Source organism: Gossypium hirsutum, chromosome A05 (assembly GCF_007990345.1).
Source record: "Gossypium hirsutum isolate 1008001.06 chromosome A05, Gossypium_hirsutum_v2.1, whole genome shotgun sequence".
NCBI lineage: Eukaryota > Viridiplantae > Streptophyta > Magnoliopsida > Malvales > Malvaceae > Gossypium > Gossypium hirsutum.
This window is the reverse complement of record NC_053428.1, coordinates 67,620,776-67,692,864: the sequence shown is the minus strand read 5'-3', so window position 1 is coordinate 67,692,864 and position 72,089 is coordinate 67,620,776. Positions and strand designations below refer to the sequence as shown.

General features: G+C 33.0%; 1 protein-coding gene across 1 annotated transcript; it reads right to left on the bottom strand.

Moving 5' to 3' along the window:
• Positions 1 to 21,975: 21,975 nt before the first annotated feature.
• On the bottom strand, positions 21,976 to 51,481 carry LOC107957226 (3beta-hydroxysteroid-dehydrogenase/decarboxylase). Its single transcript, XM_016892683.2, has 12 exons — positions 51,052 to 51,481; positions 49,888 to 49,977; positions 49,639 to 49,772; positions 49,369 to 49,539; positions 48,869 to 48,985; positions 48,699 to 48,778; positions 47,998 to 48,190; positions 30,390 to 30,507; positions 30,092 to 30,266; positions 28,932 to 29,088; positions 27,696 to 27,762; positions 21,976 to 22,686 (listed from the first exon to the last, which is right to left on the bottom strand). Exons 1-12 carry the CDS (start codon positions 51,332 to 51,334, stop codon positions 22,532 to 22,534), a joined length of 1,740 nt encoding a protein of 579 aa, XP_016748172.1. The 5' UTR covers positions 51,335 to 51,481; the 3' UTR covers positions 21,976 to 22,531.
• Between the last annotated feature and the right edge of the window lie 20,608 nt (positions 51,482 to 72,089).

Below are 72,089 nucleotides of genomic sequence, written 5' to 3'. Positions count from 1 at the left end.
AAGTTCCTGGTAACGCTTCGTAACCCTATTCTGACGACGGATACGAGTTGAAGTGTTACATTTAGTGGTATCAGAGCTACATTTTAGTCAGTTCTCAGGGTGAGCATAGCGTATGTCGAGTCTAGAAATACATGCCATTATATAACCTGTGATAGTGTGATATCTCCCGACTCTGATGAAAATTGTTTTACAAATAGACAGATATGCTTTCCAACTGAGCTAATTCCAATAATGCTGAAGGTGATACTTGCAATGTTCGAGTAAAAATGTTGCATATGATAAAAAGGGGACTTGTAAATGTATGAAATAAATGTTTTATAATGGACATGTTAATTATAAATGTTAACTGATATGTGTGTATTTATAGAAGTTAAATTTTGAGGCTTACGATCTCCACCCCTTTACCAGTACAGTTTTATACAATGAAATTCACAAGAATTATATTGATTAAGTTCATAAGTGTGAAAGAAGAGCTCAAAGGCTAAATGATTAATAATGTAGTCAAACTTGAGAATGTGTTAAAAAGTAAAGACGGTATCAAAATAGATATAAGAATTTTCTGAAGATTATTGTGAATATGTGATGTCATTGTTAAGGAAGAAGATTATGCATGAGTAACCGACTTATCCATGATATGATAATTACAAAACGGATTAGCCGAAAATTTTTTCGAGATGACTCTTTCAGTGAACTGAATAATGTAAGATTAAAGATAACTTTATTAGTAAATGGAATAGTGATGAAATTGAAAAGATATTTGAATATAGCTGTTATAATTGAGTATATTAGAGCAACATCTCCTGATTACTCTATAAATTCTGTTATTCTCAGAGGCATATGAAATTGTTCATGTTCAGATGCAATTTTTTTGTATTGAAAGGCTAGTAAATTATGATAGATGGAATTACTGTAAGTCTGGTCGATTCATGAGCGGTATTGCTCTACCTTACTTGGGTTTTCTAATTCATCATGATCGGTATAAGATTTGAGGATAATATTCATACGATGTTATTTTCTACTTCTACTGATTGAAGCCTTGAGTTGTGAATGTGCAAGTTATATTGTCTTTATCACAGTTGTTTCTACTGAGTATGAATGATATTACTCTTTTGAATTTTCTTTGAGATATCATCAATCTCTTTATTATTCAAACATTGTTTATCTGTGAAAGATATTCATTGGCCGAAGGTAATTACATTTATTACCATTATAAATATTGACTCGATCATGAGGTATGGTGATAGAGATCACAGATTATAGAAACTGTAATACTGCATTAGTCATTATTGGGGCCACTTTCGATTTTCCCTCTTCTAATTTGATGTACACTATTGATATTGAAGTGTTGCTTTATCTATAGGGTTGAAATGTCGATCATATTGATGCACTATGGTTTTAAATCTATTTGATGGTTGTGGCTTTGGAAAAACCCAAAGCTTCAATGTTAATAATTGAAATAGCTACATTGATGACATAGTTATTATGGGAAATATGTAAGAGTTGAATGGACCAATAATTATCAGTAAAGTTTTGACCAGTTGGAAGCTATGTTTATCAAAGTATGATTCTGGTTCAGCTTGAATTGGGTAAGGAATTTGTTATTATAGTGATGTATGATTAAATGGGATTAGATTGTGTTTTGATGCAGTAAGTGTAACACCCCTAACCTGTATCCATCGCCGAAATAGAGTTACGAGGAATTACTGAACAATACGCATCATTTATATACGTAATACATACATTTATGCATTCATAATCAAAATCCATTGTACTCATTCACATTGTCCTAAGGCTCTATGAGACCTTAAAACATGCTTAAAAGAGGTTTGGGACTAAACCGATAACATTTAAAAACTTTCAAAAACTTAGAAAATTTTCCAACATACAGGGGTCACACGCCCATGTGAACAAGCTGTGTACCTCACACATCCACCTTACATGCCCGTGTCTCAGGCCGTGTGAAAATAGGGCATACATACTGACTAGCACCACATGGCCGAAGACACATCCGTGTGCCATGGCCGTGGGAAAACTGGAGGGGTTACTGACTTGAGTCACACGGCCAGCCACACGCCCATGTGCCAGCCCGTGTGCCACACATATACTGACTTAATTCAAAAGGCTACTCCAAGAGACACACGGCCATGTACCAAGGCCATGTGTCACACACGGTCAAGCCACACGCCCGTGTGCTTGGGCATATGGAATGAAATTAGGCTCGGTTAAAGCTACATTTCTCACCCTTTCTCTAGCATACCTAAACCACAACATTTGCACCATTTCAATACATTAATAGGCAACCAAAACATGCTATTTCATGCACCAAACTTATAATATCAATTCTATTCATTTCACTACTCAAATACACTACTAAAAACATTCCAAAACCAATTGTTACTTTAACTAAAATCCACATTTAGACACATCCCAAATCATCAAGCATATACTAAACCAAAATGGCATCCAAACATCATCTTAAATTTTACCAAAGCTTATCATTTCTCAAACCGTAACACATCATTAGCAATTTACTAAATACTTATCCATCAACCCATCAAAATGTCCTTATCAAGCCTACTAAAACATAAGGCATCATAAATACATCACATATCACATATTAACTCATAACATAAGTCAAATTCAACTTCATCAACAACACCATTTACAAGACAATTCACATGGCTAAATTCAAAGCTCAAAACATACCAAGATGACGCTAGCCTATACATGTCATATACCATATTTACAGAGCTTGAAAAGTACCAACTAAGTGATTGATAGTGTGATGATGATCCCCGATGTCTGAGCTAGCTTCGATTATCTATAAAACAAAGAAAGAACACACAAAATAAGCTTTAAAAGCTTAGTAAGCCATATACAAATAGAATTACCACATGAATCAATATCATTTCCATCAATAGGAAACTATAAGTAAACACATATAAGTTCATAAACCTTTCTTATTGTACACATATTCAAAATCATAATTGAATTCATCAAATGCTTCCTTTTTCAATACTCGTATGAATCCCGTACGTACCTGAGTCATTTAACTTATTTACACATTCTTTCTCAACTGGACTTTGCTCGTTGAACTATTTAGAATAGTTAAGGATACTCGAAAATCATATAAAGCTCGTACAATGCCATATCCCAGATATGGTCTTACATGTTATCACATATCGATGCCACTATCCCAGACAGGGTCTTATACGAATTCATATAACAATGCCAATGTCCTAGAGATGGTCTTACACGTAATCACAATACAATGTCAATGTCCCAGAAATGGTCCTCCATGTAATCACATATTGGTAATCCTAATGTCATGACATTTTTATCGTATACTATTCCTAGGGTTCGTACAGGACTTTCGTATATCGAAACTTCGTCGATTCTTGCTCGTATCTTCTCGTTCAACATTCATAGCAATTCAATGACAATTAAACATTTATAAATCAATTTAAAGGTATTTATTTGCATATGAACTTATTAAAGGTATTTATTTGCATATCAACTTACCTCGTATTAGGGATTGACGTATCAGGTTGACTATTTAATAACCTTTGATTTCCCCCGATCTAAATCCGATTTCTTTCTTTCTTGATCTATACACATTCAAAATTAACTTATTTATTCACCAAACCATTCAATTTTGTCCACAAACACATATTTGGGCATTTTTACACTTTAGCCCTTAAGTTTCACTTTCTTCAATTTAGTCCTTATTTCAATAAACACAAAATTACACTAATTCAATTCAAACCCATGTGTGCCGAATTACTATAGTACCCTTAGCATCCATATTTTCTCAAAAAATCAATTAAAAAAACATATTAATCTATTAATAATTATTCATTTTCCATCATCAACATTCAAAAACATCAAGCTATCATCAATGCCAACTCAAAAATTCATCAACCAATTCAGAAATTAGGTCACAGGCTAGCTAGATTACAAAGCAACGATCTCAAAAACGTAAAAATCATCAAAAACCAAACAAAGAACATACCTTAATCTAGCTACCCAAGTGTCAAATGCATGAAAGCTTCAAACCCTTGTTTTCTTTTCTCAATTTTGGTTAACAAGGATGAATGAAGATGATATTTTAACTTTGTTTTATGTTAATTACATTAATTAATTAAATTACATATTTAACCTTAATGAAACCATTATGAAATCACCTAATATATGCCCATTTATGTCCATTCCCACTATCAATGGTCTAATAACATTATAAGGACCTTTGGTTTAATAAACCATAGCAAATAGACACTCTTAACTTATAGCATGCTACTTTTGCATTTTACGTGATTTAATCCTTTCGTCAAATTAAGCACTCAAACACTAAAATTATTTCACGAAATTTTTACACATACATATTCACATGCTATAAACACCAAAAATAATATTAAAATAATTTTCTAACCTTAATTTGTGGTTCCAAAACCACTGTTCCAATTTAGCTAAAATCGAGCTGTTACAGTAAGACAAAGTAATAGCTTGTGTTTTCAGACAGTTAAAAAACCACATGAAAAGAATTACTCGATACATGACCTAGAATTGATAGTCATTGTTTCTGTATTGAAATCTGACACCATTACTTGTTTGGTGAAAAATGTCATATATTCACCGATTATAAAAGTTTATGGTATCTGATGTTGCAAAAAGATTTGAATCTAAGATAACGTATATGACTTGAATTGTTGAAAGATTTTGATTTGATAATTGAATATCATTCGGAAAGAGTGAATGTGGTTGTAGATATTCTGAGTAGAAAATTTATGTTTGCTTTGCAAGCCATGGGTACCAATTGCTATTGTCTGATGAAAGATTAATTTTAGCTGAGTATAGAGCTAAACCGATGATTCTACAACAGATCAATGAAACTCAAAAAAGTGACGATGAGTTGTAAGTTCATTTCCCAACTAAAATTAGAAGAAGAAAGCCATTTTTCTAGGGTTCAAGGTTTGACCAACTATCCTTGGTGCATGTAAGTTCATGTTTGTCACATTTTTAATGATTTCTATGTTTTTGAGATCGTTGCAGCTTAATCTAGCTAGCCCAAGGACTAATTTGCAAAATTTTTAAAGGTTTAGGGTTTTTTCATTGATGAATGTACATGTATTTTTATGTTTGATTATAGAAAATGTATGCTTGTTGTTAGATAAACAACATTTGTAAAGTGATTTTTGGTAACATTGTCAATTAGGGATTAAATTAAGAAATGTAAAAACTTTGTGGTAGAAATTTGAAATAAATGAAAAATATGGGCTGCTATGGTAATAAGAGAAATTCGGCTAGTATGGGTAGGGACCTAATTGCATGAATTTGTGTTTTTATCAACTAAGGACTAAATTGTAAAAATGTTGAAATATTAAGGGAAAAAGTGTAAAGTAGTCAAAATATGCATTTTGGGCTAAATTGAATAGAATGAAAATTAAATAAGCTAAATTTGGTTACATATAGATCAAGAAAAGCAAAGTTTGGATCTAGATCGGGGGAAAACAAAGTTTTGGACTAATCGATCTATTTCATCATTTTCGCAATCGAGATTGAGATAGCTTCATCTATGTATTGGCACTTACGGTGTGAGATTCTTGAGTACCCGATATTATTCCAAATGGTTCAACAGGTATATCAAGGATATGGATAAGTATGAGATTGATACGAGCTTGTACAGGTATATACATGAATTATACAATCATCAAATTGAAGAAATTGGTGGAAATTGTGTTCAATCTTTGCATTGAATATATGTGTTAAGTTTTGGATCAAATTTAAATTGCATTATATAATGTTTATGTTATTGAATTATTGGTTGGTAGGTTTTATTTACTTAGCATATGAGTTACTAAGCTTTTTAGCGTACTCTATTTACTTTTCCGTGTTTTATAGTGATTATCGAAGCTTGCTCAAATTTGGGAATCGTTAGAGATCTCATCACACTATCAAGCTATCAATTTCATACTTTTGAACTTATGTATTTGGTTATATGGCATGTATAGGAGTTATGGTCATTTTGGTATATGTTAGTAATGGATTTAGCCATTTGAGTTGGCTTGTAAATGTTAAGTGTTTGGTTTTGTGTATAGCCACGAGAGTTGGCTTATTTTGGTATATTTGGTGATTATGTGCAAATGGCCTTTGTTACGAGTTTGGTAATTTCAATGTAAATGCTTGTTGTGATTGGTTGTTTGTGAATTGGTATTTTTGTAAGTCAGAACAGTGGTTTCGGAACCACAAATCTGACATAGTAAATTTTTTTTTTACATTTTTATGGTCTACAATTTCAAGGGATAATTTCGTGAAAATTCATTCGAAAATTTTGACGTTTGGGCACTCAATTTGGTCAAAAGGACTAAATTGTAAAAAGTGTAAAACTTGAGTTCTAGAAGCTAGAGGTGTCTAATTGCTATAAAATTTCAAATTGGATGTCCTTATATGATAATTATACCATTGGTTAATTTTTTGGACAAAAATGGACATGAAATAGGTGAAATAGAATATTTTTAAGTTAGGGGCATTTTGGTCATTTAGTAATTAAAATAATTAAAAGGGAAAATAAAAGCCAAATTTATGCTTATCTTCAACCTTTGGCTGAAATTTGCATGAAAGCCATGGCTAGGGTTTTGTTCAAGCTTTCCAAGCTCAATAATAAGTCCGTTCTTGCTCCGTTTTTAATGATTTTTACGTTTTTGAAATCCTCGTAACAAGATCTAGCTATTTCTACCATTAATTTAAGCTAGGTTTGATGTTTGAAAATTTAGCCATGTGCTACATGTGTTTATTTTGATGTTTAAGGGAGGAATATGAATGTTTGTTGTGTATTAAACCACTTTTACTAAGTAATTTTCGGTGAAAACGCTAAAAAGGACTAAATTGTAAAAGTTATAAAATTTGTCATAAAAGTATGATTTAGTGGAAATTGTGGGCTGCTATATTTATGAAAATGATTCAGCTAGGCTTAAAGTACAAAGAAATTGAATAAATTTCATTTTACGAGCCTAGGGGCTAAATTACAAATATGTTAAAGTTTAGGGGTAAAAATGCAAATTTGTAAAAGTATGATTTTTGGGTCAACTTGATTAATGTGAGTAATAAATAAGTTATATTTGAAATGTAGAAAATCAAGATTCAGGCTTAAATCTGGAAAGTATGAGATTATGGACTAAAATGGAATAATTAGCTGTACTCGGATTCGAGGTAAGTTCATATATTAATAATAACGCAATGTTATGTTTGAATTATATTGCTTACTATTATTGCATATATTGTATGATTTAATATATTGGAAAATTTGATGGGATGGTGTATATGATGTGGAAATATGACATGGAAGAATATTACATGAAATGCAAGAAAATGATGATACATGACAAGTGATATATGAAATATGTGATATATGTTATGTAAATTCTTAAAAGTTTATTTTCTATTTGAGTTATGCCTTATTATGCTATGAATGGGCAGCTGGTACTATGGATAGTGAGATCGACACTTCGAGTAAGTTTGACAGAGATGTGGTATCAAAAAACCTCGTTTGAGCCTTAGGAATAGTTTAGGATACAAGTGACATATCACTAGGAATTATGAAATCCGAACTCATTGAGTTGGTTCGGCTTCGTGATATACGAGGCATTCGAACTCATTGAGTTGCTCTGGGCTCATTATGGATACGAGCATCTGAACTCGTTGAATTGCTCCGAGTTCATAATGGATGCGATACATGTGGCATCCGAGCTCGTTGAGTTGGTCCGAGTTTATAATGGATCCGATACATGTGATTGAGTCTCGGGCAATGGTCTTGTGTGTCTTACTGGTGGCTAGGTAATCCTTGAGTTGGTCGGATACCTGACAGCCTGTGTGAGCAACCTTTGTAGCTACACCTTGACCGATAGCTTTTATGAGCAAGCTCGTGAGTAGCTCCATTGCAAGCATTACATGTTATGAGGTAGCTTTGGCTACGTATGTATATGTGGCACTTATGTGCAAGTTTCCGCGTATCAATAGTATTTCGAGTGTTCAACGAGTAATGCAATGGATAATGTGATGAAAGACCCAAGGAGGGCATGTTAAAGAAGGTATGGTTATGTGATATACTACGAGTGAGTACAGGTATGTATGCTAAACTCATGAGCAATGCCTTGATAAAGAATGACTTATGGTGAGAAAGTTTATGTATATGTATATGTATATGTATATATATGAACATATTATAAGTATGCAAAATGGCTTGAATGATGAATAATCTTTATGGTTATGTTATTATGCTTTGTGTAATTGAACATGGAATCCATGAAATGGTGAGTTCATGATTAGTTAAAAATGAACTTATGATAGTTATCATCATATTGCACTAAAATAGTTTTGGACAACAGCAGTAGTCTGACTTTTAAAATCCACCAAAAATTGTGGAAATCAAATTAGAGACCGAATAAGATATGAAATTAAATCTTATTGAGTCTAGTTTTACATAGAGCAAACAGTGTGAGCAAAAGAATTTCATATTATGAGATATTTGAATTTTTGTGAGACAGGGTGAGTGTGATTCTGGACTCCCCTATCTTAACTTTGGAAAATCACTAAAAATTTTAAAAAAAATAATTATGGATTATAATTCATATGAATAAATTCTTAATGATTCTATTTTCAAGATAAATAGACAGGAACGTTATCTGAATTTCGTACTATGAGTGATTAAGTTTTAGTAAAGAAAGGTCGAAGCTATCGAATAGCAGAATAGCGGTAACTTTTAAGAATAAACTGTACTTATTGGCTAATCTATAAATTCTGGAAATTTTATGGTAAGAATATATATGAGTCTAGTTTTAGGAAAATTTAGCAGATCTTAATTTGGAGTTTTGTAGCTCCAAATATAAATGATTTACTAACTATGACTCGAGAAAATAGCTTGACCAGAACATAGGTAAATGTGTAATTATGATTGTATTACCTTGAGAAGCATGTTGACATATTGCTTATTATTTTCATATGGACTTACTAAGCTATAAAGCTTACCCCCTCTCCTTTCCATTTCTTTCAGTGTTGTCAGGTTAGCTCGAGGTTGGAGATCGTCAGAGGCAGCATCACAGTATCAAATTATCAAGCCGGTGTATTAATAAACCTTAAGTGTTTTCAAGTGAGTGGCATGTATAGAGACTTAGTACTCGATGATATGTGTTCAATGATTGGGCCAATTTAGTTGGCTTATAATGATTCATTTGTATAGAGCCATGAGATATGGCTTATATTTGATCATTGGGTTGTAAAATTCATTGATTTTGCTTAACTGCTCTAATGTTTTGATGATGTGCATGTTGTGATGGCTTGTTATCGATGGATGCCATGTTATATGCCTTTAATGTTGTATAAGTGTGTGAGGGATTAATGTTGACCAAGGTTTGGAAAATACCCTAAGGTTTGACCACACGGGCAGAGACACGGCCGTGTGTCTCAGCCGTGTAAGGCACATGACCTTAGGACACGAGCGTGTGACTTGGCCGTGTGACTCTATTTCGTTGCTGAAGTCATAAACAGAGAGTTACAGGGCTGAGGACACGGGCGTGTCCCAAGCCACACTGGCGTGTGTGACCATGCGGCCTAACCCGTACAGGCGTGTGACTCTCTAAACATGGAAAATTTTCTAAGTGTTGTAAAAAGTTTGTAAGTTCTCGGTTTAGTCCCGAACCACCCCCGATGTATGTTTTGGGCCTCGTAGTCCTGTATAAGGAACGATATGCATGTGTTTGAATGTTTTTGAATTGGTTAAAATTTTAAGGCCGATTTTACATGTATGTGTATGTTTAAGTCTGGTAATGCCTCATAACCTATCCCGGCATCAGACATGGGTAAAGGGTGTTACAATTTTGATTATCAAATGTTTGATATTTTGAGATTGGTATACTTGTGGTTTTAGGTAAAATGGTGCATAATTGAAAGTGACCATTTAGGTGATTTGAGAATGTGAATTTGGCATGAAATTGAATGGCATATTGTGGTATTTATGTGCCTTGTAATTGTTGGTATTGGTATAGCATGAATTGAACTTGGTTTAGATGAGTTTCAATGCCATTTGAAGTTGTGGTCATATGTAAATTTGGTTGGTGTAGGTGAATGAAATTTTGGTGAGAAAGGTGGCTTGGAAAATAGCCTATTTTTGTCCACACAGGCAAAGACACGGACGTGTGTCTCAGCCGTGTGTGACACATGGTCAAGTGACATGGCTGTGCACACAGCCCAACACACAGGCGTGTGACTTGGCCGTGTAGCATAAGATAGTATACCCTATAGGCTTGGCACAGCTTAGCACACGGCTTGGCACACGGGTGTGTGTGGCCATTTCGAAGGGCACACGGGCTTGACATAGGGCGTGTGGTTGGCCGTGTGACCCAAGTTAGAGAGTTACACTGGGTTAGATGCGGCCATGTGATCCCATTTTGAATGTCCACACGGCCTGTGACACGGGCGTGCCTTTGGCTGTGTGAAACACACGGCCGGGCTATACAGGTGTGTGTCCGCTGTATTTTGAAAAATTTTCTAAGTTTTCTAAAAGTTTCCTAAGTTACCGGTTTAGTTCTGAACCACTTCTAATGCATGTTTTGGGCCTCGTAGGCTCGTATTAGGGGCAATGTGATTGATTATGAATGATGTTTGTTTGGAAATGGAAAATGTATGTGAAATGTATGATTATTTATGAAATAAGTTCAGTAATGCTCTGTAACCCTATTTTGGTGTTGAATTCGGGTGAGGGGTGTTACATATAGGCCTTTAGAACGGTATCTAACACTGTTTTAGTTTCTTTTTGTATGGAAAGCTACTCTATGTCTAGAGAATGCTACAAGTATTCGATTGAATACTTGCTCATATCATTCAATTTCGATCTAACTAACCTAACCTTGTCAGTATTAGATTAATTTCATAAACATGTTGCACATTCATCTATGTCTAGAGATTATACGTATGCAATTCATAAGTACCATCGAATGAAATGGTAAATTAAAACTAATCTAGCCTTTAGTCATCAAAGGAAATAAAGGTTTCATCAAGTAATCCCAACCCTTAGAGATTAACTCATGGGCTGGCAAATAACATTCAAATTCATAATAGAATTCAACGTCATTCTTCTCAACTCAATTCAAAAAATAGTAAATAACGAAGTAAAAGAAGAACTTTAGGAAGATGGCTTTTGCATATCCAGCCTCATAGCTTCAGCGTTGCAATCTAATGGTGGCCAAGATGAACTGCCTTCTTCTTCTCCCTTACGATTTTGCCTTGTTCTCAACCGTTATCCTCTAATCCCATCCACGGAGCTCTTTTTCAATTGTCTCCTTAACCGGCTTACCCCTTTTTACTTTTTTTTTATTATTTTGAGGTTTTATATCTCCTCCTTTAGGGTAGACCCATCATCCCATGATCCTATGATCTTTTTCCTCCTTTTTAGGCTAATTTTTCTGGTACACGTACAGCATGGCTGATAACAGTTATGTGTTGACTAGGTCGCTTCCTAGCATTGCCATGGCATTCGTGTTAGCAAACTGCCCAACCTTTTGCCACTATAAACCTTCACTTCTTTACTTCTTTTCCTCATTCTGCACCTGCCATTTAACAAACAAATCCTTCCCGTAATCAATAAAAAGTAACATGTAATAACATTTAAGCATAGTCCAAACCTTTTAATGCAATTTCCTAAAAATACTAATGGAAAATCCTAAAATGCAACTAAACTTACCTAAGTACAAGCAATTAACCAAGTTTAAAGTCATAAAATATAACTCTTTTTAGGGGTTATCAACTTTTATTGAGGAATATTTTATTCTATGCATAATAAAGTTGAATAATTTACAAATTTGGAATAAAATAAGCCAGTGCACTTATATTAAAAATTTTTTCTCTAGTGAAAAGCATAGTAGTGTGGAAATATGAATGTACATGTCTAAGGATTGGGATTTTCAAGAAAGACTTGGTACTTAAGCAGTCTTCATGACTCACCTCTGTTTTTTGAATCCTACTTGGTGTACAGTTTTCATTTACTACTTCGTTATTTTGCAATAAAGACATTACTTCTTTTTAAAGGGGGGGTGAGGTCAATCTTGTATGATTTTTAAAAATTTTCAAGTATCACATAAGCATGTTGAAATAAAAGTGATGCTTAGAAACAATTTTTGTTAATAAGTTGGCCCATATGCAAGTATATATTTTTTATTTTATTTAAGTTCTTGTTATATGTTAGCTTGGTTATAATATGCTTGTATTTTAATTAGTTTTATATAGTCTTTTCCATGAAAACTTACTTTCCTTAGAAATAGACATGCATGAAGGTTTAAGTATTTAGAATTGTCTTAGTTACTTTCTTGAGGCAAAATCCTAGGAGGCATAAGAATCTAAATATGACTTAGGCACATTTTTTGTAGATCATTTGAGCCTTTTAAGCCTACCATATAAATTTAACCCTTGAAACCTTATTTTGAGCCATTAAGCCTATTTTAATGCTATTCACCTACACCATAAGCCATATTGTCATGTTTTTAAATTCTACTCTATCTTGCACCAATCTTAACTATACTTGTCTTGGTTATACAAAATTCGGGGGGATATATTGAGAAAAGAGAAAAGAATCTCTACTCAAATGTTGAGATATATTGTAGAGCAAAAAGAAAAAAAAACATATATATATATTCAAGTATTGAGATGTACTGTTGAGTATAAGTTTCAAATTAAGTCTGGGGGGGTTAAACCAATTAGTAGGAAGGTTGTACCCCAAAAATATCCAAGACAAAGTTAAGGTTAAGGTGAATTAGCCTAAAAAGCACTTCTTTTTATCCTTACCTTGAGCCTAGCCACGTTACAACCTTATAAAAGACCTATTGATTTCGATAGTTATGCGGATTACATTAGTGGAGAGAAATTATTAAGTGCAACATATGAAGACCAATAATTAAACCTTAGGATTGTTTTGTCTAATTAGATAAGAAAAAAAAATTGAATGGTGAATTTTATATAGGACTTTGGAATGTATGCAAATTACGACTTATGATAGCATCTTCTTGTACTTAACATAAAATTCTGAAGTAATATCTGTATGTAAGTAATTTATTAGCAAAAAGAGATTGTAAGCATAAAGTTGTTACAGCATGATTATGTGAAAAGTTGATACTAGGTAAATATTTTACAAGATTGCCCTAAACTTTTGCTTTACATGAAACATTACTCGAGACAAACAATAGGTTAAGTTTGGGGGTCTGTAAACTCTAAATTATATAGTTTTTATAGCTATTTATATAACCTTGTTACTTATAATTGTTGTTAATCTCAAAGTATTTCATATCTAATTGGGTGATTTTCATTCATATTAAAACAATAGACATAAATTAAGTGAAGTTTGCAATTTTATACAAATAAGTATTCATTTTGCATAATTTTATTATTTTATGTTAGATATTAATTTTTATTCAAAATATTGTTGATTGACAGTTGAATTAATAAAGCATGGGAGCTGAATTAAATCACACATGAGCATAAGTTAAATTGCACATCATGTGGACAGCAAGCTCATTAAATTGGACCTAAGAATTCCATGCAACCCAACTTGGAAGATGGTTGTTTAAAAGGGTTGAGATTGCTCTCAATTGGATTGTCAAAACAGTCCAACAAGGGGTAGAATGCCTAAATTCAGCACAGCTATCAAGAGCAACCCAAATCAGCTTTGGGAAAATTAATTTGGAAGTCTTTACACTTGTGAAAGAATCAAAAATTTGCTCCCAAATAATACCCAAGAAACCATCCAACCCCTTGCATGATTCATGCATGAAATCAATCATCAATCAAGCAACCGTCAACCTCCCTTTCCACACATCAAGGCTGGCTAAGAAAATAAGAGAACAAAAGGATTTTCAAGATATTTTTAGCAAACTCCTATACCTACCCTATACTATAAATACCAACCCTCACTTCACATTCTATCACTCATTAACTTATCAACACTAATACCTAATGACTCGTTCATCTTTTCTTCCCTCTCTTTCACACATAAGCCTTCCCATTTCCCCATCTCCTTTAGCTAGCATTTTCCCTTGAGAAAAACCACTCTTGGTTGGCCAACTTGTGGAGCATTTTGCAATCACAATAAACGGAGGAACTCACCATGATCGGTCTTCGGAAAACTATTGAAATTATCAAGAGTTTCTTCCTCCTTAATTTTATTTTTATTCAAAATGTTTGCAAATTGTTTTGAAGTTTTTTCATTGACAATGATGACTTAATTTTGTTTTAGCTAGAATTATTACATTAATTTGATAAAGTTCATTTTGATTCATGCTTATGATGTTTTGTGCCTTAGTCGTTCATGCTTCCAATTAAAATCATTATGTATTTCATACATTAAAATATGTTTGAATGCATTAGAATTAATTAGTCAATCCTAATAAGATGATAACTAATGGACACGATAATTGGAAGGTGCATGCTTAATTTATATCCTAATTAGAATAAATTAAAGGTTTGTAATAGACTAAGAGAACTTATTACCTTGCATAACTTTAGGTTTATGTGATTAAATTGTTTCAAACCTAATCCGTCCCTGTTACTTCACATAAATTTTAAGGAATCCTTAGTTAATTATGACATTGGCTTATGCATATTTTCTAAGTATAAGGTTCGGTTGAACTTATATGAGATTCCCAATTGATAAAAGATCGAGTTTCCGTGGAATATTTTCCAAACATTTTTAAGCATGATGAAAAATGTCCTAAGTCAAAAGTTGTAATTATCTAGCTTATTCATGTTATTGTTGTTGAACTTGTGAAAATCACTGCTAAATCATCACTTTCCATTCCATTTCATTTGCATTTAGGTTAACTTACATTTAGTTAATTAAATTAATTTAACAACTATGAATCAAAATTATTTTGTTTTATTTACCAACTTTTAAATTTGTAATTTTACAATTATTTGATTAACAGATACAGTTCTTGTAGAGACGATAACTCTTATACTTACTTATTACTTGATAATGACTATGTATACTTGCACAAGCCTATGCGTTACACTATGGCATCAAAAGATGAATTGATGATAAAGTAAGACCATAGTTGAAAGACACTATGGCACCGTAAATAGTCTGATGGGATTCTAAACACGGGATTACAGAAGTAAAGAGCCGTAGTCTGGCTAAGGTAATCAATGGAGTCCATCAGGATTACAAACATGTGATTATATGGTGTAAGACCATGGATCAGCTGTGAAGGCATAAAATAGTTCACTGGGATAATAAAGACTGGTGGACAATCAAAATAGTAATCATAGGAAAACTCGTAATCAAGGAAAAAGGGTTGAAAGGAAAATGAAAGTATGGGATGCATTCAATAACTAATGGGTCAAAAGAATTAGCCAATAATGGAGGAATGCACTAAAAATAGGAAGAGACTATTAGAATGGTAGTTGCAAAAGCCAGTAGGGCATACGGGAGGTAACCTAGCGAAAGATAGTGTAAACAAGGATTGTGAACAAGGATTCATCATTAATGGGAATCCAAAAATACCATATAGACTAGTGGTGTATCATATGTACACCGGTCAGTCCTTAAGGAATGGAAGGGTGGTTAGAACCCATTAATGATGAAAGATACACAAGATGACAAAAGTGTCTACTAAGACCATTTCTCTTGAAGGAGGAAATCATCAAGGATGTATCAGCCAAATGGCTAGTTATGTGGGGATGTAGTATGAGAGAGAAATCGTGAACTCAGTTAGACACTTAGTGAAATTAGGCTAGGTACTGAAGGCCATAATGGCCTAAAGTAGAATGGTGTGTGGCGCCTAAGCGTAAGGTAGTGAGACTTGAACGGATTACAAAGAAGTAATTTGACCACCATATAAACTAAACAAGATTTAGTTTGCCAAGATGGCGTGGTACCATGATAGTCATACCAACGGATGGAAGGCAAGCAATCATATAGGTTAAGATAAGAAAAGATTTTTCCACGAACTAAAAATATTGTAAATACTCACCAAGGGCCTTTAGGAGGGTAAGCCGGAAGGCCATCCAAATAAGTTAAAATGGTGGGTAGAAGAAATCCATGATGGGGGTAAGTAGAAAGAAGAAAATAGGTTATGAAATGATGAAGCCGCGAGAGCGACAAGGTATTCAAAAGAGTTATGATGACTCGAAGGCTAATTGAATGGTCGGAGGAAATCACTCAATGATATATCTACTAGTGGATAGGATCGGGATCAAGTTAAAGTCCACTACGACTATCTAAGAGAAGTTGTCCCAAACAAGTAGGGAGATTATTGTATTTTTAATAAATATTTATTTGAACCCTAGTGAAGCAGGGTATGTTTTCGAGTATTGTAGGAACTTACTAAGTTCATTCAAATTTAAAAATGATTGACTTGTGAATGCAAGGTTCGTAGAACAAGGAACTCGAGTTTGGACTGAGCCAGATCGTGTCAAGAAAAGGTGAAAATTAAGGAAAGTGACATGCACATAGGTCAGGGGTCACTTACAAACGATTGAATTGTGAATGCAGGGTTCGTAGAATAAGGAATTCGAGTGAGGATCGAGCCATATCATGTCGAGAAAAGGAGAAAATTAAGGAACGAGACATGCACATAGGTCAGGGGTCACTTCTAGGGACTTAGCCAATGGGGTGAATACATTATATATACTTAGATTGTGTAGAGTTCGAAGTTGGGGCCATGAAACTTTGTACTAAATTTAAACCTTGTAAGTTTTTATTATTACATCATTAATATCGTATGGTTTAAACTTAGCGGAATTTTAGTATAAATGATACCCCAATCTAGTTGTAACTCCTGCACCCAGATTCAACGAATGAGTTAGGTGAGGGTGTTACATAGAAAAGCTATTATTCTCTAAGAATAAAATATATTTTTTAGAATAAAAATTTTGACGATTTCTATTGAAAAGAGATTTTTTGTTTTCACACTTAAAAGAAAATTAATTTTGGTTCTATGTTTGATTCAAATCGTTTGAGCCCACACTTGAAATAGTTCACGGTACGAGAATAACGGAGAAAGTCATTCTGTTGAAAGCCGGGAACAATAAACACAAGTATGAATTTGGTTTAGGGTTTATTACTATAAATATCTCAAACCGAGCCGATTTTCAAAATTTTTATTTTCCGCTATGTAAGAAAATCATTTTCAAACCAGATTTTTTTCCAACATCAACAATTCATATCATACTCATTTCTACTATGCTCAAACCAATTCACAATCTCAGAATTCAATACCATCACATTATTCAATTCAAGATAAGTAATAGTCTTAGCTTAATAGTTAATATGCAACAAACATGTATATGTATGTATATAAATAGAATTGTCTCGAATCATAAAAACACAAATTGAAGCTTTCGTCACTCGTCTACGACTCTCATCTTTCCCTTTTCTCGTAACAACCCAGCTTCGTCTTTAGCTACGTTCAATAATTCAATAATAGAAATAACATCAACTTATATCCAATTAACATTCAAATGCATATCCAAACATATTTTGAATTTTATTCAATTTAGTCCTTATACTCAGGATACACATTAAATATCTAACATTGGGTCAAAAACTAATTTCACATTCTTTCATTAGGGACCCTATACTTTTCATCTATAGCATAATCTTATGATAATTTTTAATTTCTTCAATTTAGTCCCTAATGTTACAAAGTTATCTAACAAGATAAATTAGATTTTCAATTTTTTCCTATCATGATCTAAGTTTATTAACTATCAAATTCAAGTCTAATTCATCAATTTCTCTATAATAGTAACTTGACAAATACTTACAAATTGAATAAATTGATTCTTTCGTTCTAATGGTGGGACGACATGAAATAGTAAGGAAGATGATGTTCTATTTTCTTTTCTTTTTCCACTTGATTTCTTATATATATACATAATTAGTGATTTTTAATTAAGGTTTAATTATACATTTTAATTATCATATTAAAACTAAGTGGGAAACCATCATCTTCCACTATCTCATGACAAATAATGGTTAATTAACTATTTTAGTCCTTTAGATAATTGCTTTCTATGTCTTCAGGTATTTTTTTTAAATTAAAATTTAATAGCGATTGGACTTTTACAATTTAGTCTATGAGCTTTAATTAGCTTTTTCTTGGTTAAATTACTAACCAAATTTCAATATATTTTCATAACAACTTCATTGAAGATGATGTTCTCTTTTCTTTCCACTTGATTTCTTATATATATACATCATTAGTAATTTTTAGTTAAGGTTTAACTATACATTTTAATTATCATATTAAAACTAAGTGGGAAACCATCATCTTCTACTATCTCATGACAAAAAATGGTTAATTAACCATTTTAGTCCTTTGGATAATTGCTTTCTAAGTCCTCAAGCATTTTTCAAATTAAAATTTAATAGCGATTGGACTTTTACAATTTAGTCCATGAGCTTTAAATAGCTATTTTCTTGGTTAAATTACTTAACCAAATTTCAATATATTTTCATAACAACTTCATTAATCTTTATATTTCATCCTTACGAACTCAGTTTACGAAAATGAGGTCCTAAAATTGCATTTTTCAACACCATTTAAAATTGGGTTGATACAATTTTATTCATTTCATTAGTTTGCTGCTATTACTTGTAGGCATTGGATTTGAAGTCTGCATCAACTACAACTTGAGCGCTAAGCAGGGATTTCTCACCAATTGATGAGCATTTCTCAATCTATTATATTTCTCATTAGATTTAATTGTATTGAATTGAATGGAAAAGTGTTAAGATGTTGTGATTGGTATGGATATGAACTAATTTGCTTGGTGATTGGTTAACTCAACTATTCTTGATGTGATTTTGTGCTTAATATTTATGTTAATCCATTGTTTTTGCTTAAATTAATGTTGTTAGTAACTTAAGCTTCACAACCTTAAGTGAAAATCCATAAAAACTAGGTCGAGAGGATATTCTATCGTGTTTAGATCAATTTAGAAAGGTTTAGTGAGTGAGACTGAGAGGAGATTTCATTGGGCACTTCAATTAGTCATTTGAGACCAACAGGAAAGAGTGGCTAGGTGAAGAATAGTGCATTGAATTGACCTATGTATAGTTGCACCATTAGTAAACAAAGAAACCAATCACTATTTTGTTGCCCATAAGTATTTAGTTATTAACTTCCATTAGCTTAGAACTCTTAGCTTGATAGCATTGCAATTACTTGTTTTTTATGATTTATCGTAATGGTTCTAATTGTAAGTAGATTGATAGTCTTTCCAATAGCATATTAACCGTTAGCTTCAAATTTAGATAATCTTTCCTTACGGTTCAATTTATGGAAACTCCATGTTCTGTTGTATATAAATATTACAACTTGACTTGTATAGTTGCAATAATAGCTTTATTTGCTTAATATTTGATTGTCGTTTTTTGGTGCACATAACGTGGCAGTTAGTGTACAATTGAATCAAAATTTCATGTATAATTATGAACCATAATTCAAATTTCATGCGTATAATTGCACCAAATCAAAGTTTATGTAATAAATTATAAATTGGACCAAAGTTCATGCATAAATTTGATATTTATTCCAAAATAAATGTGTTTAAAAATTTTATTTTTAATTATGAATAAGAAAAGAAATTGATCAATTTATCCGAAGTTGAATTTTTATTGTGATATGTTTTGGATTTTCGGGGGGTGTCTACCAAACTTAAAAATGGAAGAAATGGCTTTTTTATAAAAATAACTCAAAAAATTTAATTAATTACATAAATGATCCAATTTTTTAATTAAACATGTAAATGACCTAAAATCTACAGTAAAAGTTGGTGGAACCAAAGAGTTTAGTGCCACCAACATGCCACGTCAGCAACTAGGATAAAAAAATTATTTTTTTGGTAGAGCCATGTAGAATGGCGCCACCTGTATAAATATTAGGGAAATACTGGAATTTCTGCAAAAATAGGGGGACTTTAAAAATAATTTTCCATTTTCTGGTAGAGCCAAATAAATTGGCGCCACCAGATTTCGATGCCTAACACCCTATACTCAGTTCTTTTTTTTTATTTACTTTTTTTTAAGTTTTGTCCTATATTACTTTGTTCTATTATTTCTTCTTTTTTTTTTACTTTTTTTAAGTTTTTTATTTGTCCTTATTTATTTTATTTATTATTGATTTTAAAATATATTTGAAATATTTTATAATATATATTTTTTAATTTTAAATATTAAATATATTTTTAATAATTTAAAACATCTAAATTAAATGCATAATTTAGCCGGATGAAGTATGTATTAACAGATATACTCATACGTCCTCCGGGTTACAAATGTAACTTGTATAAGGAATTACATGCAAAAATGTGCAAATGTTAGAAAGTCAATTTTGGACTTTCTTGTTCCGGATTTTTGAAAATTATATTTAATATTTAAAAAAATAATATTTAAAATTTTAAAAAAACATATATTATAAAATATTTCAAATATACATTTCAAGTTTTTTAAAATCAATAAAAAAATAAATAAGGACAAATAAAAAAATTAAGAAAAAGTAAAAAAAATAGAACAAAGTAATATAGGACAAAACTTAAAAAGTAAAAAAAAAAAAAGAAAGAACAGAGTATAGGGTGTCAGGCATCGAAATCTGGTGGCTCCACCAGAAAAAGAAAAATTATTTTTAAAGTCCCCTTATTTTTCAAAAATTGTAGTACTTTCTTGGTATTTATATAGGTGACGTCATTCTACATGGTACCACAAAAAAATTAATTTTTTTATTCTGGTTGCTGACGTGGCATGTTGGTGGCGCCAAACTCTTTAGCTCCACTAATTTTTATTGTAAATTTTAGCTTATTTATGTGTTTAATTAAAAAAATAAATTATTTATGTAATTAGTTAAAAATTTTAAGTTATTTTTATAAAAAAGCCGGAAGAAATCCAAGAGGATATGTCAATTTGGTGGCATGTGAATCGCTTACCGTACATTTTTCAGAATTCTAACTTTCTGGTACAATTTCTATCCTTATTTAATCTTGTTATTTAATCCATACAAATGTTATTTTGATCTAAAATGCGTAGGATTTGTTTTTAAAATAAATTGCTTTATAGACGCAACAAAACTCGTGGTAATGATTTTATTAAAATTTTGAGAAAAAATTTATTAAATTTCAAAAAATAATACTTGAAATATTTAGTAAAATTTTCATATTATTTTCTTTAAAAATTAATAACAGCAATGTTTCCAAATGATAATAAATTATCGAGCCTCTATTAGGATATTTAAAGTCTCGATACTTATTGTTAAATAATATTTTTTTATTTATGTTTAGGAAAATGCTTTCTACTTTTAGGAAACTCAAGGTATTGCTCAAAATTAACAATGGTAGAATGTCAGCTGGACAATGCGTAAGGTTAAGTTATGTATTCAATCATTTCAATCAATAAATGCATCGAATATTTTATTTCTAAAATAAAGAATATCTTTGTTCCGAAAGGAAATGAAATTATTAATAAAATTTACATTCTAAATTTTGTTAAAAAGGGATTTTTTTTAGTGTAACAAACATCTATTTCATTTAAAATAAAATGATTTTTCTTTTAGGAAATTATTTCTCAAACATTAAAATTAAACTCATTTTAATCAAAATTTCAGATAACACTAGATTATTTGATACCATTTTAATAATCAGCATTGTGGAGTTGTTAATTCCTTCCACGTGTAATCAGAATCTTAATACAGATTTTGTTTTCATAAAAAAAATTTGTTGTTTTAATAAATTTTAAAATTTTAATAGAATGACAATTTTCTAAGTGGCACACCTAAATAAAAAATATATATATTAATGATTATAATTTTAAAAATTCGTCAAAAAAGTAATATAGAATATTTTTATTGTATAATTAGGCTTCTTGTATATCTGTTGAATAAATATCCTTTGACTTGAAATATTAAATTCAATCTTTATTGCCCATCTTTAATGCATTTAGGACTTAAAAACAAGTTTTATCATAATTTAAATTATATTTGTAACAATATATCTTGTTTGAAATCAAATTAATTACAAAAACAAAAAAGAAAAGAACAAAGGGAGCTCAATTTACAGTACCAATTAGACTTAAACTGGATTAAGCATTATAATTCTATGCAACAATTGGTAGATCATATTATATATATAGAAGTGATGGGAATTTGTTTTGATAAATATTGACTTTGACCCATATGATTTTTTTTTTCTTTCCAGCTACCAATTTAAATTTCCTTCCTATACAAATAGTTTACCTTCACCGTTGCAGGGCATGGCAAGCTTTCAAATGCTTTGGCAGCCTTCTTTTGCTTAAAAAAAGGGTTCAGAGTGCCAATGACTCTGGTCGGATCCACGCCAACACCACCATCAGTGCCAAAATGCTCAATAGAAAAGCATCCGAAGCTTTGACAGGAAAACATTTTTGTAAAGTTTGAAGCAAGTCTAACCACGATAGTCCCATCAGTAAAGGAAACTAAAATGCATCAAGAACTTGATCCACAGCATCTTGTTGATGCAAACTATTTCAGTTTTGAAGAAATGAAGCAATCAGAGTCCGTAGGTTCCTCCTTAGCAATTCTTTTGATTCCATGATACCATAGAACAGGACCTCCCCTAATCCATCAATCACTGGTTCATATTGTTCATAGACAAAGAATGCAGTGAAGGCGAAAACCATAGCTGCAATATGGATTATTGAAAGATTTCAAGAGAGCTTTGAATAAAATTGTACTTCTTATTAACTAAAGAATTGAACTTAAATAGAGAAAAAAAAAGTCCTAATCCTAATTGGGAAAATAGTTCCCTTATTCTAGTAAACTACTAAAAGATAAAATAAAAATATTTCTAGAATATGAATAAAACTTATCTATCCAAATAAGATTTATCTACCTAAATAAATTTAAAATATATACATATTTCAACACCCTCCCTCAAGTTGGTGCATATATATCAATCATGCCCAACTTGCTTACAAGAAAATCAAAGCTTGTCTTAGAGTCCTTTGGTGAGTATGTCAGCAATCTGTTGTTTTGAAGGAACAAACGGCATGCACACTTGGCCTTCTTCAATCTTTTCCTTGATAAAGTGTCTATCAATCTCAACATGTATAGTTCTGTCATGTTGGACTGGGTTGTGAGCAATGCTAATGGCAGCTTTGCTATCACAGTACAACTTCATTGGTGAAGTTATTAGTTTCCTCAGCTCTTCCATAATTCTTTTTAACCAAACCATTTCACAAATTCCTTGAGCCATTGATCTAAACTCAGCCTCTGCACTACTTCTTGCTACAACAGTTTGTTTTTTACTTTGCCAAGTCACAAGGTTTCCCCAAACAAATGTACAGTATCCTGATGTAGATCTTCTGTCTGTTATTGAGCCTGCCCAATCTGCATCTATATAAGCTTCAATTCCTCTTTGTTCGGATTTCTTGAAGAATAAGCCCTTTCCCGGTAAACTCTTCAAGTATCTTAGAATTTGAAACACTGCTTCTTCATGTTCCTCCATTGGGGAGTGCATAAATTGACTCACTAAGCTTACTGCAAAAGCTATGTCTGGCCTTGTATGTGATAAGTAAATTAACTTACCAACTAATCTTTGGTACTGCCCTTTATCAACTAATCGACCTTCTTTATTTTCAAATTTTATATTTGGATCAATTGGTGTGTCCGCTGGGCGACAACCACTCATCCCAGCCTCTTTTAAAAGATCAATCACATATTTTTTCTGAGAGACCACAAGACCCTTCTTTGATCGAGCAACTTCCATTCCAAGAAAGTATTTCAAAGGACCCAAGTCTTTGGTCTCAAACTCCAATGCTAGATGCTCCTTGAGACGTCTTATTTCATCCACATCATCTCCTGTAAGAATGATATCATCAACATAAACTATAATAACAGCTATTTTACCTTTTTGTGAATGTCGATAGAACATTTGTGTGATCAGCTTGCCCTTGTGAGTAACCTTGTTTTTTAACAACTTGAGTGAATCGTTCAAACCAAGCTCGAGGAGACTGCTTCAGACCGTATAAAGATTTCTTGAGTTTACATACTCGAGTTCCAAATTTTTCTTCAAAACCTGGAAGAGGATCCATGTAAACTTCTTCTTCAAGTTTTCCATTTAGGAAAGCATTCTTCACATCTAGTTGTTGTAAATACCAATAAAGATTACCAGCAATTGATAAAAAAACTCTGACGGAATTTAATTTGGCCACTGGAGCAAATGTTTCAAGATAATCTATCCCGTATGTTTGAGTGTACCCTTTTGCTACCAACCGGGCTTTGTATCTATCTAAAGATCCATCTGGTTTGAATTTGGTTGTGAACACCCATTTACAGCCCACTGTTTTTTTCCCTACAGGTAATTCCATTGTTTCCCATGTACCTGTTTTTTCAAGAACACGCATCTCCTCTAAAATAGCCTCTTTCCACTCAGGAACCTGTAAAGCATCTTTCACATTTTTTGGTATTTGGACAGTATCGAGACACGAAACAAAGGTTGAGAATGTCGAAGATAAGGCTTTATAGGATACAAAGTTAGACATGGGATATTTGACAATATTTCTAACACCTTTTCTTTTGGCAATTGGAATATCTAAATCAGAAAATTCATTGGCTGGATTATGAGCTTTACCTGGGCTTTTGACAGGATCTTGCGGGTCGGATTCTTGGTGATGAATCTGGTGGATTCCACTTTCTTGATTTCGATTTCTTCTTGAGTAAACAATTAACTCCTTTGTTTGTTCTTTATTTTCATGATCAAACTCTACATCTTCATCCTCCTTTTCATTAACATTAACATCATTAATTTTTGTGTTAATTATAAATTCGCCTTCCCCGTTATTAGAATCCCTATGTTGTATATTCCTAGTCTTTTCTTGATCAATTATAGAATCTTCTTTAGTATAATTCCCTCCCTGAAGATTAGAATGAAAATAAGATTTTGTTTCAACAAATGTGACATCCATGGTAACTATAATCTTCCTATCAATTGGATCATAACATTTGTAACCCTTTTTATTAGAAGCATAACTAACAAAGACACATTTTTTTGCTCTAGGATCTAGTTTACCTTGGTTGTGAAGATGAACAAAAACACTACACCCAAAAACTCGGAGGGATAAATCTGTAATCAATTTAGAGTTAGGAAAGTTATCTTTAAAGAGACTAAAAGGAGTTCTATAATTTAGAATTTTACTGGGCATTCTATTAATAAGATATGTAGCTGTTAACAAGGCTTCGCCTCAAAGATAACGTGGTACTTGACTAGTGAACATCAAGGCTCTAGTTACTTCCAAAAGATGTCGATTTTTTCTTTCTGCAATCTCATTTTGTTGTGGTGTATTTGTACAAGAACTTTGGTAGACTATTCCATGTTTGGTTAAGAAAATACCTAATTGGTCGCTAAAAAATTCCCCACCATTGTCAGTTCGAAATACTTCTATTTTCACACCAAATTGTGTTTTCACCATAGCATAAAAAGACTGAAACACATTTTTAACTTCGGACTTATCTTTTAATAAAAACACCCAACAAAGTCAAGTATGATCATCAATAAATGTGACAAACCAACGTTTTCCTGAAAAAGTCGAGACTCTTGAAAGTCCCCAAACATCACTATGAATTAACGAAAAAGGTTTGGAGGCTTTATATTTTTGAGGTGGAAAGAATGACCGATGATGTTTAGCCAATTCACAAAATTCACAATGATATGAAGGACTTTTATTTTTAAATAGATTAAGTAACAAATATCTTAAATAATAAAAATTAGGATGTCCAAGCCTATAATGCCAAATCATAACCTTATCAAAATCAGAAACAGAATTTAAACATAAAGTAGTTGTTGGTTGACTTAGATGGTCGTCTTCAAGAAAGTAAATTCCACCAAATTCTTTAGCATTGCCAATCATCCTCCCCGAGACCATGTCCTAAAACTTACACATAGAGGAGTCAAATATAACATGACAATTTGAGGACTGAGATAATTTACTAACCGATATGAGATTACAAGCTAGATTTGGCACATGTAAAACATCATGTAAAACCAAGGAAGATGAAATTTTAACAGTGCATTTCCCGGCTATTGCCGAAAAGGACCCATCTGCTACTTTGATCTTTTTGTTTCCTACGCAAGGTGTGTAAGTTGAAAAAAAAATGACTACTAGTCATGTGATCACTAGCTCCAGAATCAACGATCCATGTGTTTGTTTTACAAGGCTTGACACTGAAAAAAATAGAAAAATCAGTACCTGATTGGGCAAAAGAGGAAGAAGGATTATTGGATGAGTTAGGAATAGAAGAATTCATCCGAAATTGTGGTGATTGAAAAAACTTGTGTAGATGCTCTAATTGTTCCTTAGTGAATGGAGACCCTTCCAGAGAACTTTGGCCCTCATAATTTCCATTAGTTGTTTGGAAAACTCTGCTATCCCTTGATTGTGAACCACGACCATTGCCATTCTTTTTCCTTCCATTTGTCGATTTCCCATGGAGCTTCCAACACGTTTCACGAGTGTGCCAATATTTTTTGCAGTGATCGCACCAAGGTTTTTTCTTTTTTTCACTATCATCATTATTTTTAATAGTTACAAGAGCAGAATTATCATCATTAGCTTCAAACCCTGGCTTTAACATTACTTTTCTCCTTGTCTCCTCTCTTCTAACCTCAGAAAAAATCTCACGAAGTTTTGGAAGCGGTTTTTTCCCTAGGATCCAAGATCTCACTTCATCAAATTCTTTATTTAAACCAGCCAGAAACAAATAAGCTCTTTCATTCTCTTCTTTTTTCATAGCTTTTACACCATCTCCGGGACACTCCCATTCATCATTATAACACTGATCCAGTTCTTGCCAAAGAGACATAATCTCATTATAATAAAGAGTAACTTCTTTTTCCCCTTGCCTAGCTTTCCACAGTTTTATTTTTAACTCAAAAATCTGTGAAGCGTTTTCTAAATCTGAATAGGTGTCTTTCACAGCGTCCCAAACATCTTTAGTAGTTAGGAGAAAAAGAAAAGGTTTACCTATGGAAGCTTCCATGGAATTAATAAGCCACGCAATTACCATAGAATTTTCTGACCTCCACTTGCTCATCTTTGGATCACCCACCTTTGGTTGCTCAACTTCTCCATTTAAATGACCTAGCTTGCCGCGCCCATCAATTGCTAATTTTACGGACTGCGACCATTCCAGATAATTCTTGCCATTCAACTTGTGAGATGTCAGTTGAAAAGAAAGGTGAGACGCCTCTGTCCCTTGAGTCATTGTACTCTCGGTAGTTGTTTCAACTGTAAAACTTTTTTCCTCTGTTTGATTGCTGGATTTCTTATCTCCAGTGAAGGTTGTTTTAACCATGATGTTACTAGAGATTTTAACCTAGCTCAGATGCCATGAAAGATTTCAAGAGAGCTTTGAATAAAATTGTACTTCTCTTATTAACTAAAGAATTGAACTTAAATAGAGAAAAAAAAGTCCTAATCCTAATTGGGAAAATAGTTCCCTTATTCTAGTAAACTACTAAAAGATAAAATAAAAATATTTCTAGAATATGAATAAAACTTATCTATCCAAATAAGATTTATCTACCTAAATAAATTTAAAATATATACATATTTCAACAATTATTTCCAAAATGAATACCAGGAAAAACCGAAAGAACTACTCATTTTCTGGAAAAAGTAAATTGTTACTCACCAATGCCAACAAACACAGCCAAGGAATAAGATAGAGCCCACTTGGTGAAATAAAGAAAAACCGTAACCTGAACAAGTTAAATGCATATCTCAAAGTTCAATGAATATGGAAGAAAAGCTTGCATATGTAAAGCCACAGAACTTAATATTATGCTCATAGTTGTGCATATATGGACATTGACTGGCATGGTTATAATCAATCAGAAAAGTTTTGGACGTGCATAATTTGCATTTTCGAAACAAATCCACATTGAGTTTTGGGCGAAGTTTATGTATGCTAGGATGATAAAAGAATCTAACCCCTCTGTTAAAGGTCCAACCAAAACCAAACTTTTAAAGCAAACTAGAGGAAAAAGTATGGTTCAAGAAGGCTCAGTTGGCTTTGTTAAGTCTAGAATTATTTCCTTCTTGGTGTTTTTGATAGGGAAATCAATCTTGTATCTCATAAGACACCTGTTGTTTTGACTCCTTATTTTTCTTAAAGTATCTCCGTTCAACGCGTACTCGGACATGGTATAGGGATATGACTCTAGGACCTTCCAAATATGTAGGAGAATTTTTAAAACAATTTAATATACCCGTCTCTAACACATACCTGAGTCCAACACTCACACATAAGCTTAAGTAACATGGTGAGACACTTCTAATTTCTGCTAGGAACCTACCGCATATCTTTAATGTGTATGTATACATCCAAGCTGCATGTTATTTTCACCGACCCCAACACTCAAGCAGTATGATTTCCAATGCATTAAGTAAAAGGTTCTCCTATTTTTTTATTGGAAACCATAACAGTTCCTCAGGGCACTCATTTGCAAGACCTTTCTTCTTGCGGATTTATGTTCGGCAAAATTAGGATCTTAAGGCTAGAGTTTAGGTTATAAAGCATTGAATTAAACTATATTACTCACACTCAAGCATAGAAAGAACTATGTTGCTTAGACTCATGTATGAGAGTGTCGGATACAAGAATGTCCCACATGGGTACGATCATTTTTTTCTAAGTTATGCTATTTATTTAGAAAGTCATATTCCATTACTTATGTCCAAAAATATATTGAACATCTGGTCGGCATGAGTTAATGGAGAGATAAATCCAGGTTTCAAGGTGGGATTCCAGAGAGGAAAAAAAAATCATGTTTTCTTTTAGTAGTTTTGACACGGAAGCTTGGACATGGATGAAACTAGAAAGAAAGAAAGAACAATAATAATGTCAAGTCATCCATAAAATACAAACCTTGAAAAACTTGCTCCAGTCTTCCCCCTTTCCCAACAATTTGATGTGACGAATTCCTCTATTCCAAATATATGATACAGATCTGAGTGAATTTTTCACAGTTGATTCAGTGATTTCAAAACAAGACGACGATATCCTTTTAATCGCAAAAGCACGTCTGTTGCAAAGACAAAAATCATAATTGAGCCAAGATATATGCATGTTCGCTTGAAGAAAGAAATTTCATAAAAAATTACAAAAGTCAGCAGGTTACTGAAGGAAAAATGAAATTTGCAGAGTTTACAAGTTAATAATGGAAATGTTAATACTTTAGAGAGAAAAAAGATTTCATCTATGTCAGGTGCTCTCTACCTTGTAAACAATTAAACCACAATCTCCATTGTTATTGGGGGAAAAGTTGTGGGAACTAATAAGCTAGTTTCGCCGTATGGAAAGAAAGCATGATTCAGTCATGTCGAGAGAAATGGTAAAAGTGAACCAGGGGAAACACGATAAGTACTTCACAGAATCTCTTTTAACTATAATAGCTCAAGGAAAAACAACAAACCATCGTTTTCAAACACATCCCCGCTTCACTAATGACCCATCCAATGCAAAACCAGTTTTGCCTCATGGATTTTACATCATTCTGCTGTGAATGGGAGGGGTTTTTTTTTTTCCTGAGAAAGTGGAGATAGGTGGTGAAGCGGAGTGGTTTTGGTAAATTATTGCTCCACTCCACCTTCACCTTTTAAAATTACTATGTTACTCCTAAAATCTGTGAAATGGACTAAAAATCATTAATAGAAAAAGTGCATTGAGGGGCGGTGGAGAGATTATGTATGTAATTGACATCCATTTCTATTTCCATGTATGTTTTCAACATTCATACAAGAATAGGGTGATGGAGGCAATCTCCACTCCCTTCTCTCCAATGTCATCCCTGGTCGAAATGGAGTAAAAGCAAAAGATAAAAAAGAAAGGAACAGGATGGAAGATAGGTACTAGCATCAATTGAAAAAAAAAAACCATGAAAACTGGAAAAGAGAAGAAAAAGCAAAGGGGAAATGAGGATTGAGCTGTTGCTTTACACTGGAAACAGAATCAATGTGTAATAATGAACTGCGGAAAGACTGAATGAAATTACCATAAAGCAGCATGTGATAACTACTAATACTCACATCTTTGATGATAAATTTCCATATCCATAAAGAGTGACAGTAACTAACAGCAGAAGCTTGGCTACTGATGAAGTAAAAGTTCTTCCGCACAGAAAGAACCAGTAAAATAATGAAGCCAGGATAAGAAAGCATAAAAGTGTTCTCTTTATTTCCCGCCACAGCAAGACATCTGCAACTGAATCCAAGTAATTCAAGCTCATTACAATGCGAATCCTTTGGCCAAACATAAACCTTAAAAAAATTGCCTATGCAATACCATCATGAAATTGTGAATAAAAAGAATCATATAATGGAATACCTATCCCGCTGCCTAGCAACTTCACTGCTTTTGATTGTTCTTTAAAATTGTTGTCTCTCATAAAAGATGAGTCTTTAGCTAAACGAGAGAATGATTCAATGGTTGACTTGATACCATCCTGTATCATCAGCAACAAGAAACAAAATGATGTCAAACTTTCAGATAAAAAACTTGCATTCTCGCTACTTGATTTTGAAAAACCATTTTCACACGATTTAAGTAAATGAGAAATGAGAACAAAAACTGTCTTTAAGTCAAACGTTTCTATGTGCAAAATTCAATCAGCTGGTGCTTAAATCCAACATTAATTTTCTCTTGGCTTCTGTTTAGGCAGGGGTGTTGAGATTGATGGGGTCAGGAATGGGAGTGGAATAGAGATCCTTGGGTGCCGAATGTTAGGGGTTTATACAGGAAACTTGAGGCAGTGGCCTTGGTTAGCTGGTAGCGAGAGTGATAAATGGTGTGCAAGTGGGAGTACGGTGTGTTACAATTGCCTCTATGGGCAAGACAAGAAGTCAAAGGCATTAAAAAAGGAAAGAAGACAAATAAGTTTACTTAGTAATATTCCTAATTAGAATAATTTATTTTAACAAGCATCTTATTGCATTAAAAGTCCTTAATTTTAGCTTCCTATTCGAAAGAATAAATCCTGTGTAACGAGTCTAGGTTAGGAGCTCCCTTCGACAGGTTACATTAATCATAGGTTCTTCTAATGGTAGAAATTGCAACAATGTGTTGCGCTCCAGAATTTTAAGTAGAAGAATTGGAAGAGAGAAGGGAAAAATAGAGAGGTTGAGAAGAAGAGAAAACACAGAGAAGAAGAAGAATTCTAAATTTTCTTTTAGTAAAAATATGCATAACCATTTTCATCCATCGTTCGTGCTTTAGAAGGAAAATAACAAGAAGCTCACGTGGTCATTTTCTGTTATACAAAACTCCCCGTTTAACTAATATGCTACGCCTCGTTTTATTTAATTTTCTTGCCCACAACAATACTACCGTCCCAAAAAATTTTCCTTGTCCTCAAGGATGGAAATGAGGATATTTGGTCTGCAGCAGGGACAGAACTTCCCAAGTCGCATCCTCAGGAAAAGAATCAACCCATTCAACAAGAACTTCGGTAACAGCTTGATTTCCTCTTTTAACTATTCTCCTATCCACAATTCGGACCAGCTCTTTCTATAACATACCATGAGCATCCATCAAAAGTAAATGATCTTGAGATGGAATTGAACCAATATGTCTCTTTAACTGAGCCACATGACAAGTTGGATGAATCTGAGAACCTGGAGGTAACTGCAAAGTGTAAGCCACTTCCCCAACCTTTTTGATCACCTGAAAAGGGCCATAATATTTAGAAGATAGTTTTTGATTGATGATTTTCCTGGGAGATTGCTGCCGGTATGGTTGCAGCTTTAAGTAAACCAGATCTCCTACTTGAAAACTTCTCTCAATTCTATGTTTGTCTGCAAACTGCTTCATACGAGTCTGAGCCCTTTTAAGGTGGAAGTGCAATAATTTCTGTGCAGTTCCCTAGCTTGCAAACTTCTGTCGACCACTGCTACCGAAAAAGCCCCAACTAAATATGGCATATGCGGCGGTGGAGACTGTCCATAGAAGGCTTCATAAGGAGTGAGCTGAATAGAGGAATGAAAAGAAGAATTATACCACCATTCTGCTAGTGGTAACCAATAGAACCAATTGGCAGGAGTCTCCCCATTCATGCACCGTAAATAATTCTCAAGACACTAGTTCAAAACCTCCGTCTGCCCATCTGTTTGAGGGTGGTATGCTGTAGATAACAAAATTTTGGTGCCTGCTCTATGAAATAACTCCTGCCAAAACCGACTAACAAAGATTTTGTCCCTATCTAAAATAATCGAATCAGAGGTACCATAGAGTTTGTAAACATGAGTCATATATTCTTGAGCCACTTCTTGAGCTGTGTATGGATGAGATAAGCCTAAGAAGTGACCATACTTGGTCAAATGGTCCACCACAACTAGGATAGAGTTTTTTCTGTTTGAGTTCAGTAAGCCTTCGATGAAGTCTAAACTAACCACTGCCCAAGCTCGATCCGGAATAGGCAAAGGCTGAAAGAGTCCTGGAGAGGCTACCTATTCACCCTTGCATTTCTGCCAAACTGAACATTCGCGTACCCAACGTTTAACATCAGTTGTTAAGCCCTTCCAATACAGCAAACTTGCCACTCGTTTCTTGGTCACATGTACCCCTGAATAACCCCCAATAGCACTGGCATGGAAATGGTAAAATAATTATTGCCACAACTGCAAATTCTACCCTACCACGATCTTCCCCTTCATTCGTAGAAAGCGGCCATCCCAAGAATATTTGTGATTGGAAAGCTTGGAGTGTTAGACATCTTGTATAACCTTCTTTAGCCTATCATCTAGCTCATAGGATTGCTGTACCTGCTGTAAGAGTTCAGATATAACTGAGCTGGTCGACAATTGGGAAATTTGACCTTGCTACAATTGAGGTTGTCGAGAGAGAGCATTGACGACCTTGTTGTTGACTTCTTTTCTATAAGAAACTTCAAAGTCATAGCCTAGCATTTTAGTGACGCAGTATTGTTAAAATGGTGTGATAGCTACCTGATCAGATAGGAATCGCAGGTTTTGATGGTTAGTCCTGATTTTGAAGTGCCTCCCCACAAGGTAAGAATGCCATTTTCGAACTGCCAATAATACTGCTAACATATCTTTTTCATATATGGATAGAGCCTGATGTCGTACTCCTAGAGCCTTGCTAAAAAATGCCATCGGTCTCTTCTGTTGTTGCAACATGGCACCCACCCCAATTCCACTGGCGTCAGTATCTACTACAAACTCAAGCTGAAAATTTGGTAGTACCAGAACAGGTGCTGCACATAACACTACTTTCAATGCTTGAAAAGCTGAGGTCGCTTGGTCAGACCAACCCCATCCATTTTTCTTCAACAGATCTGTAAGAGGTCGAGCTAGCACCCCATAATTTTTAATGAACCTCCTATAATACCCGGAGAGCCCAAGGAAGCTCCGCAATTCCTTCACCGACTGAGGAGTTGGCCATGATGAGATACAATCGATCTTTGACATATCCATAAAAACCATCCCTGCATGTAACACATGTCTTAAATACTTGATCTAAAGTGTGACAAAACAACACTTACTCTTTTTAGCAAAAAACTATTACTCCCTTAGAGCCAAAAGAACAGTCTTCTAATGCTGCAAATGTTTGGACCATGAGCTTGAATACACAAGAATGTTGTAAAAGAATACGAGCACAAACTTTCTCAACCATTGTTTAAACACCGTATCATAAGGGCTTAAAAGCTAGAAGGGGCATTAGTGAGGCCAAAGGGCATCACGAGGAACTCATAATGCCCCTCGTGTGTTCTAAATGCTATCTTATGTATGTCTGGTTCCCACATCTGGATTTTATGATATCCAGACCTCAAGTCAAGTTTGGAGAACACCCGAGCTTCTCCCAATTCATCAAGCAGTTCCTCAATTATGGGAATGGAAAACTCATCATTTATAGTATACTAATTTAATTGTCTATAATCAACACAGAGTCTCCAACTTCTGTCTTTTTTCTTGACCATCACAATAGGAGAAGCAAAAGAACTATTGTTGTCTCTAATGATTCCAGCTTAGAGCATTTCTTGAATTAGTTTCTCTATTTCTCCTTTCTGAATAGTCAGATACCTGTAGGGCCAAATCTTAATCACCACCCCTTCATCCTTTAATAGAATTCGGTGATCTTGTAGGCGAGGAGGAGGTAACCCTTTTGGTACTTGAAAAACATTAGCAAAGTCCTCCAAGAGACCCTGAAGTTTATCCTCCGATTTATTTGCCCACATAGCTGATAGTGTCACTTGTCTAGGTGAGCTCAACACCATTGTATAGGGTCCCAAAGCCTACCCCACTATTAAAAAACATTTTGAATCTGAAGTGGAACTCCCTGCTGCAATTGAACCAAGAACAATACCATGCATAGTACATGTTTCACATTTGATTTTAAACTACATAGTTAAAGAACTGAAATTCCAAATGATATCTCCCAAAGTAAGTAACCACTGGACCCCTACCACCATATCGCACCCTTATAAAGGCAAAACTAAGAAATCGGTTTCAAATCTGTAATTCTGGACTTCCCATGGCACTCTCATACATAATCCTCTAGTGAATAAATAGCTCTCGTTTACCACCGAAACCTTCAATTGTTCTTGCTAGATTACTGGCAATGACAATCTACTAACCAAACATGCATCATTGAAATTGTGTGTGCTATCGGAATCCACTAGAATAATAGCCCAACTAGAATCGACTCGAGCAGCCACACGCATAGTGTTATAGCCCTGCATACCAGTGAGGGCATGTAGTGAAATTATAGGTGACTTAGGTGACTCCTCCTCTAGACTACTCTTTTCTAATCGATCTGAATATTCTTGAAATTCTTCAGCTTCACCATTAGAAAAAGGTTCTAGCAGCAACTGATATAACTGTGATTTTACACATTTATGCCCCGCCTGATACTTGGTGCCACACCAAAAACATAATCCTTTATGTTTTTGTTCTGCTATCAGTGCTAGTGAAATTGAACGAGAACTTGACTTGCTGCCTAGAGTACTGCTCCCCAATTGGGAAATTGAATTGGCTCGCTTGGGTGTTAAAGAATAACTCGATACAACCGAAAGGTTGAATGCCAATCTAGGTGAACTATGCAAGGGTGTTGAAGGTTTCTTAGCCGAACCAGCTAGGAGCACTTCAATCTTCCTAGCTAGATAGAAAGCATTCATCAAGGTAGAGGGCTTAACTAGATCCATATAATGGCCAATTTCAATCTTCAGATTACTAATAAAAATACTAAGAGCATATGGTTTCGAAAACTGCAATTGATTCAACAATCCAACAAAAGAATCTTGATATTGTTCTACCGTACCTAGTTGCTTCGGATTTACTTATGCTTTTATTGGATTCTCAAACTATCCAAAACCAAAACGTTCCTGCAAGTTCTTCAAATAAGCTGGCTATGATATCATTTGAAGACCACCATTCTGTTGGGAGTAAAAATGGTGCCATTCGAGTACTCGACGCTCTAAATTCAGCATTACCATGTGAACCTTGTTGGACTTTGGCATGCCTTCAACTTCAAAAAATTACTCAAGTTTGGTTCACCACCCTCGAAAATCAGTGCCATCAAATTTGAGACACTCAAGTCGACTCCCTTTTTCAGTCGTTCTAACCTCATATGACTGATTTCCTAGATGAATATTACTCACCTCTACCGGATTCGGACCAACCCCCGTATCATCGGGAGAAAACCCAAGAGGCGCGCCTAATATTCCTTTCCCCTTGTCCGCAGCTACGTTTGTTGTTGGACAATTGATTGGAGGTCTAAAATACTGACCAAATAGAGTCTGTAAATCTCTACGAAACTCCTCTTTAAACTCTAGAAATTTCGCGTCCATCTTGGCCTCTAACTGAGCCAACTCCTGCATTTTAGATATATCCTGCTGTATGCCACTCACTTCCTTCTACAGTCATGTCGAAACACCATCGCTGGCCATGATAGAGATCGTAATAGCTCTGATACCTTTGTTGCGCTCTGAGAAGAATTGGAAGAGAGAAGGGAAAAATAGAAAGGTTGAGAAGAAGAGAAAACATAGAGAAGAAGAATAATTCTAAATTTTCTTTTAGTAAAATATGCATAACCGTTTTCATCCGTCGTTCGTGCTTTAAAAGAAAAATAACAAGAAGCTGACGTGGTCATTTTCTGTTATACAAAACTCCACGTTTAACTAATATGCTACGCCCCATTTTATTTAATTTTCTCGCCCACAACAGTATGGAAAGGCTCCCTCAATCGAAGATGACTTACTCATAAGTTAACCAGTTACTTGATCCTTAACAACTTACATTAAAGCCAGAGACTATAAGAGATTCAAACACAAAATAAGAATAGAGGGCTTTGTTACAACACAAAATTAATGAAGCAATAGTGGTAAAAGCCAAGTCACGAATGGTAGCAAGCATCATAAAAATTGAGTTCAAATTGGAAAATAAGTTGCAATGACTGATGCTACAATTGTCAGATCCTGCTGGTTTCAACCCAAAATCATAAAAGAGAGGTTAATGGGTGTACGAGTAGTAATAACCATTATAGACTGAGGAATCAATTGGAACTTTCAATGGGGTTTGGTGCTTTGCTGCGGTACATAAAGCTTGATTTCGGGAAGAGGATCTATAAATTTAGTTACATCGATGTGAAAATGTAGAAATCATAGTATTTCTAAGAGAATTTTGAAATTAAAAAGAAATTGAGAGAAAAATAGATTCTCATATATTTTATGAGGAACAATTACACTCAATTTATACACACTATATATACCTATATTAGGAAAGAATATATCCCTAAAATGAAGCTAAGTATTATGCTAAGATTTTGCCCACATATGCTTTCAAATTTGTACTATCTATCAAATATGAAAATTGGCTATCAAATATTAATTTAGCCAACTCTTCCCCTCAAGTTGATGCATAGATATCACACATGTATAATTTGCATACCAAATTATGATAGATTTTGTTGCTAAGTCCTTTAGTGAAAATGTTAACCAAATGTTTGTTAGAAGCCACTTGACTTAAGTTCCATACATCAATCATCAACTTTCTTTGATGAAGTGTTGATTAATCTCTATGTACTTTGTTTGATCATATTGTATGGGGTTTATGGCAATACTGATGAAAGCCTTGTTATCACAATGTAAGGATAATTTTTCCTCATTATTTTCTACTACCACAAAAACTCACAAACACCTTTGTTCTTTTTCTTCTCCAAGTGGTTGGGTTTCCTCCCACAAGCATTCAATATACAAAAATAAATCTTTTATTATCCAAAGATCCAATGCAATTCACATATGCAAAATTTTTTATCCGAAGGTGATCTTTGTTGGAAAAAAGACCTTTCTAGGAGTGGACTTTAGATATTGTAAAATGCCAAAAGCACAACTTGTATGTGAAATTCCCAAGGATCAAGCATAAACGTGGTATGCCTAGCCCAGTATATGAATGATCAATCTGCCAACTAGTCTTTGATATCTCTATTTATTCGTAGACACTTCAATCCTTGCTTGTAGCTTAATGATGCTCATAATAGGTGACTATGCCTGTCTACATCCCTAATCGGGCAACTTCAATTTCTAGTAAATATTGCAAGTCCCTGAGATTCTTGATTCCAAATTCTTATACCAATAGCTTTTTCAATTGAGCCATTTCTTCTTTACAATCTCCAGTTGTGATTATGTAATCAACATCTACTATAAGTGTGACCTTAACCTTGTGATATTTTATAAAAAAGGTATAGCATTACTATTGGTACCTGAGAGAGATTATGGCTCTATTGAATCTGCAAATCAAAATTTGGGAGATTGTTTGAACCCATATAAAGGCTCTTTAACTTGCACACTTTTCCTTGTGTTTTCTCATTGTTGAATCCAAGAGGAATCTCTATATATACCTCTTATTCTAGGTCTCTATGTCAAAAAGCATTTTTCTCATCAAACTATTACAAACCCCAGTCAAGGCTGGTTGCACAAGTTAACAAGATTCTAGTAGTGTCCATAACAATAAGGACAAATGTCACTTTACTAGTCAACTACATAAGTTTAAGAGAATTTCTTAACTACCAATTTTGTTTTGATCCTCTCAATTGGACCCTCAACTTTATGTTTTAAAGTGAATACCCACTTAAAACCAATCATTTTCTTTTCTAGCGAAAGAATAACTAGCTCTTGTCTCATTCTTTGTTAGAGCCTCGATTTTTTCCGCCATGACTTCTTTAGACTTTGGATCATTGAAAGCATTCAGTCCTGTAAAATAGACACAAAGTATAAGGAAAAGGATTAGGAAAAGACACTATAAGAAGGGGAAAAGAAATCATTAATAAATAAAGTTAAAAAATGGGCTATTTGATACAAGACCTGACTCTTTCTTTTCTAGCAATAGGTAAATTTAAATCATTAGTGGATTTAAGGATTAAAGATAACTCACCAGAAGAGAAGGATTTTTGGCAAAGAATACGTTGCATGATGGTTATTTTTGTCCTATTTCTCCTCGAGTGTCTCCTTAAATTCGATCTATCAGATAGTCCAACAATCTCCATCGTATCTTTATGAACTTGATCAATAGTTTCTTTTGGGATAAGATTTTCTAGGTTTACAAAGTTGGGCGACAACTCTTCATTTCCATTATTCTCCCTCTAAAGAGATGATTGAGTTTCACTATGATTCATTTTCTCAAAAGCTAGCATTGATACTATCAAAATACCTTAGAGACGAATGTTGATAACATTCATAACCCTCTTAAGTGAGAAAATACCCAATAAACACATATCTAAGGAATCGATAATCTAACTTCCTAGCATTTTGATTACAAAAAAAGCAAACATACCAAAGACCTTTGGAGGAAATGTATAATCATTCTTTCCTTGTAAAACTTCTCAAGGACTTCTGAATTGAAATTTTTTAGAGACGTTATGTTGATGAGATGGGCAACTACTAGGATTGCACCCCTTAATAAGGCTTTAGAAGATTTATAGTGAACATTAGTGATTTAACAACTTCCAAAACATGTTTGTTCTCTTCGACTAAACAACTAGCTTGATGAATTATCTCATAATTCTCCAAATAATTATCAAAGTATTTTGTGGCATTATCAGTCATCTAAATCATTATCTAGCATCAAACTATGTACAAATCATTTTACGAATTGTACATAAATAAATGATTTGATCCAAACTTGATATGTTAGGTGAAAAGAATCAAGGCATTCACCATACAAAGGAAGACATGGCCCAAGCTAAACGGTAGCATTGGGATTGTAACATCCCCAAAATATCATAAGCCAGGTATGGTAGTAAATAAATGGTAAATCAGTGAAAATTTAATAAAGTCATCATTTGGAAATTATCAATGTTGATAGAGGGTGAAAATAAATGCCGAAAGTGCTTGGGAAAGCTTCTATATTGAGAGAAATAAATCTGGGGTATTGACTAAATTGTAAGAGAGTGAAAGTAATGAGGCCAAAGTAAGAAAATTGAAAGTTAAAATGATTAAAGTGAATTGAGGGAGAAGGAAGGGGAATTACATGTGAAAATATACCAAAAGTGTGACAGCCCAAAATTGACCCTAGTCAGGAAGTGGTTTCGGGACCACAAAACCGAGTTATGAGAATAATTAATTGTTATATTCTACGTTTATTATGTGTGTACATGCATATGTGGAAGTTTCATTCCCTAATTTTGCCAATTGCATGAGGAATTATTAAATAGGGATCAACATGAGACATGGTAAAATATGATAGGCTAATTTTAAAGGGCTTATTAGTGCATGTCAACACAAAGGTGGACTTGCATGTCAAATTGCCCAATTTCCTTATAGTGGCCGGCCAAGGTGGGTTGATGATGGGCAATATATTTGTGAAATTGATATTGGGTTGTGGGATTTAATGAATAAAAGAAAAGAATAAAAAGAAAGCAAATGAAAAAAAAAAAGGCTTCATCCTTGTCTTCTTGGCCGAATTGAAGGAAGGAATAGGGGCAAAGAACTTTCGGCCATTTGAATGCTTAATAAGGTTAGTATATTGTGTTAAAGTTGTGAAAATTTTAGCTTGTTTTAGGTTAATTATCATGGTTCTTACTTAGACCATGCAAAATTTTTAACTTTGATGGATGGATGGAGCATTCGGCTATGGCTATTAAAGAAGGAAATTTGATTACTTCCTTTAAGTTTTGATGAAGAATGTGTTGAGGAAAGAAATTGATCTTGCTAAAAATATAAATTCTAAATGCTCATATATGTAATACCCAAATAAAAATGCTTGATGTCTTGAACAAATATTGTTTCGATGGGTGGAATGAGTAATGTCATGTATAGGTTTCGGCTATGGATTTTCATGTTTAATATTTTTATGTTGGTGTTCAAATTGAAAATGGATGTTAGTTGTGCTATAACACTTGCTTAATGATGAAAGGATCATGAGCTTAGGGCTTGAGAGGCATTCGGCTTTGGAGTAAAAATAATAGAAATGGTGTTTAGTCAATGCAAGTGTCCATACTTGTAGAATGTATTGAGTGTTGTAATCGGCCTTAACATAGACATGTGTGTGTTCGGCCACATAAATGAGCACCTAAGTTGATGTGTATGTTCGGCCAAAGGTAAGCATGTTGATGGCTTTATCTTGACTTAGAAGGTTCGGCTAAAGGGAAAATTAGCTAATATGTCGAATTCGATTCGTGAATTCGTACATATGTGACTCTAATGTCTAATGTGTATATGGACTAAGTACCTTGAGGTTCTCTTTTGATGTTCGAGTGAATTGTATTGAATCATTTGATGTGATTAAAAATGCATATGACCATTGTGTATTTGAGCTAAAAGGTGGCCATATGACCCATCAAACTCCTTGTCATATTCGGCCATAAGCTAGCAAAATGAGACTTTAATGAGTTAAATTTGTTTGATTTAGCTCAAGGAGTTAAAGGAGGTGAATCGAGCAAAGGCAAAGAAAAGATCACTGAGTAGTCGAGTTGGAACCGTCTTACCCAACACAAGGTAAGTCATTAAGCATGTAGTTGGTATTATTTCAAATGGTCATAATGTTTATGTATTGATGCTGAATGGAATGAATAAATATACATATATATATATGCATGTACGTATGTGATGATGAAATTGTTGAATGAAAAGAAAAGAGGTAAGATGTACTGAGTTGTTGATCTCGGCACTAAACGTGCGGGTATAACCATTTATGACCATGAGATTTGGCGCTAAGTGCGCGGGATTAAATTGTACAGCACTAAGTGTGCGATTTGACTATGTTGCACTAAGTGTGCGAAATGAATATGATGCACTAAGTGTGCAAATTGACCATGCGGCACTAAGTGTGCGAGTTTGACTATGTAGCACTAAGTGTGCGATTTGATTACGTAGCACTAAGTGTGCGAGTTGATTATATAGCACTGAGTGTGCGGACTCAATATACATTCGTGAATCATTATGGACACTATGTGTGCGACACTATTGAGTCGATCGCGGACAGCGGATCGGGTAAGTGTCTTGAGTACATGGCTAATAGGTGCTATGCTTATACTTGGTGTTGAGCTCGGTAAGTTTGAACCTATGTGACAAATATACTTGAAGTCACGTACATAAAATTTATCGTAGGATGGGTGAAAGGCCGTTTAGTCGTTTGATTGTAACGGAGATAAATTGATTTATGAAAATGCTTCAATGTCCTATTGATAAGTATATGGAATGTGAATGCATGAATTGATATGAAATTGAATCGATAGGTTGGAGGAACTATGGTATGGTTCGGTATGGATGGAGTAAATTGTCTCGTTCCATTTTGTTTCCTCTTGTGATAATGTTATTGATGGATGGTAGTGCATTGCTTATGACTTACTGAGTTATAAACTCACTCGGTGTTTCCTTGTCACCCATTATAGGTTGCTTGGACTCATCTATTTTTGCGGGGTCAGGCCGTCATCGAAGTCATCACACCGGATAGCAAGTTTTGGTACTTTCTTCTTAGTTGGCTTAGAAGAACATTTTGGCATGTATAAGCTATTACGTTGTGTTTGAACTTTGGCATGTAAACTTTAAGCCATGCGAAAATGGCACGAATGTTCGATTGAGTTGGATCAAGGGTAGGCATGAAATGGACCTAGTTACCTTCGTAACAGATGCTGGCAGCAGCAGTGTCATGAGATTGAAAAATCACTAAAAATAGTAGGAGTGGAATTAATTGATGAATAAATTATGTAATCGAAGCTCGATGAGTCTGTTTTCATGAGGAAGTAACGAAAAGATCATATGGGCAGTATATTAAGAGATAATCAGATTTTTGTGGGACAGGGCCAGAACGGTTTCTGGATTCCCTGCTCCGACTTTGGAAATTCATTATAAATTAACCAGAGATAATTAGGGGTCGTACCATATATGTACAGATTCCTCTCTGAGTCTAGTTTTCATAGAAACAAACGGCATCAGTATTGAAGCCCCGTGCAGGGAGATATCCAAGTCGTAATGGGCAAAGGTCAGTGTAGTCGACCCCTGCAACTTGGGAGACTTTGACTAATAAACTGTACTAATTGGCCCGACCAAAAATTCTAGAAAAAAATACATAGATGGGAACATGAGTCTAGTTTCTGGGAAAAATTACGAAACTGATTTTCGAGTTACGAAACTCAAGATATGATTTTTAAAACGACTAGTACACAGATTGGGCAGTGTCTGGAAAATAAATTTTATAAGGGGTTAAAGTCAGTTAACACCTCGTGTTCGACTCCGGTGTCGGTTTCGGGTTCGGGGTGTTACAAAAAGGAAACATGACTCATGAATGGTCTTATAGGAAAAGTTAAAGGGCAAAATGGTAATTAAGTAAATTAGATAAATATGGAGAGTAATGATTATGAACTAAATTATGTTAAATAATGATTAGAGGGTCAAAATGTAAATAATTGATTTCATAATATTTGATAGATATTTTTATAGAAATAACTAGAGAAATGGAGAAAGATTGAAAGGAAAATCTCTCCCATCTTTAAAGGCCACTCATGTTACCCTCCAAGCCTCCAACCCCAACTTTTGATTTTCTTTCAATTAAGCCATTTTCTCCATTTCTAAGTCAATTAAGTTAAGTTCTTAATTTCTTTCAAGATTAGTTAGTGAAACCAATAGAGAACTGTAGTGAACATTCAAAATTATATGAGAAGCTCAACCTTAATTGCCTTGGACGAGAGAAAAGTAGGGATTAGTATTGAATAAATGTGATTGAGGTAAGTATGATAAACTTTTCATGAAATAAATGTTAGTTTTAATTGAATAACATAGATTATGACATGTGTGTATGATTCTAATGTATAAATATTGTATGTTTTGGTATGGAAAATGAAGAAAAAGTGAATAGAAGTGATAAACAAGTGAATGACTAAAGCAAAGGAAGGGCTAAAGGAAAGAGGAGAAGAAAGTTTGATATCAAGCTTTGAATTGTAAGTATAACTAGAGTTTTATTTCTTTTAGATATGTGGTAAAATTACTAAATTAAGTTAGATGAATATAAGCTTTAATTTGATGATTAATTATAAGATTGCATGTTATAAATAAAGAATAAAGATATGTATATGATTAAGTATAAGGAAATAATGAATTGGTTCTATTTACTAAGTAATGTGTAATAAAGGAAATAAAAGAAAAGTAAGAAAAAGATTAGAAGTAAAAGTACTAAAGCGTATAAAAAATGCAAAAGTTGATAGAATTATAATTATTATAAATAAATGAGTATATAAAATGATATATGTATAGGATTGATATGTAGAATGATATGGTAATGTTGAGAATGTATTTGATGAATTATGAGAAAGTAAAAGACTAAATTGCAATATGTGTGAAAGTGACATGTAAAAAGTATGATAAGAGAATTGTAGTGAATTATGGAAATATTATTAAAGGATGAAGTATGTTACATGTATAATTGAAAGTAAAAGTAATTTATATGAATTGTACAAGGACTAAATTGAAGTACATGAAAAGTATTGAGTTATATTATGAAATGTGAACATGTAATGGATTCTAGTATATTTGCTTAAATTGACGAGATAAGAACTAGTGGGATATAGACAGCATGCCATTAATGGAATATTAGCGCGCTCTCTGTTTACCCACTTTGGCGGTGCCCCGTTATGTTCCATATATCCTATGCATTCGATTTAGTCTATTAGGCCTTTGCTAAAAGGTAAAAGACTTCTTTTGTTATAAGGTAAAATATTTAAATGTGTTGAAGGGGATCTAACTATAAATTCGATAAATAATAGCAATAGATGAAAAGAAGTGACAATGAAGTGGAGAATTACAAGTTATTGATAAAAACAGGTCGTTAAATGATTTTGTGTAAAATAATAATAAGTAATTAAGTTTTATGATAAATAGAAATGTTAACTAAATCTCTAGTTATACTTACTAAGCTAGCAATAGCTTAACACGTGTCTTATACGCGTAGGTGAAGAATTAAGGCAAAGAAGTTAGAAAGCAAAAACATCTAATCACATCAGCGATACGGAAGAAAAGATTAAAATTTCTCCTCTATTTTATTTTGGTGAATGGCATGTACCTAAGTATGTTTAAAGGTTAAAAAGCTTGAGGGACTTAAGGGTAATGCTTGATACTTGTTTAAATCTTATGGTAAGTTTACTAGTTTATAACTAACATGCTAAATTATAAGTTTTTGGGATTGAAAACGTATAATTATGATTTATATGTGAATTGAATTGGCTTAAAATTTGAGAATTGAACAAGGGTTAAACTAGGTAAAATTGGTGGACTAATTTGGCAAATTAACCCTTAATTTTCAAAAATGGACATGGTTCTCGAAATCCACACGGGACAACCATACGCCTGTGTGACAGATACGGGCTGATGACAGGGCCGTGTAAATACTAGAAGCAAATATTTTTGGAACCATATAGTTCCCAAGATCCACACGGCCCTGGGACATGACAGTTTACCCTATTGTTCATAATGACTCTTATTTCACTTTAAAATATTATTTTAAATGCAAAATTGTTAGAAAAATTTATTTGGTCTTGTTCATTATAATTGTAATATGATAATAACACATTAAAAAGATTAAAATACGATATGAAAAAAGGATTCAATTTAATAGTTTTTGGCAAGGGTTACTCTAGCACCAAATGTGACATCCCTAGAACTTGACTCAGAGATCGATCGGGTATAAGGGTGTTACAAGGATACCATACCTGGAATTAAGAAGCCATCCTCACACACTTGAAGGCTATAATAAATATGCAAGTGTCACGGGCCAAAGTGAAAAGTCCGTAACCATCACACCAGATGCATCCCATGGAGGTCTATCAATTAGATGAAGATCATTTAGCCCATGAGAACTGGCCCAACTTAAAGAGCTATTGGAGAAGCCTATCAGATTGAAACCTAGGTGGCCTAATGATGCAGATTTGGAAAGATAGGCTACCTTGGTAAATATGAGAACTAATCTTAGAAGATTAAAAGGAATCATATCTTATAAGATTTGATTTGATTATGTAATCTTGTAAATCCCTATATTCAAGGGATATGCTACTCTCGTCCATCAATATAACTTGATCTAGATCATCGGTTTTGGGGAGCTCAACTATAAATAAAGAGTCTCCCCTCACTTGTAAATTATCCGTTGTATTTTGAATTCTTAAAAGTAACAAAATTCTTTGAGAGTATTTACTCAAACACCTCTCCTGCATTATTTTCTGTGGCTTTTTATTCTTTTGTGCTTTCTTTTAGCTAAGTTGCTTCTGCCATACAAATTGGTGTATTGAAGGAATTCTTTGTGAATCTTTACTTTGTTAGTGGTTAGGTTGACTTAGGCGTGTTTGCAAGAAAGGCTCGCCTAAGGCCGCACGGAACACAAGACTAAAGTTCTAAACCCCGTGAAACAAGGGTGAGGTTCAAATGTTAGGGACCGCCATTCAAACACTGAAGAGGAAGCCTTGCTTGACATTTGGATGCCACAGACAATGTTGGAATGCTTATTTAATCTTTACACAAAACCATGTTTGACATTACAACATCGACGAGGCCTCACTTCTTAAAGCAGGAATGTTGCTAATTTTTTGTTTCAATGTAAAGGCATTTTAGTCCTTTCACATGTTTTCGATTTTTCACCTATAAATACTAAATTTGTTGATCAAACTAAAAAGATTAGAATTTTTTAACTTTTAGTTAGTTTTTCAAATCTAAGATTTGGAAAGAGAAGTAACTAAATCTCCTCTCTCAATTTCTTTAGCTTTTCTTAGATTCATTGTCCTTGGGTTATTTTCTTTGTGATTTCTTAGATTAGATTTTTTTTTCTTTTGTAATCAATTGAAGATGGACGTAGATTATTGAATTAAATGAAGAGACAAAGCTGAATTTGGATTTCCTCACTTGATCAATGAGAATTTTCTAAACTTTTATTTTGATTTCCCACTTGTTTTATGCATGAATGATTTAATTTTCAAATTTTGATCTAATGATGAGTTGGTTGTGATTAATTTTGATCGGGCAATGCCGAGATCTATGGTTTGATCATGTTTTTCAAATGATTTTGTTAGATCTTGATGTTAATTAACTAGTTGATCTTACTATTATTGAGTTGATTGACAATAGATTTAGCATAATTCATTAAGGCATAAAAGAGATATGCCCTTAAGAGACTAAACTAGTTAATTGCCTTGCTAGTGTCGAGAAAGGTAACAATTGTGTAGTCTGAAAGTGAGAGCTACGATTAGGTAAGGAATTTGAGAAGATTTAGCCTAACTACTCTAGGGAGATCAAGTCTACAATGTGAGACTAATCTAATAGCTTAGTTGAGAGCCTAATTACAAGTGAGAGTTGCAATTAGGTGCCTATGATCTGAGGTTATCAATGCATTGAGTAGTCTAGAGAAGCTACAATTACATAGTTAAGTTCATGGGTGGAGGTCCAATCACTACCTCAAAGCTTCACCTAGAAGTTGATTGCAAGGAAACATTAGTTAGATTTCTTAATTTGTTCTAATCATTTATGTCATTGTTGTTAGAGTGTTTGGATAGAGATGATATTGTGTTTAACCTTGGTAATTAGTTGTGTCTATTGCATATAACTTTTGACAATCATCTCGTGAAATTTGATCCTCAAAATACTTCCCTTTGAAATCATTTTCATTGTAATTATTATTAGGCAATGATCTCACGAGTATCGAGGGCTACTTTAAGAAAGATTTCCATTTCAATATATGTCGTTTTTAAACATCATGCAAAGTCCACGCCAACAAGTGTGGGCCAAATGAATGGGAAAAAAAGCATAATAGAGAATGTAATTGTCTTTCAACTTATATACTTACGGAAGGAAAAGGGTAAAGACACGAAGGAAAAAGCAATTATTAGATTCCACAAGAAAATCTTGGGACCAACAACCATTTTCTATTCTTCAATTTCCTCGAACTTTTAAATATGGAAAAGCATCAAGGATACCAAATCCCAGTTATCCAATCATTTCCATTCAAATAAATAAGCAGAATTAACCTCACTGTATTTAACTTTCCATCTAGATGTTCATCAGTCCGTCTGTCATTGTTACCTGTCTACATTACAACTTGCCAGGAAACAAGCAAACTGAACTCGAAGAATGTTTAATTGACTGTACGCATCGACTGATGAGTTATAATCGGGTCAATGCTTTAGAAGTAGACACAAGGAGAACTCCTACTCTATAAAGATTATAAAGGCAATGAAACCTTTATTTCTAGGCAAATGACCGATAAAGAACATATAATGGGAACATTATGGAGAAGAAACAAATGCATTTAATACAGAGAAAGACAATGGAAACTTACTTCTAGTAGGACAGCTTATGGGAAACTTACATAGCAGAAAGGAATGCATTTACATACAAAGAAGGACTGCAGAAATTTACTTCTATGTAGACAACAAGTAAAGAAGAATGGATAATGGGAATTTCATATAGTAGAAAGGAATGCATTTACATGCAAGGAAGACGGCAAAAACTTACTTCTAGGTAGATAATGGGTGAATATCCCAGATGCTTTTGAGCCTCTGAGCAGTCAAAAGTTGTGGTACGTGAAGCTAATTGAACAATGGAGTGAGGTGAATATTTATCAATTCTGAAGTGTGATTCCTCATGTATACGTTGAAGAAGTGAGAGAACATAGGCAACAATCCAAGTGGGAATTTTTATGAATGGTCTGCAATGCAATTAACAACCAATCTGGTACAAAGGCAAATTCACGTAAATTGTCAACTAAAAGAAAATGAGAGTTAAGAGAAGGCAGTTAACATGATGATAAAAAATATAACAAATATGTACTATAACATTGGGAATCAACTGCCAAACAAGCAAGAAAAACCGTTCCTATGTTAAGATCCTTGTTAGCAGCATTATCTGCAGATGAATATAAACAGCTAATTTTGAAATTCAAAGAACAAAACAAAGAATAAGGGTTTGCAGCATTTGCAGTTTCTTTATTCTCTTCTCTGGCCCATCATTACCTCTTTTAGTTTGGTAAATGTAGAGAGGAGTTCAGTGGCTATGCTGTGTCACTGCTTGAAATTTACACCATTTAAACAGTCTTATTAAGGCAAGTAAATCTTATTACATGCCATATTAGATTGATATAGCTACAGCATAGCAGCCTACTGCGAATCAGTATTATATAGATGACTTCCACACATACAAAAATCAGCACACTTTACCTTTGATACCCTAAGCCTTCAAGTATGAGAGACACAAATTCCCAGAACATCATAGGCTTGAGATTCGTGATAAAAAAGGCCTACACATTGAGAACACCTCCCTTATACATAATTCAAAATAAATTAAGTACAAGAGAGTTTTACATACTAAGAACACTCTTAAGGAGTACCTTTCCAGCCACAGAGACTATCCGAGAATCTAGAGTTTCTGCTGCACAGATATGAGCATGAGCAATGTTCTCCGCATAGGTAAAGTCAGACATATTTTCACCACTTCCTGTAATAAACTGAAATGAGAAACCCTGTTACTCTAAAAAGGATTAAACAGAAGTATTCCATGTTCCACGATAAGATAAAATAGGCAATAATTTTCCAAAATAATAAAGGACATAACAGAACATTTAAACAGAAAGTCGACTGCACATTACCAAAAAGCATAAAAAATCCAGTATGCTTAACAACCAACGATCTCACATGAGATCAATCAAAAGATGGGAAATTAGGGCTAAAAATGAAAAGGTTCTTAAAGGTACGTTGCCGTATTTCACTTTCAGCATTTATTTTGATTATCAGTGTAGAAATATACTTCTGTTATGATATGATAGATAACATCAGGAAATTTCTGGAGAACTAAGTTATCAGTAAAGTGATATTGAGACAGTTCACAAACCTTTCCCAAACCAGACTTGGCTAGATTCACTAGCAAAGGCACAAACCATGTGTCACCAGGTCCAAATGCATTGCTAGGGCGAAGTACACATGTTACAAGACCATCAATATTGTTAGCTAACCTGATTAGTCCTTCCGCTTGAAACTTAAGGTCAATCAGAACATCCGGAAACTGTGTTGGTGCATCAACAAAAGAGAGGATAATTAGCAAACAAAAAAAGGTAACTCAAATCCAAAATGTTTCATCAGAATGCAGCAACAAGAAACATACTTTCCCCGGGCAAGAGAAGGATTCATCCCAAATAAGTTTATCCTGTGAACCGTCAAAAACAACGTCTGCAGAACTGTTGTATATGAGTCGTCTAACTTTACATTCTTGGCAAGAATTAATGACATTTTTTGCACCTGAAAATATTATCAACCCAAGGGTACCCTTTTAAAAATATAGTATACAATCATACATCAACAAAACACCAACTGGTAGGAGGGGCGGGGGAGAGGGGGGGGGGGAATCCATTACCCTGAACAATAATCATGTAGCAATTATAGAAATCATGTGTGTCTATATCAGTCCTTTCAATGTAAAATACAACATCTGCACCTTTAGTTACTGCAAGAGGGTAAATTGAAAACAGAGTCAATTTCTCGAACATATTTTTAATGTTGCGGGAAATTTTAAAACTTGGAATGAGAATAAAAATGTAACATATAATTCAATTTATTTCCTCCCTGTCTCAATAAACAGTTCAGCTTCTTAACAGAGAGAATTCGGATATCATTTTCAGTTATCTGATTTTCTAGCAACCAAACTGAAACCGGTGCATTCTACAAATCATCAGTTGTTTTGGTTACATTGTGAAGTAAGAAAAAATAAACAGAAAGATTGAATAACTCTAGATTTTCACATTTCAATTCTCAAATTTTACCATGGTTTCTCAGAAACCAAATATCCGTGTCAGAGACCTTAATATTACTTTCTTTCCATCTAAAACTAAAACCATCTGGAATATTAACCTTTGAGAAAAAGAAATCATTTTAAAATTTTCTATCTTTTTTTTTTATATATAGAAAGAAAGTGACCAAAAAAAGTCTCCATTTCAATTAACAAAGGGAAATTTGAAACTATTTTATTTTCTCAATAAAAAGTAAAAATAAAAATTTAACTGAAAACAAGAGGACAAATAACAAGAAGCAAAAGAACCAACTAAACAGATCATTAGTTATTGCTTTTGCAAGATTCTTTTCATTTCAAAAGGAAAATCCAAAAAGTAATGAAATTCCAAATCAAAACGCATTTTTGAATATTATAATGAATATGATTTTGTTTCGATGATAAAACATATTAGCTTGGATTAATTATGTTATAAGAATCATTGTCATTAGTTTTTAGTCATTTGTTCATTTTTAATAACTATGAATTTGATGTTCCACTATAGAAACCAAAAGGCAACAATCAACAAAACCTTATCAAAATTCAAGTAAATTCAAATAAAAATGCTTGGCCAAAGTTGATTATCAGCTAAACTAACTTAAATTCATCAGCTTTTATTCTCTGGCATTTCTCCGGTAACCAAAATGCATATATCCGAAATGCTGGTATACAAAGAGGTATATATAGGTATATTGATCGTAAATTTATGCTTTTATCTATCCTAATATTAATATAAGAAGAATTTCTTTTTACCTTTGATGATTTGAGATGTATCGCGAACGTCAACATGGCAAAAAGAGGCTTGACCGGAAGAAAGAGCAGCGAAGAGGATAGAATCGGAAGCGGAGGAAGGATCGACTTGCAGCGAGTGAGAAGATGAATCGGCGACACGGACGATCCAGCCTCCGAGTCGCAGCAACCTAGTGACGAGCGATCTCCCTAAGAATCCTCGACCTCCGAGCACCACGCACGTCCTCGTCTCGCTCCCATCTCCATACGCAACGTCACTCGCCGTCGCTGTCATCGTCACAACCATTTTCTCTCCTTTTTTAGATTATTTTTCAGTATTCTTTTTTGCTTTTCCTTTTCCCCCTGTGAGAACCGGATCATCAATGTGTTCAATTATTCTGCGGAGGGTGGGATTGTGGACGTTGTGAAATAAGGAGGTGTTTGGCGGGGAAATGTTGCATTAATTCTTTTTCCTTCTCGTGAGGTTATTTAAAATAGATTTTGTCCATTTTCGTCGCTTTCAACTTTTTTTAATTTAATCACGAATAATTTATTTTAAGATAATCTTAATATATATACATAATCAATATTTAAAGATATTTAAATATTATTTTACACTCAATCACTCATGATATTGTCTTTAATTTAATTTAATTTTAATTAAAATAATTAAAATTTTGAGGAAAATATTAAACTATATGTTGGAAAAAAAATAACCAAAACTAAGTAAAATTTTAAGTGTTTAAATCAATAATTAAAAATTAAAAAATTGATAAAAATCATAAGCAGAAAATAAAACCTAAAATCAACCATTAAAAATCTAAAAAACACTAGTAACAAATTAAATTTTGAAAAATTATAACAACCATAGATGGTTTTATCAAATTTTGAAAATTGATTAAAAATTTTAAAAAATAGAAATAGAAAAATAAAAACAAAGAAAAATTACCTCCCTAGAAATTAAAAGAATTAAAAAATGATTTGAAAGCAAGGAAATAAATGACGATTAAATTTTTAAAAAAAACTAAAATGATTTAAAAATTATATTATTTATTAAATTTTAAATTTATTAAGTAATTAAATATAAATTAGAGAAGATATTAAATATAAATAAATGTATAATAAAACTTTTACATCTTTAAAAATATGATGTAGCATTTTATTATTGGTACATGAAAATTAAATTTTTAAAATCATTTTAATATAATTTATTCCCATAAAATAATTGCATTAAAATTTTATATGTTTCAATATCGAATTATTGACATGACATATTAACTGATTAAATAAAGACACATAACTTTCTATAGTTTTGATTAAAACTTCTCATTTCTCAAAATTGGTTACTTCCTCAGTACAAACAATGCAACAAGTTCAAATCTCCGACGTAATTGAGTTGAAAATTTTTGCAACTAAAACTATAATTCGAACCTCCCCTACTTCGATTATAAAGCTACGATTAATATACTAAATGAAGTATTATTAACTGATGACAATTAATTTATTATGCATATTATATTAAATTTGTTTTAAACTCACTAGTATTCACTTTTTCCTATCATTGTTTAATATGAAACCTCCACTTTATAATTGTTTGTTCTTATTAATTTTAATTTTTCTTTATACTATTTTTTATTAGTATTATAATTATAATTTTATACAAATGTTTAATTTAGTATTACTGATTAAGTAATTTGTAATTTTAAAATAATTAATTGCATTAAAAATTTACTGTTGATCAAAGATGATGAGAATGGTGGTAAAAAATTATCAAAAGTAAAGATCTACACTATGTTCATCTTTTAAATATTTTACATACATATTTCTTTAATATTGTACAAAAATAATAAAAATATAAATGTGTATATTCATTTGGAACGCAAGTGATTTCGAAGACTAATTTAATTTAAATAAACAAATAGATTTCCATGACGTTAATTATTATGTAATAGAATAATTATTTTTATAAATTTAAATTTAAATTATAAAATTGGATAATTATATTAAGGAAATTTGTATGGTATCAATTCAATTCTAATATTATAATTTATATATATATTTAGGTTTTTTTATCATCAATTAAATTATAAATGTTTATGTTTAAAATAAAAACTTAATTGTATATACAAGAATCTGAAAAATAAATATTCAGTTAGTTTAAATTAAATAAAAAATTTATTTAATTACATATTATCTATAAATAATTTTTTAAGTTAATTTTATGTTTAAAATAAATATTAATTACATAAATATAAGTTTTAAAAATTAGGTAAATGTTTAATTAGATAAATAGAAATTAAAAAAAGTTATATTTCCATTTTATTTAGATTAAATATTTTTATTTATTAATTTATATACTATTTATATTATTTATTTTAGTATTTATTTTAATTATTAGCATATACTAAACTTCAATTAATAAACATATTTTTAAGTTAATATTTTAAAATTTATATTTAAAATAAATAGTTAACTAAATAAATAAAATTTTTAAAAATTTAATTTTTTCCATTTAATTTAAATAATTATTTATTTAATTATAATGAACCTGAATTTAACACTGAACCTAAACTTTGATATAAAAAAAGTTGGACTAACGCAAAAATAAAAATATATTGACTAAATTTCAAATTTATGGAGAGTACAAGGACTTATGACATATTTTAACCTATTATAAAAATATAAATATTTTAATTATATAAATATGAGTATTTTTTTAAATAATGCTTAGCTTCATTTATCTCTTACAACTCTAATGTGTCAATATATACTCTCATATATGTATTATATGTAATTTAAATTAAGTTTTAGTACTTAAGCATAATTTATTATTAAATTTTATATATGACATTGATTATTACAAAATATTTACTTATTATAAAATAAATTTCGATTATTAAAAGAAAATTGCACTATAATATTTTATATCAAATATATTTATGCCCCGTTTGTTTTGTAAAAAATAATGTTAAATATAAATTTATAGACATAAAATAAACTCAATTAAACAATGAAAAGATAAGAAAATCTCAAATCTATATTTGTTTTATTGAAAACAATTTTTATAAAATACTTTCAAGAAATCTACCAAATAATAAAAAATATTTTATATAGATTCATCCAAACACCAGAAAGTATTAACTTTTGTAGAAAAGTAAGTCATTTTCCCAAAATAATTTTTTAAAAGTTGTTTTTAGTGAAACAAATAAAGCTTTAAATTCTTGAAGTTATGCATTTACATGGCCACCTAGGCGTTTTGAATCATGCTCTACAAATTTGATTTGAGAAAAAGATTGAACTTTTTTTTCTTTCTAAATTATTCTTTTGGCCTTGTATAATTAAGGTGTAAAGGCAAAATGTGATTTGAGATTTTACCTAAGTATTTAATAATTTGATTAAATTCATCCTTCTTCGATTTTACATTTTAACACAATGAGGAAGATGATTATGAATTTGAAATGTTTCTAACTCAAGCAAATGTGAAAACAAATGTCGTGATGGGGATCCAAAGGAAAAAAAATTGTCAAGTAGTTGAAAATTTGCATACGAATTTGAAAAAAATTGTTTCATTTGACCGTTTGAAAAAAATGTTTAAATTAGTTTCTGCAGCTTGCATAGGAGGAAAAGGTGCTTTGCATTTTTATCCCTTTAAGAGTTTTTAATTTGATGTTGGCAATGCACTAGTCTATGTTGGTTCTTTATTCTTGTATTGATATACAGTTGTATCTTTTGAATAGTTATATCTTTTGAACAATTGTATCTCTTGGTTTAATATTGTATTTTTTTCATTTATTGTCTTTATTCACTTATATCTATTAATTTTTTAACAGAACTTTTTATGAATCGATCTAAATCTCTTCATTCATTTTCTCTCCTCTATATAAAGCCAAGTTAGGAGATTTTAAAAACACATCATCAAAACCCATCAATATCAAAAATTTCTTCTAAATTCATTTCTCCTGGTGATAGTGAAAGGCAAGATTGTGTTCGATTGATCACTGTTGTTGTGCTACTACTATGGTTCTTTATTGTTGTATCCTGACAGACAGACGTCCATGTTACTCAAAGCATAAAGGAGAGGTCGAATCTATCTGTAACAACCCGATTTTGAGGGCTAGTTAGAATAGTGGTCTCGGGACCACAAATCTGGATTAGATTAAAATATTTTATCATTATTTTGGAATCATTGCATGTTTATATTAGTGTACGAAAAATTTGGTGAGTTAATTTTGACGTTTGTGAGCCCAATTGCAAAAAAAGGACTAAATCGCATAAAGTGTAAAAGTCCTAATTTGATAGCAAATGTGACAGCCCTAATTTGACTCTAGTCGGGAAGTGGTTTCGGGACCACAAAATCGAGTCACAAGAATAATTAAACGTTATATTCTATGCCTATTATAAGTGAAAGTGTATGTGTGAAAATTTCATACTTTGATTTTTTCTTTTAAATGTGAAATTAATTAAAAAGGACTTATGTGAAAACATTGAAATTGTGATAGGTTGAAGTGTAGTGGTCAAATATTGCATGGCTTAAAATAAGGGGATTTGCATCTTAAATTCCCCATTTTTAAGTAAGTGGTCGACCATGGTGATGGTAGAATAGCTATATATGCCTTACATATTAATATTATAATAGTTAATGGGTGTGATTAATAAAAAAAGAAGAAGAAGAAGAAGGCCATACATCCTTGCCTTGTTCTTGCCGAATGTTGGAGAAAGAATGAAGAAATATACTTTGAGGATTTCGGCAATGGAGCAAGCTCAAAATCGAAGGTAGAACAAAAGGGCTCTTTGATATTTGGCCTTGGTGATTTTAATTGGAGGTATGTTTAAAGTGTTTTGAAAGAAATTACTTGTGTATTTTAGGATAGTTTCTTAGTTCCTCCATAACCCATGTGCAAATTTTCATTTTGGTAGCTATGGGAGCAATCGGTCATGAGAGGATTTTTCATTTAGAAATGATACTTTGATGTTTTGTTTTGAATTAATAAAAGTACTCTATTCGGTTGAAATTATAAAAGTATGTTAAGTTTTAAAAAAAAAGTTTGAATTTGTAAATGTAAAAATTAAGTGTGCTTGTGTTATAGCCGAATATACTTTGAAAATTATAATGGAGAAATTCTTATGATATAAGCTTGTAAATTGAAGTTATAATTTGTGCTTTGTAGTTTTAAATGGTTAAAGACTATTCGGTTATAGCCTTTATTTTTCATGAAGAAATCAAGTTAAATGTATATGTGCCTATGTTATGGCCGAATGTACTAAGGGTGGATTAATATGGAGTTTAATGTTATATTGATTCGGGTTTGATAGTTTTTGAAAAATAAAAATAAAATTTTGTGTATCTAATTTGAAATGGCCGAATGGATTATATAAAGTGATTTGAGATTTTGGATGCCTTTTGTGGCATTCGGCTATGATAAAAAAATGATTGTATCGGGGATTTTAGAGATGTGAATTGGTAGGTGATATGTATTTAAATTGTTTATTAAGGTGTTGGCTATATGGTTAAAAATGTGCACATGAAAGTATAATAGGTCAAATGAATTTTATGTTTCTATTTGTATGATTTAGTTGATGGTGTGATATATTAGCATACTTGGATATTGATGTTTGTGTGTCTCGTGTTAATATGATAATCGGCCATAAGCATGATTAAATGGTTCGGTCATTGTTTGGCATAGGTAAAACCTATATGAATTTGTTACATTCGGTCATAAAATGGAATTAAATATGAAGGCTAATGTCGTAACCATTTTTTTGAAAAAAACGGGGATCGACTTTGGTTTTGAAAATGGAAACGAAAATTGGGAGTCGCTACCAATCTTTTTAGGTGTGATTGGATCACCTTGTAAAAGTGATTTTTTTAATAAATGGTTTGATTTATTTAAACAACGATTTTGGTCCACGTAAATCAATAAAATAGGTTCGGGAGTCGGTTACGTACGAGGAAGGATTAGCACCCTCGTAACGCCCAAAATTGGTACCTAATTGATTAATTAATGCCTTAATATCGAAAATTGAAAAGATTTAAAATAAATTTTGAAATACGATCCCTCTTTATGAAAATGCTCGAGTGTTAAAGACCTTCTCGTCTCAAAATATGAAATGTCACACCCAATAAGTTAGGACACGACATCTTGAATTTTCGAGAACGAGCTTGCCTTTTATGAAATTTGTGTATTTTAATTTATAAAAAGGGTATTCGATTATTTAGAATAAACGAGAAAAATCGAAACCTAGTAAGTTAGGGCACGTTTTCTCGAATTCTCAAAATCGAATATTGCCTTTATTTTAAAACAAATTCTTATTTCGAGGTGACAAAATATCATACCTAGTAAGTTAGGGCACAACACTTCGTATCTCCGAGAATAAGCATTTTTTTAACTCATATTGATTAAAAAGAATACTCCATTATTTAGGTAAAATGAGAAGAAGTCGAAACCCAGTAAGTTAGGGCACGATTGTTTCGAATTACCAAATACGGAATATTACTTTTATGAAAGAAATTTTTTAATGTATTGATTAAAAATATAACGTGATTTATAGTAAAACACGAAAGCAAATTATGGTGCTAATACGCAATAATAAGTGCGGCAGTGTTAATAACAATGATATGGGCAATTATAAGAAGATAAAAACAAGGTTTAGTAATATAAACAAATACATGAAGAAAATGCAATGGTCGAATGCATAAGTTAATAAATAGAAATAAATAGAACATGGTAAAATGGAGCTGACAATGATAACTAACGATAATAATAATAACAGGAATAATAATAGTATAATGTAAATATGAAATAATGGGGAACATATATATGTAAAATGCATAGTACTAGATTAAAAAAATAATATTTATTGAAAACAGTGATATATATACAATAGTAACTAATAATAACAATACATAAATACATACATGCATGTATTGAAATATATACGTAATAATAGAAATAATAATAAAAATATATGTGGTATTGAAAAATATGTACATAATATAGTATTAAGAATGTACACAACATGCATGGTATTTAAAATAGTATTAAAAAAACATAATACAATGGTAATAGTAATTACAATAAGGATGATAATGGTAATAATAATATTAAAGTAAAGTAAACAAAAATAATACTATATATCAATATATATATACATATAATGCAAATACACACTACTATATAATAATAATAATAATAATAATAATAATAATAATATAGAAATACAAAGAGCAAATAAAAATATTAAATTTAAAAAAACAATACTATATATAAAAGTATATATATACATATATGTACATAAAAATATACACTAATATATAATAATAATAATAATAATAATAATAATATGCAGAAAGTAAATATGATATAATAGTAATATTAAAATGAAGTAATAAAAATAATACTTATATATAGAAATGTACATACGTACATATATAATAAACATACATTAATTAATAGTAAAAACAATAGAAGTGCTAATAATACTAGTATTAGAATAAAATAAGAGATAAATGCAAACATAATAATATAAATAAGGTAAACAGAAACAATAAAAATAATAGGAAGGACATAATCGAATCTGAGAACAATATTTTGGGGCAAATCCGTAATAAATAAAAGAAGAGGGGATTAATTCACACACGCAAATAACCGGGAAGGACTAAAACGGACAATAGCCCTTTGACCCAAAACGCGCAGCTTCAAGGGGACCAAATTAGAAAAGAAATCAAATTCCTGGGCATAAATTAAAAGCAGAGACAAACAAAGTTCAAAAGCAAAAAAGGCGGAAGGGCTAAAAGTGCAATTAGCCCTTCCGTATGAAAACACGTAGATCCTGAGGTTGACAGGTCGGGTCTCGCGCGGGTCAAGCGAAACGACGCCGTTTTGGGTGTTGAGTGTTGGCCCCAAAACGACGTCGTACCGAGGGCTTATAAAAGTCAAATTTTTTTTTGAAATTTCATTTTTCTGAGTTTGGAAAGAAAAAAAGGAAAAAAAAAAGAGGAGTTTTCTCTCTATAGAGAACTCAGAGCCGGCCTAAGGATCCGGCCACCCCCACCGTGGCTCCGCCGTGCCGGCCACCATACACGGTGATCGGAAATCGCCTAGAGGTAACTTTCTTTTATTCTTTTTTATATATATATTTTTTTAGATCTAATATATATATATAAATATTGTTTTCAGCAAGAAAGAGTTGGAATATATAAATAAATTCGGAAAATAAAAAAAATAAAAAAAATGAAAAGGAAAGAATATAAACCTTTGATTCTATCCCTTATTTCTTACTACGATTTGAGTGAATATAATGAAAACCTTTGAACCTTTTTTATTGCTATTGATATACTGATTTTTTGTTCTTGAATCTCAAAAAAAGAAAAATCCCCTCTTGAATCACAAAAAAAAAAAAGCAAAATCCCCCCATTTCTTACAATGAACATAGGGCTTTTATATAGCCCAAAATCCAAAGAAAAAAATACAAAGAATTTCATTTTTTGGTGTTTTTCTTTGCTGTCCTTTTTTGTCTTCTTTTGCAGGTATAGAGTGGTGGAGGCAAGTGGGTGTGCTGGTGGCAGACAACTGGTAGTGGCGGGCCAAGGTGGGGCGGCGGCTAGGGTTCTTCTCCTCCCTTTTTTGCTGAAAATTGTTTAGGTTTGGTCTGGGCTTAGGGTTTTAGTCTGTTGGGCTAAATTGGGTTTGGTTTAATTTTTAGGCTGGTGTGGGTTTTGTAAAATTGGGTTTGTTTGGGCCAAAAATTGGCCATTACAGCTAAGTTTGAGTAGTTAAGGCCAAATGGGTTATAGATTAAACATAAACAGATTTTATGCATATGAGTATGTATGTATTTATGTGTGCGGCATTGATGATAAATGGCAATTGGTAATGTGGTAAATGTTTAATAAGTTGACATTCAGAGTTAGCTATATGTCTTGGAGCTATAGTGTAATTTGAAAAATAAATAAAAGTATATGATATTAAAGCATGCATTATATATATGCATGTGTATACGCGGTTGTGCATAAATATGAGTAAATGATTAAATTGTGATAGTCATAAATAGGTATATATATATACATGGCTTATGTATGTACCTTGTGCTTATAGAGACATTCGGGAATATGGTTAAATTCATGTATAAGGAAGCATGATAAGTTATGTGAATCTTTGCTTGTGTATGCGAATAAGATATAGATTAAATAAACATGAAATCGAGTCATGGCATATTTTATAAAATATGATACATATTGAAGTTATATATGATTGTCAAATGTGACTATTAAGAAATAAAATTGAGTGAGTAATTAAACAAATCTATTTGTTTTAATTAAGCTTAAGAGCAAAGAGGATCAAAATCAGATAAGGGAAAAGAGAAAGTAATAGAGTAGCCTTTCCACAACCGTTCAAATATATCTGAGGTAAGTTTTGAGTAGTCACCTTTAGTGTATAATTGATGATGCCTTGATATGTGTATATTAGATGAATTGTGACCTTTTGGTTCTACTTGAATTAAGTTGTGTGATAAATAATTTATGTATATGACTTATAGTCGAATGGTCACTATGGGTTAAGCTTGAATGGTGAAATGGATATGTGATATTTATGTATGACTTTTGAACCGAAATGTAAATAATGGTGTTCATATGGAGCTTATATCTGAATGTAGCAAATGACTACTAATGTGATATGTTGAATGAGATGTGTTAATATATGATTAAATATTCATGATATTTGATGTGTATCCGGGCTTAAAGACCCGCTGGCTATATGCTGGAATTATATCAGGGCTTAAAGATCCCGCAGGCTTCGTGCTGGAATTGTATCCGGACTTAAGGTCCGCAGGCTTCGTGCTGGAATTGTATCCGGACTTAAGATCTGCAGGCTTCGTGCTGGTACTATATCCGGACTTAAGGCCTGCAGGCTTCGTACTGGTACTATATCCGGGCTTAAAGTCCCGTAGGCTTTGTGTTGGTGATTGAATTCGGGGTTTAAACTTAGCAGGCTTAACACCGATTATTCGAATAAGATTATGAATTTGAATGTTCGAAGTAAACTACTCCTGATTATGTATGTTACATTATGAGGGCCAGGTACGTATTATGTACTCGTATGCGATTTTGATTTGGATTGAATTATAAGTGTATAAAGTGATGCATATTTGAATAAGTGTTACAATAATAAATATGATCGTGATACATTCGGTAAATTTGTGAAGTTATGTGGAAGTATATGATTGTTATATGTGATTATGATCATGGAAAATTAAATGTGGATATGATATTATATTTTGTTCATTTTGATTGAATTAAAGTTGATGGTGAAGCATTTTAAATGCCTACGTTATATAAGTTCAATCTTGAATGACATGATATACATGTTTAAATAATATGAAAGTAAAGAATGTGTGACAGAGTAGATTGTAATAAATCTGTTTGGGACAGTAGCAGTAACATGATTTTTGGAAAATCACCATAAATAGTAGGAGTTGAGTTAGAGGCTGAATAAATTATGTAATGAAAGCTTAATGAGTCTAGTTTCTTATAAAAGAAACTGTGTAAGCAAAAGAATTGCCGATAATGAGATGTTTGAAGTGGCGTGGGATAGAGTCAAAATGACTTCGAGGTCCCCTGTTTTGTTTTTAGAAAATCATTGTAAATTGTACAATGATGGTTATAAAATAAAATCTATATGCTTAGACTCATTAATGAGTCTAGTTTCAAATGAAATAAACGAGAACATGTTTTGAATTCTGTACAACGAGAAATCTGATTCAAAGTGAAGAATGGTCAGAATAGTAAAATAGTGAAACAAGAAAAACTTTAAGCAAAATATGGTATTGATTGACCAAACCAAAAATTCTGAAACTTTTATGGATGGAAGATATATGAGTCTATTTTCAAGAAAAATTAACGGTACTTGATTTTGAGTTTCGTAGCTCCAGTTATAAATAATTTAGTGACTGTTGCTCAGGAAGTCAGCTTGTCATGAACTTGAGTATATGTTGTAAACATTGATAAAACATGTAAATGAGCTGCTAATTGTTTTTTTAAGAACTTACTAAGCATAAAGCTTACCCCCCTTCTTTCTCATGTTCTCTAGGGTTGCCAGGTTTGCTTGGGTTGGAGTTCGCTGGAGATATTATCACACTATCGAGCTAACGCTATTGGTGTAGTGATTTTGAGTACTTTGAGTCTATGGCATGTATAGGTGTGTAAATATTAGAGTTTGTGATATGGCTTTAACCATATGTGTTGGCCTATTTTGATTATAGGGTTGTAAACCCATTTTAATTATGCATGTATGTTCTATGGTATTACGTGATGAGTTTATAATAATTAAAGTATGAATTTTCTGAGTTTTCTTAAATTCCCCGTTTAGTCCCGAACCACCCCAGATATATGTTTTAGGTCTTGTAAGCCCATATATGGGACAAATTGCATGTGAAAAGTAAACTTTTAAATTGATTGAAATTTTACGGCACGGTTTTTGTGTGATTGATTCAGTTTAAGTCGGGTAACACCTCAGACCCTGTTTCGGCGAGGGATATGGGCGAGGGGTGTTACAGCTAAAGGTGTTATTTTATTAGAGAATCAAATTTGGGGGATTTTAAAGGGCAATTAGACCCTTAAAAGAAAGCATAGCAGGCCATAGTGTCTAAGAGGAGACAAAATTTTCAAATTTGGTGAGTTAGGTGGCTTATTTTTTACTAAAATAGAAATAAATAAAGGAAGGATGATATGATCCCTTTTTCATCTTCTTTCTCTACCAAAAATCAGTCATTAAAGGGGGTTTGAAAGCTTAAAATTTTTAGTAACTTGAAGCACTCACAAGTAAGTGATTTCCATGTCTTTTGTTGATGATTTTTGTACTTTTGAGACCCTTGAAGGATGAGCTTTCAAATGAGGGGTCTATTTTGCAAAATGGTTGAAAGTTTAGGGGTTTTCCATGAGAGCATCTAGGGTGTTTTCTAAAATTTTATAGAAGAATATGAGTATTAGGTGTGACTTAAACAACTTTTGTGAAAGGTGTTAGCATGAAAACACCTAAAGGGACCATTTTGCATAAGTTGTAAAATAGATGGAAAATGTGTGAAATAGTGAGATTTTGAGTTGCTATAAGAGCCAAAGAGGTTCAGCTAGTCTTGAGAAATAAAGAAATTCGATAAAAATCGATTTTTGAGCCTAGGGGTAAAATGGTCATTTTGTAAAAGTCTAAGGGCAAAATAATCATTTAGCCCAATTGTGAATTGTTGAGTGCTTAGGTTGATAAAGTGACTCAATATGTGCATTTTGTTATTATAGATCAAGAAATATCGAGTCCGAACCTAGACTGGGGGAAAGCCAAGCAAACCGACTAAATCGACTAGTCGCCACATTTTGTAATCCGAGGTAAGTTGTATGTAAATAATACAACTACATTGTTAATTATATGTGCTTTAATTATTACAACATAAATTGCTTAATTGTGAAATTGAGAATGTATAATGATAAATGAGATAGTATAATTTCTATTAGAACCTTAGGAAGTAAATCGGATATTCATGCCATGACATTTGGATCATTCGTGTGTGAGCTAGTGTAAGACATGTCTGGGACATGCATCGGCCACACTATGAGAGCCAGTGTAAGACCATGTCTAGGACATGGCATCGACATTGAGACAAGGGCTAGTGTAAGACTGTTTGGGACATGCAACGGCCTCAAGACGTAAAACAGTGTAAGATATGTCTGGGACATGCATCGGCTACTAGATGATAGTCAGTGTAAGACCATGTCTGAGACATGGCATCGACTTGAGATATGAGCCAGTATAAGACCATGTCTAGGACATGGCATCAGCACCTTACCCTATGCTTAAGGCTTATGTAATATCCGGTAGTATTCTGAATGGTTCAACGGTAAAAGTTATGTTCTTAAGCTAACGAGGAAAGTATAACCGGATTGTGAGTGGTACAGGTACCTAATTGGTACGTATGAGATATGAGCTCAATATATAATATGTGACTTGTATTGATGGTAATGAGTAAGCTATGCTTATGACTACCTTGGTGTTATGAGCATGTTGATTATTGATAAATTGTTGTTGTAAACTTACTTATATGCAACTTACTAAGCTCTTATGCTTACTCCCTTCCTTTTTTATTTCCTTACAGTACCGCCTAACTAGCTCAAGGATCACCGGAAGTCAAAGATATCGATCACACTATCAACCGAAGCATTCGATATAATTGAAGTTATATTTTTGAATGTGGCATGTATAGGATTTAGACTTTATTATTTTGTGTTATTGAGGTTTGGCCATATGTATTGGCTTAGCTTGAAAACCTTTCAATTTGTATTAAGCCTTGAATAATGGCTAACATTCATTTTGAATTTATAAAAGATGTATTATCATGGCTGAATGAATGTCTATTGTGGCTGATTTGGTTATAGGAATTATGCTTGTTTTGGTATTGGTTGGTATATGTGTAGAACTACATACGTAAGGGTGGCAATGGGGCTTGGTAAATAGCCTTATATTGTCTACACGAGTAGGCACATGGTGTGTGTCTAGGCCATGTGTGACACACAGTCTACCCCATGGGCGTGTGGTCCAGCCGTATGTCCCCTGCACATAAAAATTTTAAGTCAGTATGCATGATAATAAACACATGGGCAGAGACACGACCATGTGTCTTAGCCGTGTGAAGGGCACGGCCTAGCACACGGGCGTGAGCCTTGGCCGTGTGACATTTTAGAGTTGCTGACGTCAGAAACAGAAATGCCCATGTTTTTGTACGCGGGCGTGTCGTGGCCGTGTGAAGGACACGGGCCAAGCACGCGGGCGTGTGCTAAGCTGTGTGAAAACCCTTATAGGTGTGCATTTAAAATAAATTCCACACAAGTGGAGGACACGGGCATGTCCCAATATTGCTTAGGCCGTTTGAGCCACACGGGCCATCAACATGACCATGTTGAATTGGACACACGGGGGTGTGCCCCTTTCACACGGGCGTGTGCCCCTATGTCAAGTGACATTTTTCTATAGTTGCAAAAGTACCCGAGTTGGTTTTGAGTGATTTACGATGTGTTTTTTTGGGCTTAGAAGGCCCATATTATGGATATGTTGATAAGTTTGAAAGAGTTTTACATTTGTCTAAGTCTTGGAGACTCAGAAATGGTTGTTGGCACTAGTTTAAGTGAGGTAACGCCTCGTATTCCATCACGATGTAGGATACGAGTATAGGGTGTTACATTTAGTAGTATCAGAGCTATGGTTTAGTCGGTTCTAGGACTAACCTGGTGAGAGTACGAGTCAAGCTATACATGCCATAATTATATATTGATAGTGTGACGACTTCTGACGATTATAAATTGTATTTTCATATAGTAAATGGATCCTGATAGAGCTACGGCGGATGACGTGTAGAGTAACGTGCCGGCTCCCACCGAAGGGACCTCGCCAGTTGAGAGTGAGCCCGTGACTATGGGCCAAGGTGGAAGGGCTACGGAAACCTATCTCCAAATGATGGATGCTTGGTACACGGAGTTTGTCCGTGCAAACCTGAACACTCCACCTCCCCTACCTCCTTCGATCCCTCAATATGCCCCGGTAGCTCTGCAAGGCATGGACATGTTTAGGAGAGAGAAACCTCTAGTAGATAATATTCGAAAACAAGAGGCTGAGGAATTTAGGGCTAGTATAGATGATGACCCAGAAAGAGCAGAGTTTTTGTTGGAAAATACCATTAAGGTATGAACTATCGTCACACCTGAAGAGTGTGTGAAGTGTGCAGTGTCACTCCTACGGGATTCGGCGTATCAGTGGTGGAATATTTTCGTGTCCATAGTACTGAGAGAGAGAATCACTTGGGAATTCTTCCAGGAAGAATTCTGGAAGAAGTATATTAGCTAGAGGTTCATAGACCAGAAAAGGAAGGAATTCCTAGAGTTGAAGCAAGGCAGTAGGACAGTGAAAGAGTACGAACGTTTGTTAAACTCAGCAAATACGTGCGGGAGTGCGAGTCCTCAAAATTTGCTATGTGTAAAAGGTTTGAGGATGGTTTAAATGAAGATATCCGAGTGTTTGTTGGTATTTTAGAGATAAGAGAGTTTGTAGTGCTCATAGAGAGAGCATACAAAGCAGAGGAGCTAGTAAAAGAAAGGAGGAAAGCGGCTATTGAGTCGCGGGATTCAAAGAAGAGACAGATGGAGAAATCACATTAGTCCTCGTTTAAAAGATCAAGAGAGTTTACTACTTGATCGAATGCTTCGGTGGGGTTTTCTAATAGAAAACATGATGCTATAGTGAATTGTCGAGAAAAACGAATTGATTTGAAAAGTCAGATAGGGGAAGTAATTTCGGCTGAGTTTGGGAATACAAAAGATGTTGTTAGAATTATTTTAGCCTTTTCAGCCCAAAAATTAATACGAAAAGGTAATAAAGCATCTTTAGCCTACTTCTTGATACTTAGAGTTCTGAATCAAAGTTGGAACAATTATCAGTTGTCAATGAGTTTGTTGATGTGTTTCCTGAAGAATTGTTGGGTTTACCACTAGATCGTGAAGTTGAATTTGTGATTGATGTGATTCTGGGAACAACTTTGATATCAATAACACTGTATAGAATGACACCGACTGAATTAAAAGAGTTAAAGACACAATTGCAAGAACTATTAGACAAGGGGTTTATTAGATCGAGCATGTCTCATTGGGGTGCAACTATCTTGCTTGTGAAAAGAAAGATGGCTCTTTAAGACTGTGTATTGACTACCGACAATTGAATAAGGTCACAATTAAGAATAAATATCCATTGCCACGTATTGATGATTTGTTTGATCAGCTGAAAGGCGCGACCGTATTTTCAAAGATAGGCCTCAGGTCCCGGTATTACCAGTTGAAAGTTAAAGAGTGTGACATGTCGAAGATTCTGGTCATTATGAGTTTTTAGTAATGCCTTTTGGTTTAACCAATGCACCTGCTGCATTTATGGATTTGATGAATCAGATTTTTTCAACCTTATTTGGATAGATTCGTGGCTGTGTTTATTGATGATACTGATCTATTCCAAGATAGAATCCGAGCATTCACAACATTTGAGAATTGTATTATAGATTTTGAGAGAAAAACAGTTGTATGCAAAGTTTAGTAAATGTGAATTTTGGCTCCATGAGGTTGGATTTCTGGGTCATATAGTATCAGCTGAAGGGATTTGTGTGGATCCAAACAAAGTATCTGCAGTGGTGAATTGGAAAATTCTGAAAATATAACCGATGTGCAAAGTTTTTTGGGTTTAGCAAGATATTACCACCGTTTAGTTAAGAATTTTTAGATGATTGTTTCATCGATGACTCGGCTACTATAGAACAATGTTGAGTTTGTGTGGTTTGATGAATGTCAGCAGAGCTTTGATCAGTTAAAGAAAATGTTAACAGAAGCTCCAGTTTTGACTTAACTAGAATCAGGTATACCATATGTTATATATAGCGATGCGTCTGTGAATGGTTTGGGTTGTGTATTGATGCAGTCGAGAAAAGTAGTGGCTTATGCTTCTCAGCAGTTAAAACCACACAAGAAGAATTATCCTACGCATGATCTCGAATTGGCTGCCATTGTATTTTCTTTAAAAATTTGGAGACACCACTTATACGAAGAGAAATGCTATGTGTATACAGATCATAAAAGTCTAAAGTATTTGATGACTCAGAAGGAGTTGAACTTGAGATAAAGACGGTGGTTAGAATTGTTGAAAGATTATGATTTAGTCATTGATTATCACCCGGGAAAGGCTAACGTGGTAGCTGACGCACTTAGTTGAAAGTCTTCTTTATTTGCACTTTGGGTAATGAATACTCATTTGGCTTTTAGTAGGAATGGTTCTGTATTAGCAGAATTGAAAGCAAAACCAGTGTTTCTTCAACAGATTCGAGAATTACAATATGATGATCCGAAATTAGTATTGAAGAAACAGATGGTTCGGGAAAAGTTGAGTTCAGAGTATAGCATTAATGATAAAGGTATGTTGTATTATCGCAATAGAGTTTGTGTTCCTAATAATTCGAATCTGAAAAATGATATTCTTTCTGAAGCTCACAGTAGCATGTATTCTATTCCTCCGGGTAGTACGAAAATGTATTTTGATTTGAAAAGAATGTATTGGTGGCCTGAAATGAAACGTGAAATCTGTGAATTTGTTACAAATTTTTTGATTTGTCAGTAAGTGAAAGCAAAACATCAACTGCCAACGGGTTTGCTACAACCTTTTATTATTCATAAATGGAAATAGGAACATGTTACAATGGATTTTATATCAAGACTATCTATGACTCCAAGAAAGAAAAATTTGATCTGGGTGATTGTGGACAGATTGACAAAGTCAACACACTTTATTCCTATTAGAACAGACTTTTTCCTTGAGAAGTTAGCGGAGTTGTATATGTTTGAGATTGTGAGACTACATGGAGTTCCAACATCCATTATTTCGAATCGAGATTCAAGGTTCACATTGAGATTTTAAAGTAAATTGCAAGAAGCCCGGGTTTCTAAGTTGAATTTCAGCACAACTTTTCATCCTTAGACTAACGGCCAATCAAAACAAGTGATCCAGATTTTAGAAGACATGTTGAGATGTTGTATACTGGAGTTTGGTGATAGCTGGGAAATATATTTACCTTTAGCTGAATTTGCTTATAATAATAGCTATCAGTCTAGTATTAAAATGGCACCATTTGAAGCTCTTTGTGGAAGGAAATGTAAGACTCCATTGTATTGGTCTGAATTGAGTGAATCAAAGTTAGTTGGAGTTGACTTGATTCGAGAGACTGAAGAAAAAGTTTGAATTATTCGGGGTAGTTTAAAAGCTGTTGCAGACTATTAGAAATCATATACAGACTTGAAAAGAAGAGATATAGAATTTGCAGTTGGTGATCAAGTGTTTTTAATGGTTTCGTCGTGGAAAAAAGTAGTACGTTTTGGTAAAAAAGGAAAGTTAAGTCCAAGATTTATTGGACCTTATGAGATTGTTGAAAGAATAGGGCCCTATGGCTTATCGATTAGCTTTACCTCCAGAACTTGAGAAAATTCATAATGTGTTTCATGTATCCATGCTGACAGATCAGATCCTTCACATGTGAGCTCTCATAGTGAAGTAGAGCTTCAACTAGATATGACTTACTATGAAAAGCCAATGAAGATTTTAGCTCGAGAAATTAAAGAATTATGGAATAAACGAGTACCGTTAGTTAAAGTGTTGTGGCATCGTCATGGCTCGGAGGAGGCAACCTGGGAAATAGAAGAATCAATAAGATCACAGTATCCAAACTTATTTTCAGGTAACAAATTTCGAGGATGAAATTTCCTAAAGGGGGGAGAGTTGTAATAGCCTAATTTTCAAAGGTGTCGGAAATAGAGATTCGAGAACACTAAATCCGATGAATGAGTTTGAAAATTTAATAAAATTAAAATAAATAAGTCAAATGTGACATTAGAAGTATTTTTGAATGAGTAAATTTTGAGAATTAGAAGAATTTATTAGGTAAATAGGGTCGAAAAGGAGGTATCGAGACCTCGAATTCAAAAATCGAGCCATAAACATTTTTTGAAATATTTATGGAGTGTAATTGAGTTAGTATTAAAGTTTTGTTAGAAAATTTTAACGTTTTGATAGTTAATTAATTAAAAAGGACTAAATTATAAAAGGTGCAAAATTTGCTAAAGTGATTAAATAGCTTTAAGTGTCTAGTAAGGAAGGAGTTAAAAGGAAATTAGACCCAAATTGTATGGGCTGGACAGGATGGGTATAGAAATAGACAAGAAAACAATGTGAACTAAGGGAAAAATGGTAATTTGGTTAAAATTAAATTTAAAAACAAGTGACCAAATTGAAAAATCTAGACATTTCTTCCTAATTATCAACCACAAACGCTATAGGAGGTCTGAAAAAAGCTGGTTTTTCTTAATTTGCACCATGTGAGTTTAATTCTTGCTTTTTCTTTGTAAATTTCATGTTTTTGTGACTTTTACAATTAGGTCCAACTTCTAATTCTTTAGTTTTTGATACTATGGGTAATTTTTAAAGTTACCATTGATGAGTGTTGTATGTTTATGATGAATTTACATCGATTTGAAGCTTTAATTTTGTTATGTGATGATTTTATTAAGTGATTTTAATTGAAATTGATTTTTAGGACCTAATTGTGAAAAAGTTATGAAATAGGGTTTGGTGCTGAAATTATGAATACCAAAGGCTGCATAATAGCCTAAAATGATTAGATAAAATGTTGATTGAGAAAAATAAGCTCACTTGATGGGTTAATTGATTAGGGACTAAATTGTAAAAATTGTAAAATTTAGCGTAAAAGTGTAATTTTAAAAATTGAGGGGCATAAAGTATGAAGTGAATTAGAATTGAACTTGATGCTAATGAATGGAAAAATTTATATTATAGATCAAGAACTTGAAGACAAACGTGGGAAAGAAAAAATTTCAAATTAGTCCTAAAAGTTCTACAAATTCTACAAATTGGCCCAAGTAAGTTCATATGGTTAAAATTTGTGATTGATTGTTAAATTAGAGATTATATAATTTATTATTTCATATATTTTTATGGAATTATGATTATTGTTATAAAATAAAAATCGAAACAAATGTTCAAATTGAGTAGAACGCTGGATTGAGTATGATTGTTCCGTGACTAGTGATGAATTGACGGATAAGACCATGGTTGGACCATGGAATAGTGTGAATGTAAGACCATAACTGGGTTGTGGCATCATGAACATAAGATCATGATTAGACCATGGCAATATGTGTGTAAAAGTGTAAGACCATAGCTGGGCTATGTCATCGCGATAAAATGTAAGACCATGGTAGGGCCATGGAAATATATGTGTAAGACCATAGTTAGACTATGACATCAAGAAAACGATATACTCAATTTCGTAAGGGGCAATGGTAAGTTTTATTTGAATTAAAGTAATGGAATATTAAGCTCAATTAGGTGGCAATGGTAAGTTTTATTTGAATTAAAGTAATGGAATATTAAGCTCAATTAGGTGAACTCATCATTTGAAATTGTTGATGACAGAGAATATTAGTGAAACACTTGTTTATTGATTTATCATTGTGTGTGTTCGGTAAGATTTATGTTTTATGCCCATGAACTTACTAAGCTTTCATAAGCTTACTCCTGTGTGCTTAATGTTCTGTGTAGATTGACGTAAGTTTAGTGAATCGGATCAACACATCAGAGCAGACTATCCAAATTTCATCTGTAGAGTTTTTGAATTACAATTATGGTTTATATGGCATGTATAGGGTTGAATGGTAAAATGTTAAACTTAAGTTAACTATGTGAATGATGTACAAGTATATAAATGTATGTTAGTATGTATATATTTAGTTAATAACTATGGTAGAATATTGAATAAGTTTATTTTGATAAGTTTGGCAAAATGAGTTTTACAATAGTACATTATATGGAAATATATTATTTTTAACTTGTATTGGTTATTGGATTGGAGTATATTGGTAAATGAAAGTATTTTGTGCAGGTTGGTTGTGTAAAGGGTGAGAAAAGTGGCCTTAAAATGGTCTATTTTCATCCACACGAGTGTGTGTCTTAATCGTATGTGACCATAGCTTGGCACATGGGCATGTGGTCCGGTCGTGTGTCCCTTTCAACTTAAATTTGAGAAACAGAATGTTCAGAATTGAGCACACGGGGCAAGGACAGGGATGTTTGTGTGCTACACGGCTAGAACACGGGCGTGCCTATTGGCCGTATGAAAACTGTATCTTCATGTTTGCAAGTCAGAGAGTTACACGGGTTAGGGACAGACATGTGACCCCTGTACATGAGAAAAAAATATAAATTTCACGAAAAATTTTCCTATGTTCTTGGTTTAGTCTTGACCCGATCCTGATACTTATTTTGGGCCTCGAGGGTCTATCCTAAGGACATTACTGTTAATATCAGAAAATGAATAGTAAATGATACGAATTATCTATATATGTTCTAAAAACCCTAGTAATGCTCCGTAACCCTGTTCCAGTGACAAATACAAGTTAGGGGTGTTACAGGATGTATTTGTAAATG

Excerpts from the sequence above, each read along its gene's own strand:
- LOC107957226 (XM_016892683.2), bottom strand. The coding sequence starts at position 51,334 with ATGGTTGTGACGATGACAGCGACGGCGAGTGACGTTGCGTATGGAGAT. Across the intron at positions 30,508-47,997 it reads CACCCATTATCTACCTAGAA|GATGGTATCAAGTCAACCAT; the intron begins GTAAGTTTTTGC and ends CTGATGATACAG. Across the intron at positions 30,267-30,389 it reads GTTGCTAGGCAGCGGGATAG|TTGCAGATGTCTTGCTGTGG; the intron begins GTATTCCATTAT and ends ACTTGGATTCAG.